The following is a 61,924-nucleotide window of genomic DNA, read 5'->3' as shown; positions in this document are numbered from 1 at the left end:
CACGCGAAATAAAAGCCTAAAAATCGTGAGATCGGAACCGAAGCATCTTGGAGTCAAGGAATAAACTCCGGAAAAGACGGATCGCGGTTCGGAGGTCGTTCGCTAAGTCGCGCAAGAGTGCGGGCCCAAACGGGTGCCGAGTGCGGCGGGAGGCCGATTGCAAGTGTCGACAAGCAATCGGAACGCAAGTTAAGGTGGGTTGTGCTTACCGAAGCGACTAGGTCACCCTTTATGTCTTAGCAATGTAATCTCACGTTGATGCATGTGCATGTAGACAAGGCTAAATGATGCATTAGTAAATATACATAAGGTAAAGACTAAGTAAAGGATGTAAGTTAACAATGATGCATGATGTAAAGTAAATGTATGTTAATAACAATGCATAGAGTAAATGCAAGAAAAGTAAAGAATGCATGATGAGCATGATAAATAAATAATGCAAGCAAGTAATTGGAATGCATGATGATAATAATGCATAGTGTAAATGCATGTTAAATAATGATGCATAGAGCCATATTAGTAAATGTTAAGTAGAGAGGATGACTAATATAAGATGGAAACGCTAAATGGAAAGCATGCTAAGTAATTAATGCTAGTTAACGTAACGAATGCATGTACTAATTATGCATAGATGGAAATGCTAAGTAGAGAGCATAATGAGCATAGCATGTATATAATGCTAGTTAAAGTAGAGAATGCAAAGTAGCATCAGAAGAGCTAAGTAAGTAACATGATAACTCTAGTGTAAATAGAGTCAATTGGACAACTAGGTTGTCAGATAGATCGAGTGGCATCTAACCTAGTGTTAAAGAACATAGGTTGATTAGTAAACCTAGAGTCGAACAATCTAGGTGTGTGGCATTTGACCTAGTGTTAGTAAACCTAGGTTGAACTAGTAAACCTAGAAGTGGACATCTAGGCGAAGATGACAAGAACCTAGCAAGTGTATCTAGGTTAAGTGATGTGGACATAGAACCTAGAGTATTGGAACCTAGGTTGATGAGTATAGTGGTATAGCCACTAGGATGAGCTAGGTCGATAGTATAGGGTTGGCTATGAACCCTCGACCTGTGGTAAGTGGATTCCGGAATCCCAGGACTTATGATGTCCCTGGTACAGGCTAGGGCGTTCGTGCGACGACTTCGCCGCCGAGCTTGGTACCGTGGGTAGATTGGGGGCGATCATATGGAGATCACCGCCCGGGGCTTGAACCATTGTCGTGGCGTTTGTGCGACGATTTCGCCGCCGGATGGTTAAGCCATTTGAGGATCAGACCGCCAGAGTAGACTGAATCCATGCTGGGTAAGTACGATGCGGGTGCCTCCAGGTGACTGAGTCTGACATGATCGTTGTTGGGTGTGGTGCGACCCGTTCGCCGCCAGACGGTATGTCATGTCTCGAGCTCACGCTGGGTATGTGCAACGCGATCGCCACCGATGGTCAAGTCTTGTGACTCGAGCCGTGTTCAGCGTGTGCGACGATTTCGCCGCTAGGAGGCTGAGTCAGAGAGAGTGCGGTAGGCTGTTGAGCAGCCAGTGCGCGGACTATCCGCAGATGATTGACTCGAAGCCGAGTCGGGTGGTTAGCTATGATAGGGTAGAGGAACCCTTATGAGCCAGAGATAGAGGCTTGAGCTAAGGTAATAGAAACCTTAGAAGCTAGTGGTTGGTGTTGTGATCCTAAGGTAATAGAAACCTTAGAGTAAAGTTATGAGCTAAAGTAGCCAAGTAAAAGTAGAATTCATATGATCTACTAGTTGTTGCATGGTTTTCATATCGCATATCGTGAGGCATGGCATGTATTTCAATTGAATATATATATCTGTTGTATATTGTTGAACTAACATGTTGCAGTGCCTCCTCGGACCTATCGGTCGAGCTTTTCCCTTGGGTGGCCGTACCCACTGGGAACCATGGAGTTGGTTCTCACCCCACGTTGTTTTGGGGTTTTCAGGTCGTTCGTGTGCGGCGCGGCGGCGCGAGGCGAGGGCGTAGCTCAGTAGATAGCGCCCCACCACAGAGACCAAGGTAGCAGTACCCTGTGACAGTCTAGCTTAGGGGTCTAGAAGACAAGAATAGAAAATGTATCAAACTCGTAAACTCTAATGTAATAGTGAGATTGTAACTCGGAAGTAAAAATGTAAACTGAAACTGTGATGTAAAACGTGGTTGTGAAATGAATGCTTGTAATAGCAAGTAGATTATGTATTTGATACTTCCTTGTGCAATCTGGATTGATATCCGTTCCTTGTTGGAACATTCGTTGATTGTTTGGATTGCGACGCCTTGGACGTACTGGGGAGCCTCTGTCCGCGTACAGGAGAATTCCCGGTCCGTTCGGCGGTCTGTCGGCGGCGCCGCGACCTGGCCCAAATTGGCGGTTGGTCGCGGGGCGTGACAGCAGGTCTGTGCGTTAATGGCCATACACAATATCTTGATTTTGCATAAGAGTTTCTATGGACAGCCCACATCACACAGCCGTGGCCACATACGGATACTCTCATTTAGGTAGTTTCCTTCAGGGATGTGTGTTGAGTTACATCTCGTGAACATTACCGCTTTGGATCCTATTAAGAGCTATCAGCTCAACCTAATCCATTACACAGAGCATTACTCACCATAGGAAGTGTTCTTTTGCCAACCTAGCAGCTTATTTTTACCACATTGAACCTTCTTTAAGGGATCTCCTATCACAAAAGTTTGGTTCCCACTGCAGGAAGGCCCTTTACGAGCAAAGTCCCATTCAAGCCTTAGTCCTATTCAAGCCTTTTGTTAACCTCAATAAATCCAAGACCTTAGTCCTATTCAAGCCTTTTGTTAAGCAATCTGCAAGATTCTGATCAGATCTAATAAAATTCAAAGAAACAATATCATGGGAGGTTAGCCATCTAATAGACTTCTGTCTCAATTTAATATGCCTACTAGCTTTAGAATTTACTAATTTCTTTTTACAAAAATCTATTGCAGCTCGAGAGTCACACCAAATAGAAATAGGTGGAATTGGGAAAGAAATCAAAGGAATTGATGATGGTAGATTCTTGAGCCACTCGGCTTCAAGACAAATAGTGTCAAGAGCAACTAGGTACTAATTTGGCCTCCATAGTGCTTTTGGCTATAATAGTCTGTTTGGTGGATTGCCAAGAAATTGCACCACCACCAAGAATAAATACATAACCAGAAGTGGATTTGATATCCAAACAATCAGAAATCCAATTGGCATCGCTTAGTTGGGATCGTCCACATTCAATTTATAAAGATATAGGTGAGGTAAAATGAGCCCAAAGAAAATTGAAAGCTGACCTGTCATTGCAGAAAATCTAAGTTTCGGGCACTGTAAACCGACTTCTGGGAGCCCAAATCTACTCAAAATGCAGTTCGGACCCAGTAACGGTGTGGCACCCAATAGTTCCACATCGGATGAGAATAGGATTTTCATTAGGTATATAAGAGGACTGCACCCGAATAGTAATAACTGGGCTTAAGCATTTTGGGTCCGTGGTTTGGGTCCAACTAGTTATTATTGCTAGTGGGTCGGGTCGTTACATTTGGTATCAGAGCCAATCACTAGCCGAAAGTGTGAGATGAGTCTCGACTGAGCCAAGGTCGAAATAATAAGGTGATAGACTAAGCCAAGGTCAGGATGACAAGGTAATAGGCTAAACCAGGGTCAGGATAACAAAGTTAGCTAGACAAGTCTCACATTGCCTGGTGATCTTTGGCTGTGCGTGTTTAGGGCTGACAAGGACATCAGGGCCTAAACAAGGGGAGTATGTGACCCCCCAATAGTTCCACATCGGATGGGAATGGAGTTGTAATTGAGTATATAAGAGGACTACACCCTAGTAATAATAACTGGGCTTAAGCATTTTAGGCCAGTGGTTTGGACCCAACGAGTTATTATTGCTAGCGAGTCGGGTCATTACAACCAGGCTGATTGCAAGGGGGATCGGAAACCTTATCGCGCGTCCGTATCAATACCTACCACCAGTCACATGTCATTGTAGATCAATAATCACGAAGAAGTCCACCAACCTAATTCAAGCTCACAACCAGGCACCCGAATGACGATTCAAAATGTCTACAATAAAGGAAATAGCACTGCATTGAGTATTTGGACGCCGGGATCAACTTTGAGGTGCCCGAAATTGCCAATACTTTAGTTTGGGTGGTTTTAGTGCTTAGAGTCTATTTTTGCATCCCTGTTGCACCAAAATGACGTCAACTAGTCCCCGCCATTCTACAGATATGTCAACCAACAGCTACTTCTGTAGTTATTCCGATAGCTAACTCTTCTGGACACCACATTTAAAGAAGACCTGCTTACAGGCTAGGCCTCTCTTTGATATGATAACTAATATTATAGTTACTAAATGAAAATCTATAGTTTAACAGATTTAGCTTCTCCAAGTCTGTTTTCATGTCGTTTTCATGCTAAAAACACTCTAATATTCCTAAAGCACTATTAAGGCCATTATAGTGGTATTTATTACACATTCTCACTAAAATTCGACTATTTGCAAAAGTCTAGCGTATTACACTATCAGAGAAGAAGAAGAAGAACGAAGGAAAAACTGATAAAGAAGAAATAAGAAAAAAAAATAGAGAAAAATGTTGCACAATTTAAAAAGTAAAAAAAGAAAAAAATCTATTGCACTATTATAAATTAAACTGTTTATACCTATATTGCACTATTTACACTAATGTAACACTATTTGTGTTGCATTATTTGTGCAAAGTTGCACTAATGTTGCACGATTTATGTTTGTGTCGCACTATTTGAGAGTAGATTGTGTTTTTTTTTTTTCTTTCGAAAAAATGGCACATACAGCTATGCATATTAGTTGTACTTTTCAATAAAGAGAGCAATTAATGCGAGAGGAGAAAAACAAGGAAAAATAGAGAAAAATGAGAGGCTAATAAAGATAAAAATTAATACAAGAAGATTAAAAGAAGAAATGAGAGAAATGAGAGAGAAAATAGAGGTATTTTGGTTAGTTTTTCCAAACTTCGGCCTTGATCCGTATCAAATAAAAAGTCTTTGTGAATAAAAAAATTTAATATTTTTGCATTTTTATAAAAGTAGGCCATTTTTTTAGATTTTGTAGATCTGGTCTAACTTTTTACTAAACTGACTAAATTTCCATTATTCCTCTTTTGCTCTCTTTTCTTTCTCGTTCGTCCCCCCCTCCTCCCTCTCTCGACCGCCCGCTCCCTTCGTCTCCCTTCTTTTTCTCCTCTACCGCCCTAGCGTTGCTGCGGATCTTGACATTGTAGAACCTGTTCCACATCTTCTTCGCCATCTTTGTCGCCTCATCCACCTTTCTTGTCTTTGTCGCCACATCACCTCTGCCTTTGTCACCACTATTGAGTTTTGAGGCGGAGAGGAGCATGTCACCCTTTTCGTCTTCCTCCGCTCCCTTGTAGTCATTGCACAGTAGCAAAGCCCTACGAGGAGCCTCATTATTGTTGGCTTAAATCGGTCAGCATCCTACCCAGTGGCGGGAGGCCATGTTGGGCTGAGTCATGTTCGAAATAGCATGAGGCTGGGTGGGCCGAGTCATGTTCGAAGTGGCATGAGGCTAGTTAGGCCGAGTCACAGTCGAGACCTGTGGACACCGTATCTGTACGTTTTAAGTGAATTGATTGCGTATTTTTAACAGCTCAAGCTTTTAGGATTAATGGTTAGCGCCAACGATCCGATCATTAAGACAGCTATCACGAGAACCACCGCCGCACAGGGGTAGCAACAGCAGCAGTACACCTTCACGCACTGAGGGATTAATTTGGGGGCTATCCACCGATGCCCCCATTAGCAGCGATGAAGCAACGATGAAAGAAAATGCGGAGGCATGGGGGTAAGGAGTTGCGCACTATTAGACGATATGTTGATTCTTTATTGTATGGAAATAATAGCAATAGCATACAATACAACAAAAAAGAGAAAAAAGAAAACGAAAAGAAGTTGCACTATTTGAGACTACTCTCAACAATAACAGATAATAAGAAAAGAAGATGTCACGCCTCGGGGTCCCTGTTAGATTGAAAGTACAGCGGAAGTAACTAGAATTTTTTTTTTTTTGAAAACCTGACCCCAGGGTATGCCAGATCCGCCACAAATACAGAAAATCCACTGTTCACATGGACAGAGTCTCCCCTGTATTTGCACGGCGTCGCACAAGTACAAGATGTCCAAACAGAGTATAACCAGGATACAATCACAATATATGAATAGACAATTCTCAACATTCATTCACCATTCACCAGATATTTATCATTCAATGTTTAAACATAAAAACCACAAGAAAAACTCTTTTGAAAGCTGTTTTCCACACAGAAATCTTTTCTTTTTAAAACACTACCACGAGGGGTAGAAAACCATTTTTTCTTTTCACAAAATACATAAGTTCTATAGTTCATTTAAAACCACATGAATTCGAATAACATAAACCAACTGAACCATGAAATATCAAAGCTATTAATAACAAAAGTAAACAGGGCAGGAACTAAACCAACAAGCCGGGTCGGAAGCTCTAGCGACCACTACGAACATGTCTCACGTCTCGTCTCTACTCTCACCGCCTGCGATACCTAAAAAATGGTGGGGGAGGTGAGAATATGTAAACATGTCTCCCCTCCCAGTGGGTACCGCAAGCTGACGAAGGCGACGAGTATTCACCGGATCAGGAAGAGATAAACAACAATATGGTAAACAAATATAGATGCTGATACGAAGAAACTACAGTAGCTATAACAGATAAATGAGCAATAAACAAAACTGTTACTGTAAGGAATGCAAAGTTGAGTATGCCTCAAGGTAACCAAACCAAAACTGTACCCAATCTGGTGCTTGCTATATTGGTCCGCAGACCTCAAGCGCTGCCTGCCACTGATCTGCACCGACCTGATTCACCCGCCCCACAGGACGACCCATCCGGATAAGCACACCTCCGGTCGGTGGCCAAACCAACCCGGTGTCGTGAATACCCCCAAGTGCTGTGACTAAGTCATGCTGGTATGCTCAATACAAAAACCGGCTGAAGCCGGTGCCTAGGCCGAAGCCAGAAACAAGGGCGTACAACGCCGAACCTCGATCAACCAGATCGAAACACATGACGAGAGAATCGATGTGTTGCCTGGACCCAAAGTCCACAGAGTCCAACCGACCAGCAAGGTCACTGATACGAATTACGAGAACCGACCAACCAGGTCAACAGATACGGAATGCAACAACCGACCAACCAGGTCAACAGATACGCATATAGATAGAACTACTCTACTCCTACTCAGAATACTAAGCATGCAAACAACGAGCAGAGTATAATGGAATAACATGGGTGCAAGGCTCAATATATACTATACAATAGTAACAACAGAAGAGTAAGGGTAAGAAACCATCACCGAGCGTGCACCACTGTACCAACTTCGGATCGAAGTACCCACCTGTACTAGTGTCGCACCTGTCTCCCAACTGTACACGATCATCAACCGGACCTACGAAGTTCCACCAGGTCAGTAACCAACCCACTAACCCAAAGTACACAATCTCACAAAGCCCCACACAAATCCACGTAATCGGTTTTTCAAAACCGATCACCGTAACTCTATGGAAGTCCCGAAAACCACACCGGGACGCCATCGGGACCCAATAAGTGTCCCGATACTCACCGACTCGTGACACGAGTCACCCGCTACCACAGAACACTCCGATTTGGATGTCTTGGCAGCAAACACAAGATAACACCACTACACAATTATCGCCGGATAATTGTACGAATATGAGTTCCCGGAAGCGTCTATTTCGACACCGGAACCCACCGTGGCTCACCCATCATCACCGAACCCACAAAATGATGATGGTGACTAGCCAACAAGGCTCAGCGACAATTCACAAGATAAACAAACCACGTCGGAAGAAATCCGAACTGAAACCGCGTTCTTTCGGCGAATTTCGCCGAAAAACGAGCCGGAATCGACTTTTCAATTTTCGCGAAAGCTATCAGATCATGGACAATTAGTCCGAGGGTCACCACACACACCAACGCACTACCCACAGTAGCCACAAGGTGCAAAAATGCATAAAAGTCCCTATGTTTACATAAAATCCATCATTTTATGTAAATCAGGCGACTTCTATGGCTCGTTCTCACAAACCGAGGACTTCTAAGGTTCGTCGAGATACGTACTGACAGGTCTCGATGTGCCGGAGGTCGTGCTCATGGTCCGGAGCGCAACAGCTCACTGTGGGAAGCGCGAGAGCAACCCGAAGGTTCTGCGAAAAGCTCGCAGTGGGGGAAAATCGCGCCGAACAGGCCGATAAGACATTCACTGATCCAAAATAAGATGAGCGCTGTGATCAAAACTGATCAACGATCACCGTGCTCACCTCCGGAGGCATCGGAACAGCCTCGGATCGCCGGAACAACGCACGCAATCCAGAAACAGTAGCCAAAAAGGCTTGACAAGGTCGACACCGCCGAAACAGCGGAACGGGGCCTTCCTGACAGAAACCAAGGTGAGCACGATGATCAGCAATGAGTCAAAATCATCATGCTCCATTCCGTATTGATCGGGAGGCCTCGGGAAGCTCAGAACAATAAACCCACTCAACTAAGCCCTATTTCGGGCTTGGCCGGAGCAAGCTTGCTCCGGCCGGCTTCCGGCGGCACGACGGCACGCGCGGGGGCCAGGGATGGGTGCGGGGGAGGTGAGGAGTACGAGGCTCACCTCGGGTGGCGGCTGAGAGCGGCGGCGGCGACGGCGAAGCAAACCGAGCCCGTACCGGCTTGGGCTCGGGCTCCAAGGGCTGCTGCGGCCACGGCGGCGGCCGGGCACCACGGGGGCTACGTCGGGGAGTTGCTCGAGGCCGGAGGGGGCCTCGGGTACGACCTCGAGCGGCGGCGGCGCAGGGAAAGAGCCGTGGGGTCAGCTCAGCCCAAGCAGACTGGGCTGCCGAAGGCTGGCCGAGGCGGCGACGGCGGCTCGCTGGGGCGGCGGCGACATGCGGGGAGGGTCACCGAGGGTACGGGGACGGCGGCGGGAGCGGGCTCAGGAAGGTGGCTGCGCGCGGGGAGGCCGTGAGTTAGTCTCGGCCTGGGCTCGACCCGGTAGGCTGCAGCGAGCACGGGTAGCGGCGGCGGCCACTGGCAACGCCGGCGGCGGCGCGCGGGCGGTCTCCGGGACTCCTGGTGCGGCGGCCAGGGTGGGGCAGCCACGGATCTCTTCCTCAATCCGAGATGAAGAGAGATAAAATGAGAGAGATGGAGAGGGAGGAGAAAAAGGTGGAAGATGGTGGCTGTGGTGGTGGCTGCCGGCCGGGGCTCGGTCGGCGGCGGCCGGCCCGTGCGCGGCGGGGCAGGGTAACAGAGGTGAAGGTGGCAGGGTGCGGCTAGGGCAGCTGAGGGCTCAACTAGGGCTCGGATCCCAAGAAAAACCCTAGAAAACATTATATATAGGCTGGCTAAAATGCAAATAAGTCCTCCGAAGATGGTTAATTGCAACCAAGCCCTCTACAGCGCTAGTAAAACGCGCGAATACACCTTCACAATCAAATTCACGCGAAACGGCACATAAAATATCGCACTTTTTGCAAAATTACCATTTTGCCAACACCAACCTCCTCTCGATCAACACGCAATCTCCGCAGATCCGTCCGTCAGATTTGTGAACGGATCGCACCAATACGATCAGCACGACGGAGACAACAAAGCTACAAATTTGGTTCACCTCGATCGACCACGGATTCGCGACGAAATCCATTTTCTCTCCAAAAGGCAGAAATGACGCACAATTACATATAAAACATGTATTTTCATATTTTCTCGAAATCCGTGCTTCAAACTCAAAATCTGTCAGCGCCATAAGTTCCAAAACAGCTAAATCAGTCGAAACGAGCTATTGGACTGCTATGAACGGAGTCCGGTACGAGCCAGAAGCCACCTCTACGCATTGAGCTCTCCGGAAAACCAAGTTACTATTCACTTTAAGTGAAACTTGGAAATCGCGTAGAATCTCCGTTCTAACTCATTTTCTTCTGAAACTTGACGAGTGCTTTTGTAATTAAATTACACACAAAAACATCGTCAACTGAGAGTTTAACTATACTGCCAAAATGTCGGTCCTTACAGAAGAAGATGAATAAGTAGAGAAGAAAGAAAAAGAAGAAATAATTGCACTATTTGAGACTAAGAAAAAGAAGTTGCACAAGATGAATAAGTAGAGAAGAAAAAAGAAGAAGAAGAAGTTGCATTATTTGAAATTAAGTTGCACTATTTAAGACTAAGAAAAAGAAGTTGCACTATTTCAAAGTCTTTTTTTTTCTGTTGAGATTAGTTTTAAAATATGCAACTTAGTTTCAAATACTGCAACTTTTTTCTACTTCTTTCTTCTTTGTTTCTCCATCTTCTTCTTTTTCTTATTGTACGTTATTGTTGTTCGCACTGCGAAGAAACAACATATGGTGAAATAGTGCGCAACGCTTTCTTTGCCGCCATGCCAATGGCTCTGCCTTTTCCTCTGCACCTCCAAATAAATCCCTTAGATATCATTTGGTTTGGGAATAAGCTGTTCTTGCTTATTCCTTATATAGGCGAATAAGTAGGATCAAGACTAATTTTACGTTTAGATGAAAATTAGATTGTTTCTGAGAATAAGACAAATAGCATTGGGATGATTAAATTGGAATAATCAGAATAAGAGTAATTATAGATATAAAATAATAATAATTCATCTAATTAATTAACATAAAATATTAATTTAATAGTAATTTAACTTATTTAATTAACTAATTAATCATGAATATGCTAGATAACCCTGTAAATATTAATTGATAAAATAATTAACAATGAGAATTGTTAATTAATAATTTATAACCACAAGTGATGTAACCCCCCGACACCGCCACTTTGGTCGGTTTGGGTACATACATACATCGCTAAATGGACAGAGTTTTTCCTATCCGCCCAACAGGAGAAACAACATAATTCAGTTCTGTATGAGGACATAACATAAAGGCATACAGTAACGCCCCAACTTCCTAGAGGGTCACCCATCCTAGAACTACTGCCGTCCTAGTACGCTTAACTCTTTTAACCTCTTCGGCCTAACCATCACAAAAAATGTTTAAGCCGGGTTATGAGTTTAGCCGTATTATATCCTATATATAGAACTAACTGGGGTCTCACATTCTCCCCCTCCTTTAAGTCTTGACGTCCTTGTCAGGCTCAGACTTTACAAGTAGCAGGCAATGTGAGTACTTCTAATTGGTAATTGGCTCTGATACCAAGAGTGACGTCCCAACTTCCCAGGAGGTTATCCATCCTAGGACTACTCCTGTCCTAGCACGCTTAACTCTCTTAACCTCTTGGATCTAGCCACCACCCAAAATGCTTAAGCCGGATTAAGAGTTTAGCCTTATTATATCCTATATATAGGACTAACTGGGGTCTCACAAGTGATTTAGTAAATTAATAAATCAATTAATTAATTATCTAATAGTTAGATAATTAGTTAATAAAATAATTAGAGTAGTCAAAATATTAATGAGTTGGTCAACATAAATATTAGATTTTGCATAAACATTATAATAATTAATTATTTAATTAGCTAATTAATTATAAATAATACATTATTTAATTATTTAAATAATAAATTGTAAGGATTGAGATTTTGGCAGTGTAGCTAAAATCTCTTTTGATGATATTTTTATGTGTAATTTAATTACATAAGCACTTGTGAAGTTTCAGGAGAAAACGAGTTAGAATGGAGAAGTTACGCGATCAATACTAATCACTTAAAGTGAATAGTAACTCCGGTTTTTCGGAGAGGCCGATCAGTGAAGATGGCTTCTGGTGCGTATCGGACTCCGTTCATAGCACTCCAATAGCTCGTTTTCAACTGTTCGACTGTCCTAGACCCAATGGCACTGACGGATATGGGTTATGATGCACAATTTTCGAGAAAAAGGGTTTTATTGGATTTATATATATATAGGTGTGGCTTTTGGAGATTGGAGAATGATTGGATTTCGTCGCAAATCTATGACCAAAACAGGCAAAACAAAATCATGGATTTGATGACTCTGTCGTGCTGATCGCACTGGTGTGAATCATTCGAAAATCCGACGGACGGATCATCGGATATCGTATGATTATCGAGGAGAGGTCAAAATGGCATTTTTGTAATCTCATGTGAAAACCTCTATATTTTATGTACCGAATCGCGCGAGATCGGACGTGGAGGTGCGTACACGCGATTTATTCACGCTGTAAAGGACTTTGTTGCAAATAATCAGCTCCGGAGTACCTTTTTGCAAAATGTACACTTGTTATATATTGTTGCATCTAGGGTTTCATGGAGGAAACCCTAGCTTTTGGACTCCTCCTCAGCTCAGCTAACCCTAGCCGTCACCAGCTTGTCCTTGCCCTAACCGTGCACGCACCCCGGCCGCCGGCGAGTGACTCTGGTCGCCACAAAAGCGGACGTTCCCTCTCCTCTATTGTTTCCAGCACCACCTCTCCTCATCTCTGCCCGTGCTGCTGCCAGGGAGATCCCTCACCCTCGGGCTCCCTCCTTTTGGCCGTGCCCGACCTCCGGCAACCTCCCCGGTCGGTCGCCTCTAGGCAGGCCGCCACCACCCTTGATCTGCCGCGCCGCCCTCCTTGGGCCTCCGACGACCCTCCGCTCGCCGCCGTCGTCCCCGTGAGCAGTCGGCCGCCGCCCAGCACGTTTGGGCCACCCAGCACGAGCTCGGGCCAAGCCTGGGTGCGCATTGCCTCCGCGCGCCGCCGCCGCCCACCGACGGGCGCGCCGCTCTCCCTTCGGCCTCCGAGGATCCCTCGCCGTCACCCGGAGCTCCCCCGGCCGTCGCCATGGCCGCCGCTGCTCTCTGAGCCCGAGCCAAGCTCGTGCGGGCTCGGGATGCCTCAGCGCCGCCGTTGCCGCATTCCGCTGCCGGCCAGCGTGAGCGTCGGACCTCACTGGTCAGACGCACTCGTCCGCCGCTGGCGCCCCCGCCGCCGGAGCTCCCGGACATCCGGACTTGGCCTGTGCCCTCCACGAGTTTGTGTGGCTAGGGCATCAGTGCCCGTCGCTGCCGCTGCCTTGTGTCACGGGCCGACGCGTGCCCCGACCTCCTTTCGTCGCCCGCACCAGCCTGTCGCCAGTGCGCCTGCCATCGAGCCACCGTCAGCCATGCCATGGCCCCCATCGTCCGGTGAGCTTTATTTAGCTTAATTGTGCACTGTTTTCCACTGTTCCAGTGACGCGAGGTTGTTCCGATGCCTCCGGCGGTGAGCACGGTGATCATCGATCAGTGCTGATCACAGTGCTCACCTCATTTGGGGTCAACGAGCGTCGGATGTGATAATTAGAAGCGTTTTAGTTTCAACGCCTAGTGTTCGCTGAACTTCGAATCGCCCCAGCGCCTCCCACAGTGGACGGCCATGCTCCGAAGAGTGAGCACGGCCTCCGATACATCAAGACGTGTCAGCGGGTGTCTCAGCCAGCCTCGAAAGCTCTCGGATTGTGCTGTCGAGCCATAAAACCCGGTAAAATCACATAAAATGATGTGATTTTATGGTATAGTAAGGGCTTTTGTGCAATTGTGCACTCCGTGGTTGCTGTGGGCAGCACGTATGGGCTGCGGGTGAACCCTGGACTGATTGTCCAAGGTCTGGATCCTTTTGCGAAAAACGATTATCGATTTCGGTGCGTTTTCCGGCAAAATTCGCCGGCAAAACGTGGTTTCAGTTTGGATTCCATCCGGTGGTGTTAGAATGCCCTGCGTTTGGTTGCTAAGCCTTATTGGCTGGTTTCTTGTGTCGTTTCAAGGGTTTGGAGATGACCGCCGAGCGACGGTGGGTTCCGGTGTCGAAATAGACACTTCCGGGAACCCGAATCAGAACGATTATCCGACGATAATTGTTTCGATGTGAGGAGGTGTGTTTGCTACCAAGCCACACGAATAGTTGTGTTTAGTGGCAGTGGGTGACTTGTAGCATGAGTCGGTGAGTTTCGGGACAATTCGTGGGTCCCGACGGACTCTCGATGCGCTTTTCAGGACTTCAGGCGTGTTACGGCAATCGATTTTGGAAAACCGATTTCCATGGGTTTACATGTGGGGATTGTGAGTTAGTAGTTTGTATTCGTGGGTTGAATTCTAACCCGGTGGACCCTCCGTAGGTCCGGTTGATGATCTTCCATAGTCGGGAGACAGGCACGCTATTCTTACAAGTGGGTACTTCGACCCGGAGTTGGTCTAGTGGTGCACGCTCGATGACATTTCTCCTACCTTATCTCTCTTATTACTGTTGTTTACCATTGTTTAGCCTGACACCATGTGAATCGTTGTATATTACTCTACTTAGTATTTTTCTATACTCACTATCATGATCTAGAAGTAGAGCGGACATTATTTGCATCTCGTCCATTGTGACACTCTTGTGACTTAGTCGATTGGTTCCTTGACTCCTACTGTTTGATGACCCTTGAGGTCAGTATACCCTGAGGGGTGGGATTGTCGGCTAGTCGTTGCCGATGGAGGATTATAGTTTACTCAGATCCATCATTTGACATGTATGTGACCTAGTGGGTCAGTTTCGTGACTCTTGTTGTTTGATGACCTATGAGATCAGTGTATCCTGAGGGGCAGGATTGTTGGATAGTGGTTGACGGTTAGTTCTAGATTATATCGATTTGTGATGTGATATCCTTGTGACTTATTAGTCTGTTATTGTGCATACATTTTTGTCGACATTGAGTGGTCAGTACTTCATACCTTTGGGAGGATGTTGAGTTGTTCCATTTTAGTTGACCTGAGTGGTCAGTACTTGTGTTTTCTTACAGTTTGATGACCTATTGGTCGGTGGCCCCGAGGAGCGGTGATTGTCGGCTAGTTGCGGACGGTTGGCTATTGAATATATCAGCATTGATCGCCCGAGACTCGTACGCATTTCACGAACACCAGCGGTCTGATCCACCGTAAGGGGGTGCTCTTTTTCGAAAAAGTGGTTTGGTGTGCCAACCCGTGATCCCAACGACCTAGGCTGGGTTATATGCAGGTAGAGTGGCAGTGGGCACACACTTGAGGTCTGCGGACCGATATGGCAGGTTTAGATTGGGTATATTTGGACTACTCGTTCAGTTGACGCATGTGGCTATAGTAGCGGTTGTTGCATACATACTTACAGTTCTTTCTTTACACTTGTCTTGCTACCATAGTTTTGATATCCATATATACATTCGGTTCTTCTTTACAGTAGCGGTAGTTATATATCCTGTTATTGTTCTACTTTTTTTTAGTTTATTGCTACTGTATTCGTTATATCTGCTCATGACATTATTTATTTCTTCCTGTACCGGTGAGTACTCCTCACTTTCGTCGGTTTGCGGTACCCACTGGGAGGGGGAGACATGTTTACATGTTCTCACCCCCCACCATTTTTCAGGTATTGCGGGTGATAAGGGTTGAGACGAGACGTGAAACACGTTCGTAGCGGTCGATAGAGTTTCCGGCCCGGTGACATTCGGTCTAGTTTCTATCCTTGCTTATTCAAAATAAATAACTTAAACTTTATGGTTCAGTTGGGTTTCATTTACTTGAATAAATGTGACTTTGGTAAATGAATTATAGAACTTATGGTTTTTTTTTAGATGAAAACGGTTTTCTATCCCTCGTGGTAGCGTGTTTTAAAGAATGGTTTTGTTTGTTTTCATGACTCTTAGTGCTTCAAAATGAGTTTCCGGATGGAAAACATTTTAAACTGAAAGATGTGTATTTATGGATATTCGTAACGAAATGAATGTAAATGTGAATGGTGAATGTATGTGTATGCTCATACGATTGTGGTTATATATTGTACTTGTGCGACGCCGTGCAAATATAGGAAAGACTCTGTCCGTGTGAACAGTGGATTTTCTGTATTTGTGGCGGATCTGACATACTTTGGGGTCAAAGTTTTTAAAAAAAAAAAAAAAAAATTGGGCACACTTTCGCATTGGATCTTAAATACAAAGGGACCCCGGGGCGTGACATAAATAATGACTTAAATGCATTAATTAGATTAATTAATAATTTAATACTATAAGTGAAATTAAATTTAGACTTTAATTAAGCATGTTCCCACTTAGGAACAAGCTTGCTCCAGATGGAGGGTGGTACAACAGTTTCAGGCTTTTATTCTCCAAACAGGGAAACTATTATTCCTCGGGCTTTTTTTGCATTTAGCCCCCTCAAAAAAATTTCTACAAATAGCCCCACACAATTTATATTTGCAAGATTGGCCCTATCCCCACCACGTAAGCGCCATACGAGTATGGATGGTGCCGTAGGTTAAGTTGAATACGGTGAACTATTTATCGTGTTTGAACACGGTGAATAGTTCACCGTATTCCATTATTTTTCTACCACGATATTACGTAATATTTGGGGTTTAAGGTTTAAGAAGGACATATCACATATCCAAACACGATGAATGATTCACCGTGTTCAACTTAATCTATCACTATGCTCACGTGGCGTTCGTGTGGTATTTGCGTAGCGGGGATAGGGTCAATCTTGCAAATATAAATTTTGTAGGACTATTTATGAAAAAAAATTCAAAAGGGGCTAAATGCAAAAAAGCCCTTGTTCCTCTTTTCCAAAATAGTGTATGGGTATAAAGGTGGGGAATAAGGGCTTATTCCCCTTTTTATACCACAAGTGACTTGATAAATTAAATCACTTGTTATTTTATAACTACAAGTGATTCGGTAAATTAATAAATTAATTAGTTAATTATCTAATAGTTAGATAATTAGTTAATAAAATAATTAAAATGCTCAAAATATTAATTAGTTAATAAACATAAATATTAGATTTTGCATAAAATCATAAATAATCAATTATTTAATTATCTATTTAATTATGAATAATAATTTATTTAATTATTTAATTATTTAAGAAATAAATAATGACTTAAATACATTAATTAGATGAACTAATGCTTTAATACTATGATTAAAATTAGATTTAAACTTTAATTAATCTTGTCCCGCTTGGAAACAAGTTTGTTCCAGAAGGGTGGTGGAATAGCAATTTTAGAATTATACCAGCTTATTCTCCAAATAGGAATACTGTTGTTCCCTTCTTTCAAAATAGTGTTTGGGTATAAACGGGGGAATAAAGGCTTATTCCCTTCTTATATCCGAACAAGGGGAGAATAAGGGCTTAATCCTCCCCCTCACTCGAACCAAACGGTGCCTTAGTGTGCAAGGGTGTGCAGCTCGGTGTACACAATGGTGGACCTCGGGGTGACACTGTAGTGAGGCTCCACCCCTCCCCCCCACCCCCCTCGCAAGTCTTTTGCTGCCGTGTGATAAGGGGTGAGGGCGCGAAGGAGGAGGACGAGGGCGCTAGTGCTCCTCTTCGCCCCCAAGCATGGTGGCATAGGTGGAGGCAGAGGCAACACCATGGTGACGACGAAAGATGACAGAGTCAAGCTTTGCCTCCACCACCAGGCAGGGAGACGACAGAGACGAAGAGGGTAGGGGAGTGTATGGAGATGGAGAAAAAAATGCGGAAGAGATTCTACAACGTCGGGGTGCGGCACAATATTAGGGCAGTAGAGGAGGAGGATGGAGAAAAAGGGGGAGGAGAGATGAACGGGCAAAAAAGGAGATAAAAAGAAAAATGAAGGCAATTTGGCCAATTTACTATAAAATCTTTAAAAAAAAAAGAAAGAAAGAAAACCACTTTTGTAAAAAATAAAAAATCAGTGATTTTTTATGAAAAAGGCCAAAATAAAAATATAGCCTTATTTTGTAAAACTTCAAAGCTAATAAAATTTTGGGATAATTGCCAATATACCCCTCAAAACTTCAAAAATATCTCATTTATCCCTATTTTTTTTCTTTTCAATATACCCCTCATATGTTCCTCCGTTAAATCAAAATACCCCTACACTTACCACCTATTAAATTAATTTAGATTAAATATAAGTTAAATATCTACTAGAGTTAAAAAAAAAAAATCAAAATGTCTTTTTTGCCCTTAACTTANTGTAAACCATAGTCTCGGCCAAGTGGTCGACCTGTACACACCGCTCAGAGCCGACTCGGTCCCAGACCTACTGCCCGATCGCTCTGCTCAGAGTGTAGCGGACCACTAGAACCCGACACACACAAACCTGACTGCTCCTGCAGTCCCGGAATTGCCCCCCTCAGACACTGTGGGGTTATCAGGGTGTAGCCTACCCTTACCCCAACAGTAACCCAAATATTCTCTAAATCTGTGATCATTATTATTGACCCGAATTCGTAAAACCCAACAACCAACCCGGGTTGCTCAATAACAACGATCACCCGACCCAGCAATGTAATGTTGGCCGGGTTTTACGAATTCGGGTTAATAATAATGATCACAAATTCAGAGAATATTTGGGTTACTATTAGGCTAAGGGTAGGCTATATTAGGGTGTAGCCTACCCTTACCCCAACAGTAACCCAAATATTCTCTAAATCTGTGATCATTATTATTGACCCGAATTCGTAAAACCCAGTCACCAATCCGGGTTGCTCAATAACAACGATCACCCGACCCAGCAATGTATTGTTGGCCGGGTTTTACGAATTCGGGTTAATAATAATGATCACAAATTCAGAGAATATTTGGGTTACTATTAGGCTAAGGGTAGGCTATATTAGGGTGTAGCCTACCCTTACCCCAACAGTAACCCAAATATTCTCTAAATCTGTGATCATTATTATTGACCCGAATTCGTAAAACCCAGTCACCAATCCGGGTTGCTCAATAACAACGATCACCCGACCCAGCAATGTATTGTTGGCCGGGTTTTACGAATTCGGGTTAATAATAATGATCACAAATTCAGAGAATATTTGGGTTACTATTAGGCTAAGGGTAGGCTATATTAGGGTGTAGCCTACCCTTACCCCAACAGTAACCCAAATATTCTCTAAATCTGTGATCATTATTATTGACCCGAATTCGTAAAACCCAGTCACCAATCCGGGTTGCTCAATAACAACGATCACCCGACCCAGCAATGTATTGTTGGCCGGGTTTTACGAATTCGGGTTAATAATAATGATCACAAATTCAGAGAATATTTGGGTTACTATTAGGCTAAGGGTAGGCTATATTAGGGTGTAGCCTACCCTTACCCCAACAGTAACCCAAATATTCTCTAAATCTGTGATCATTATTATTGACCCGAATTCGTAAAACCCAGTCACCAATCCGGGTTGCTCAATAACAACGATCACCCGACCCAGCAATGTATTGTTGGCCGGGTTTTACGAATTCGGGTTAATAATAATGATCACAAATTCAGAGAATATTTGGGTTACTATTAGGCTAAGGGTAGGCTATATTAGGGTGTAGCCTACCCTTACCCCAACAGTAACCCAAATATTCTCTAAATCTGTGATCATTATTATTGACCCGAATTCGTAAAACCCAGTCACCAATCCGGGTTGCTCAATAACAACGATCACCCGACCCAGCAATGTATTGTTGGCCGGGTTTTACGAATTCGGGTTAATAATAATGATCACAAATTCAGAGAATATTTGGGTTACTATTAGGCTAAGGGTAGGCTATATTAGGGTGTAGCCTACCCTTACCCCAACAGTAACCCAAATATTCTCTAAATCTGTGATCATTATTATTGACCCGAATTCGTAAAACCCAGTCACCAATCCGGGTTGCTCAATAACAACGATCACCCGACCCAGCAATGTATTGTTGGCCGGGTTTTACGAATTCGGGTTAATAATAATGATCACAAATTCAGAGAATATTTGGGTTACTATTAGGCTAAGGGTAGGCTATATTAGGGTGTAGCCTACCCTTACCCCAACAAACGACCCAGCCCACTAGCAACAATAACTCGTTGGGCCTAACCACTGGCCCAAAATGCTTAAGCCCAGAGTTATTATTACTAGTGTCTAAGTCTCTTATAAACCCAATGACAACCCCTTTTCCATCCGATGTGGGACTATTGGGGTGTCACAGCTCCTAAAATTTTTATGCTATCAAGCCAAAAGGAAATAGTTCAAGGAGCTTTTTAAAGAACAATAAAGCGGTCCAAGACTGACGTGGTGAGCCGGGTCCATACCATACTTTCCACTGCTGCCATCTCTCCCATAAACCTAGACTAGACTAAACCTAGACTTAGACTAGATAGAAGCGACAAAGTAGTGCGAAGGAGATAATGATTCTCTCTCTCTACATGTGTAGAGTATCGTTTTGCTTACTTCACCGCGACAACGAGTTGATAAGCATGTAGACCAAACTAATATTAAACTAGAAAAAATATACCGTTGACACACGACGAGGAATTGTTGCCTAGACCGAAATCATCAGGTCCACTGTGAACCTTATAATAATAATTTAATTTAAAATTCTAATATGTTCCTGGTACGTAAAAGGGGTCATGTATTGGATTGCTCACTATCATACAAGAATTTCATAATTATTTCTAATAAGGTTTAAATATTACACGTCATTTTAAATTGTTTGGCGTTGTTGTTTCATTTTATTATTTTTCTAAATATATTCAATGCAGTTTGATGTGCAGGAGAAGAAGTTATTGCTAAGTTTTTTTTTTTTTTTTTTTTTTTTGTTATTAAACATAAACTTTGAATATAAGAATTCGAGTAACGTATCTGTTGATATTGATATTTAATTGAAACATGACTCGTTGTGATTTAACAAATTTTTTTTTTAGTCTTTTTGTAGTTTATTAGATTTAGTCTTTTTGTGGCTGGGCGTGTTTGGATCCATCTAAAACTAGTCCGAAATTTTTTTTTTCAGTTGAAAAATATTTTTCCTTTGTTTGGTTCTCTGTAAAAAAATTTTCCCGGAAAACTTTTTTTACGAATACGCGGAAAAATCGCGTTTTCGTTTTCCGCTCCGTCCGAGCTGAAAACGAAAAGCCACAGGGAAAAAGTTGCGGCTCACAGGCACAGCTCACATCTTTTGCATTTGCACGTGGTCCACAAGGTGTGCTTCACCTCGTGGACGGAGAGAGAGAGAGAGAGAGAGAGAGAGAGCGTAGTGTAGTGAACCTAGCTCTCTCTCCTTTTTAATTTACATATATATATAGTAAAATTAAAAAGGGAGAGAGACTAGTTCACTACTCTCCTCTCTCGTGGATGGAGAAGAGAGAGAGTAGTGAACCTAGCTCTCTCTCCCTTTTTAATTATACATATATATATATTTATATATATATACACTAGTTTGACTATATCGTACAAATACACGTAACAATTAATTATTTAAATTATTTCAAATTAATATAAATTATAACATCATATTATTCAAAAATTTATAATATTTTAAAAATAAATTTATTTTTATATAATATTAGAAAATATCCGTCAATTTAGGGATGTCAATGGGTATGGATACCCGAAATTTTATCCGAACCCGAACCGAATGAAACGGATATATCCGATGGATATGGATATGGATTCGGATATGAATATCAAAAATAGAAACCCGACGGATATGAATTCGAATATGGATTTTGATTGTATCCGACCCGAACCCAAACCTGACCCGAACCCGACCCGAACCCGATTTATTTTGTATTATATATATATATATATATATTATTATATATATATATATATATATATATTATTATATATATATATATTAAAATTTGATGTTATATTTGAATTTGTATTTTAAAAATTTAGATTTAATATAATATATTTTGAAATATTGAAAAAAGAAATAATTATTTCGGGTTCAAATTTTCGGGTTCGGGTTTGGGTTCGGGTTTCGGATTTTTGGTCGGGTTTGGGTTTGGATATGGATTTTTAAAATCCGTCGGGTTCGGGTTCGGGTTCGGGTCTCAGGTTTGGAGTCGGGCTCGTGTCACGCCCCGGATTACACGTTCCCCGGGCACGCCGACAAATCCGCCGTATACAAAGGAATTTTCTCTGTATACGAAGCGATAGTTGTATCTGTAAAACATATAATACTACAAATAGTAGTATAGAGCTGCTAGAAGAATTAGTAACTAAAAACAAACTGAGTTCCATATACATACATCAAATCCAAGATACAAAACTACTCGCACTGGCGAGTTAAATAACTGTATGTACATGAACTCCAACTAAAAACAACTACTTGCTGTAAGGGCACCTCTAGCTCGGCTCGTCGGGTAGGGCTCTAACTCGCGACGCCCTTGCCTCGATCCTGATCCGCAACAGCAGCAGCCAAAGACGATGGCTCTGCAAAAACGGGGTAACAACAGGGCGTGAGAACTACTGTAAAAACAAGTAGCCCTCAGTGGGTGCCGCCCTCAATATATCGGTCCACCCACTAAGTTTACAGAATGGAGCAAAGGTAGTAATAAATGCTGGAATAAAATCTACAGCTATCATTTATTACACTATCATGCTCTAAGCTAACCTATTATAGTAATGTCAAATCTGACCCAATCTCTTTAGGGACTGTAAACATACCCGTCTCAGGGACTGTGAATATACCCGTCCCGTCCAGTTGGGACTATCCAGCTACCTCCACACTATCCAGTCCGTGGAGAGCAAGTCCAACCGGCAATAGACGACACCAACGCGAAAGCACAGCGCCCGCCTTCGGAGTGGCACTCGTGGGAGCTACCCAACCGAGTATGCAGCGTATATCTGTCGAGCTCGATCAGGCTCTCTCAAGCCAAAGTCCAAGAAACCGATTCTAACTGGTCTAACAGCCAACAGGTCACGTGCCCTCAGCACAATCCGATGCCAAAAAGGCGATATGGGTCCACCGCCAACTTCGACGGCACCCAACAGTCCGGAACAGTCTGAACGATACAGTAAAAATACACTCGGCATCCCAGCACGAGCGTAACTGAAAGCTAAACTACTAGGGGTATCCGTCGCCTCGATACTGCGACGATACAAAATTACAACGGCTCCTAGAGCTAAATGAGGTAGTGTGAACAGGTGACAGGTCCAAATCTCTGGTTTTCTCCTAAGTAAATTTTCAAGTCCAACATGTATATTTATGGTTTACTAATCATGTCCTCAATGCTGATTTCATCCATGATACAATCAACGAAATTGAGCTACAACATGATTTACAAAAACTGGAAATCATACATGTCAACTAATACAGTGCTTAGGAATAAACCGATGTAACCCACCTCGAGAACTAATCCCTGGCAGCAAAGAACTCCCTCAGCTGCGGAACAACCTGCTGGATCAACTGAAACCTCGCCAGTCCAGTAACTCGAGCTATACTCCAAGCCTCTACAAATCAAAATCCATACATGTTCTGTTTAAATACAATACAATAATAAGGTAAAATAAGAGTTCGACAAGTTACACTCTTCACCAAATCCTAGGCAAACTTGGGCTTTTTTTTTTTTTTTTCTTGGATTCCTCTTGAAGTCCTGAATCGCAATGAATCAAGTTTCGTCGGCAATCCGACATCTCCTAACGATCGCAATACAGAGCGAGAACGCCGACGGTCGACGCTGGAAGATTCTGCAAAACGGCATCCTTGAACTTGAAGGAAAAGGACTTCCAGGTGGAGGAATTGATGAAACACTCACCTCAACAGCGACTCTAACACCAAACGCGACGTCGAGAAACGGCGAAATTCTCAACGGTTCGCGTTCCGGCCTCCCTCAGCGATGCTAACGGCAACAAACGGAGCGCACCGAACAGCTCCGCGACACAGGCGCAGGCGAGAACGAAACACTCTAGACCGAGCTCCTCCACGATTCGGTTTACTAGAGAGAAGAGAGGAGGAAAGAAGCACGAAAAGAATACTCCCTCTCAAGCTCTCCTACAACCTAGTAAATAGCAAAGGGTGGAGTGGTGACACGAACGATGGAGAAAAGACCTCAATTATCCTCTTCACCTACCGCCTGACGACCGGTAACATGGGCTCTGCGTACCGGTAACAAGAAGCAACCCGAGAGCAATCTCGTCGCAAGCCTGTGCAGTGTGACCGGTACATGGCCGTGCTTAGTTGTTCGGGTAATCAAGCAGTGAAATCCTGCTATTTGTAATTTTTGCTAAATGCTGCTCTCATCGCGTTGCACAGAGTCCGTTTTGTATCTAATATCGGGCCAACGAAGACTCAGGACTCGTCCCGACACTCTCGCAGAGCTGTCGAGAGAGCCTTAACTCCTGAAACCAGGGATCATCACAGTTTCGGTTTCGAGTTTTAAAAATCTCGCCCGAATCCGACGCCGTTGACATTCTCTAGTGCATATCCTAACTCAAATTTAAAATTTTGTTGTCAACAACAAATTATATAGTTCTTTTTTTATTTTATAAAATTTATATATAGTGTTGATATAGCATATACATGAATATTTTTCTATTTTTTAATTTTAATATATTTATAATGTAATTATATTTTTAAATAAAAAGTTTCAAATTTTAAAAGTTAATATAAAATGAAAATATTAGTAGACTAAAATAGAGATTTTATATAATTTAATATAATCTAAATTATTAATATATATGAATTACTTATATATATAATATATATATATATTAAATAGAAGAAGATAGAATAAAGAAGAATTAAATAAATTTAAATTAAAATAAAAAAATTAAATAAATTTTAAATTAAAATATAAGATTCCATAATAAATATTCTCCGGTTGGCAAAAATTTGGATAAACATAAATTTTTTCTATTGTAGAGATAAAAAGGAATTAAAAGTTTGTTTAATTCTGTATTTATTTTACGTAAGGAAAGATGAATCAATTTTTTTCCCGCAAAAAAATGGTCTGTCGACAGACCGAAATTTGAAATACGTGCTTTTTTATAAATAGTGTAGACTAGCTGAGTGTACGTGCAAATGCACGTAACATTATTTTTAATTTATTTTAAATCAATATATAATTTGCACATTATATTATTTAAAAATTTATAAGTTTATAAATTCATATGTTATATTTATTAAAAATATTTGTAATATTCTATATTTTTTTTACATATATTAAATATTTATATATATATTTTTATTTCTGATGATCTAAAAATTAAATATGTTTTTAAACAAAAAGCATCAAAATTTAATTCATATTTATTTGAAAATTTAAAATTTAATTTTTATCTACTATAATTAAAATTTTTGGATAAGAATGCTATTTTTTAACAGATTAATCATAACCGTTCGTTCTTATTTGAAATTATTTTAATTAAGTGAACCGTTCATTTTTAATTGACACAGCCGTTCGTAAGATTGGATTTATAGATGGATAAGAATGCTTTTTCTAACAGATTAATCATAACCGTTAATTCTTATTTGAGATTTTTTTAATTAAGTGATCATACATGGTCATAAAAAATATAGGGAATATTCTTTTATTTCTTTTTGGATTATTTTATAGATGGATAATAATGCTACTTTTTAACAGATTAATTATAATCATTCGTTCTTATTTGAAATTTTTTTAATTAAGTGATCATACCCGTTTGTCTCCGTTCCTAAAAAATATAGGGAATATTTTTTTATTCTTTTTTGGATTTTGTCTGTCATTGTCGGAATTCCTATGCGTTTTTATATATAGTATAGATATAGATATAGATATAGATATAAATAGATATAGATATAGATATAGATAATTTGGGGAGATGGGGATGACGGTGGGAGATGACAGAAATGACAGATTTGGTGGTAAAAATATACCAATATATAAGAAAAGAGAATTTTCTTTTTTACTAAANTTTTTATTTTGATATGTCCCCATTATGTCGTCTTGTACCATTTCATTTTTAAGCGATTCCCACACAAACCAAGGTGCATTTTGACACCTTTTTTTTTTAAAGCCACCTTTTTTTAAAAGCCATCTTTTTTCAAAATGCAGCAAACACAAACCAAACATCCTTTTCTTTTTATCAAAAAGCACTTCAACAAACCAACTTTCTTTTTCTTTTCATCTACTTTTTGATAAATTATATAAAAAATAATATATATAATAATCATATAATATTAATAAGCTTTACTAAATAATAATTGCCGTTAAGTGCGTAACAAAATAAATTAATTTAGAAATTATAAGATAGTAAAATAAAAAAATTATTGCTTAATAATAGATTAGATTTTCCATCTTATTATATTTAAATAAGGTAGATTTTATTATTCTGCAATTCATAGATTATTTTAATTTGCTTCTGTGTAACGACCGGTCCGCGTAATGAAAGAAAAATATTAGTAAAATCATATTTTACCAACTATATGGCGGCAAAATTAAATTGCACAAAATCATTAATCATTTTTCATTTATTTAAAATAAAATACTTAAGCCTAGTTAGGTATTGTTTTCTTCTTAATTTTCTCTATGCTAATCTATATATTTTTTTATTAAAATAAATATAGCATGCTATCCGTTTTATTTATTTATTTTTTAAAAAATTAGCTGGACATATGAAGCAATTATACTTCAAACTTAAGATCTTGAATACCAACTATCAATTTTTTTTTTATTTTTTTTGTCACTTATACTATAAATAATTGGCCTAATTCTATATAATTTTATATATCGATAAAGAGATTCTTCTATTACTGTCATAATCCATACAAATACACAATTTGATGGTTTTGACAAGTGACGTGGCGTCCTCTCATTTTTTTGGATTTTTTTATTTCCTTTTTTTGAGAATAAGGATTTTTTTATTTTAAGGATTTTTTTATTTTCTTTTTTTTGACAAGTGACGGACATTTTTTTTATTTTCTGTCTAATAAAATCCAACGTAAAATGCCTCCTTCCTGAGATATTTCTCCTTCCCAAGAACCTTGCTCTTTTTCGAGGCGTCTCTCCTTTCCAAGACATTTTCTTTTCCCGAGATCTCCTTCTCAAGACATCTTTTTTTTTTTCGAGGTTTTCGCTATTTTCATCACAATAGCTGTTTCTCTTTCCTCCTCTCCCATGCTTTCTCTCCCATGCTTTTCAAGAGAGCTTTTTATTCCCAGTACACCCCCTCTTTTCTCTCTCTCATCCTCTCTTTTATTCCCGAGATCTTCTCCCCTTTCTCTCTCTCTCATCCTCTCTCTTCTCTCTATTTCTCTCTCTTTCTTCCTCTCCCATTCTCTCTCTCTCTCTCTCATCCTCTGTTTTATTCCCGAGGTCTTCCCCTCTCCATGGCCGCTATTGCGGGAGCGTCAGGGCCGCGGGAGCGTTGAGGGCGGAGATGTCTGTCGCCGAGGGGAGGGCTGCCGCGCGGGTGGAGATAGCGCGGCTGCGAGAGGGAGTAGTTGTTGAAGTAGCAGGCCTTGGTCGAGTCGCACCGCGGGCACTTGAGCGCCGGATCCGGCTGCGGAACCTTCGCGAGACGCGCCAGCACCGCGGGCGGGCAAGCGGCGATTGGGAGGGGGGTGCGAGGGATCGGGGGGAAGGTTTTTGCGGAGTTTTTTTTTTTTGCTTTTTTCTTTTTTCCTTTTGTTTTTTTGTTTTTTTTTTGTTTGTTTGTTTGTTTTTTTTTTTTGTCTTCTTTCTCTGTGTATATAGAGAGGTGGATTTTAACATTTTTTTTAAAAAATCCAATTTATTTTTTTTATTATAAAACTTTAAAATATATAATTATTTATACCCAACTTTTAAATATTTTAGATAATAATCTCATTTTTTTCTTTTTAAAGATCTCATATACAATAAAAAAAGAGATCACAACTTCTTATCTGTTTTTTTTTTCTTTTATTTCTGACATTATATATATTTTTTTATTTTTTTGTCAACAGAAAGGTCAAAATATATATATATTTTTTAATAATAGAAAGTATTATTATCTAGGTAAACGTCTGATTATTTTTTCCTTCTTTAATTTTTGATTTTTTTTTTGTCCACTTTTCTAGAGCATATGATCTATTTTTAACTTATTTAATCATAATTTTTCTTAACCATATTGTAAAAATACAATATCTAGGTGAATCTCTTTTTGTAAATAAAAAATAATCACATGCTCTACAACTTTTTTTGAGGCATGTATTTTCTTCTTATCTTGGTTAAAAAAAAAAAACAAACAGATAAACCTTTTTCCTGTTTATTTTGTTAACTATAATTTTTTTATTTTATATTTTTATTTAACTATAAATATAAAATTAATCGTTAACGCAGCAAGGTGTTTCCTATACTAGTAATTAACTAAGTTGTAGTAATACACTCTGGTCAAGTGAGGATGATAACTTACTTAAAAATATATATATAAAAAAACGAATCTCTAATTTTTGGTTTTTTTTTATTAAATAAATAATTTACCGTGGGCAATCCATCATTTTCTGCAGCATAATATCATATCATGCAGAAAAGTTAAATTTCAAAAACCTCCCTATAAATATCTTTTTTTTTTGACTTTTAAAAAATCAATATTTTACCTATTAAATTTTTAAAAATATTTTCAGAGAGCTACGACGTTAATAGAGAGTGCAATATAACCAAATTATCTTTATTTTTTTATAAGAAAAAAATAATTTTTTAATGTATATATGTCACGTTAAAGAATATTTTTGGTATAAATTATAAGGTTAATTTCATACAGGTCCCCCCAAACATGGTGGATAGTAGATATATCCCTACAAAGTTCAACTTTCATAAGTTATCCTGCAAAAGTCCTAATGTATTCAGATATGTCCCTTCGGTAAGTATCTGTTAAAGAACAATTAATTTTTTAACAGTAGAGTTGTGAAATGACACTTTTGCCCTTGCCATCGTCCTCTTCCTCTTCCTCTTCAGGCTGCGGGAGCGGACGACGGAGGTGGCGGCGGTGGCGACCTTGCGGAGCTTGTCGGGGTTGCAGCCAATGAGGACGAGGAAGATGCGGAAGGCGAAGGTGAAGGTGTGGCCGATGCCGTCGGAGGCGCCCGTGACGATGGCCCATGCGGGCACCACGACGACGACGACGATCGGATCATCGATAACGACGATGAAGAAGAAGAAGAAGAAGAAGAAGAAGAAGAATGAAGAGAAAAGGAGGAAAGGAGGATATAGAGAAGAAGAGTAAGAAGAAGAAGCAGGAGAAGAAGAAGAAGAGGAAGAGGAAGAGGAAGAAGAACAAGGGCAAAAATATCAATTCACATTATTAATTAATTATGGTTAAGTATTATAACTGTGGTTAAATAGATTTTTCTAACGGCTATTAACGGTAGGGATATATCTGAATACATTAGGATTTTTGCGGGAGTAACTTATGAAAGTTGAACTTTATAGGAATATACATGTTATACACTATATTTGCAAGGACCTGTATGAAATTAACCATAAATTATAAGAAATGACAGAAATAGTGATGGAACCCTGACGGAGGGAGGCTAAATGCAACAACTTGAAATATTAATGAGGTAAAATATAGATTTTTAAAAGTTAGAAAAAAAGTGCAAATAAAAATATTTATACAGAAGTTTCTTTTTTTTTTTTGTAATTTAGTCATATAGAAATTTTATATTAAAAAAAAAGGTTAAAATCGTACATGTCCCTACAAATATAGTGAATTACAAATGTATCCCTATAAAGTTTATCTTTCATATGCTGTCTTTGCAAAAGTCCTGATATTTTCAAATATGTCCGTATTATTAAAATTCGTTAGAAAAAATTAATTAACCCTAGTTCATTAATACGGTGAATTAACATTTTTATTCCTCTTCAATTAAAAAGGGATATATTTGTGATGGCTAAACTAAACAGTGCTTTAATAATAATAAGCCAGAATGACATATTTAAAAATATTAGAATTTTTATATAAACAATATATAAAAGTTAAATTTTATAAAAATATATTTATAATTTATTATATTATCTATAAACCTATATGAAGCCACAATACTTTTTGCCACGTGGCATGTTATTCTTACTTCTCATAGCCAACTTTAAATCAAACCACCTTCTCCTCTTTTCAACTCTCAATTCTTCACCTCCCCACTCTAATTATATGTAAGTTACAACATTTAATTATATGTAACTTTAAATCCAACTTTAAATCAAACCACCTTCTTCTTTTCTTAACGCCTAACTCACCTCATCATTACTCTAATTACATGCAATATTTAATTACATGCACCATATTAAGATTCTATTTTATAACTTTAACCACTTTCCTCCTCCATTAATCTTCCACTCCCTCTCTTTTATAATTATTTTACATGCACCACTCCCCTCCTCCATTAATTAATCTCCTACCCCCTCTTTTTTGTAACTCTTTTACATGCACCATAAAAAAATATCATCGTCTAATCTCCTACTCCACACTCATCTCCCTCTTTCTCTCATTGTGTTAACAAAGAAGAAGAAGAAGAAGAAGAAGAAGAAGAGCCTTTGAAGAATATTGTCTCCTTCAAGAAGCATCGTCCTGCGAAGCCGAGCCGCGACCTATATAAGTGCTCGCTGAGTCGGTCCGCACGGGGGCCTCTGCTTACTATGTAAATTTAGTCATACAAATTAACTGTACTTAATATGTTATAGCTTTCTATATATCAATAAATCGTAAATATAAAATTTATTAAAATTTTTAAATTTTATTTTTATTATCTACCCGCTGCATCGCGCGGGTCTCTTAGTGCATTAAATTAATTCAAGAAAAAGAAAGAGGGGTGGGCCATGTGCTGGCGAAGAGTTTATCTCAGGGCCAGGGGACGACAAGAGAGTGGCGCTGTGCTCGCCTCCCACCATGCGCTCGGACGCAAAGGCGGTTGCAGAAGGGGCGAGAGATAAACTCAAAATATAATAAAACAAAACAAAATAAAATAAAATAAAATCAAAGACCCTCTCCGCCGACCCCCCCCCCTCACACCAAAAACGAGTAGTCGGCTTTCTGCTCGTATCCTCCGTGCGCGAGAAGGCAGACAGCCCACCAAATCCTCATAACAGCCTTCCCAAAGAAGAAGACCGCCTACGAAACCGCCTTCTCCTTCTTCTTCTTCTTCTTCTTCACTTTTTTTTTTTTTTTTTCCTTTTAAAATTCTACTCATCTACCTCAACTAGAAGTTTCTGCTTGACGCGGCGGCGGCGGTGCTCACTCTAGGATAAACCGGTTTTTTTTTTTTTTCCTCTTTTTTTTCCTCCTCCTCTTAATTGTTGCGTACGTTTAGGATTTTTCACAAATTTCTCTTTTTTTTTTAAATAATAATTTTGAATCCGAAAATTAGTACGCTTTCAGATTTGCTGAAGGATAGTCACTTGCTGAGCAGGAGGAGGAGGAGGAGGAGGAGGAGGATGTCGATTAATGGAGATTATTATTTTGACGATGATGAGGACGATGCCGTCGACTACTCGGACGACGCCGGATTTGCGGTGGAGGATGAGATGGGCGGAGAGTTCTTTGATGGGGGCGGAGGCGGGGGTGATGACGCAGATGATGAGTACGCTCTGGTTGGTTTCCATTTCCCCTTTTCTTAACATTCCATTATGCCGTGTTTAAATTCGAATTCTGTGCGAGATGGACTTCCATGTTCTTGCTACTTAAAACGTTAGCCCGCGACGCCATTTGCCGGCCTGTTGAATTGCGTAGAATTTGAGCTTAAAGAAACGTATTACGGCAGTCGAATAGCGCTCTTCTTCTTCTTCTTCGTCGTCGGTCGATCTAACGATGATGTTGTGCGTGCGGCATGGCATTAGTTTACCTGCTGCTGCTAGCTGTTTCCGGAAGTAGGTAATGGGGGTGACGAATTGCTGTAAACTCTGCTTGCAGCTCACTAGGAGGACGGATACATCGGCGGCAGAAGCTCGGAAGGGGAAGGATATCCAAGGCATCCCTTGGGAGACGTTACAGATATCGAGGCAGAGCTACAGACAGACGCGTATAGAGCTGTACAAGAACTACGAGAACGTTCTGTCTTCCGGCGAGCTTATGGAGAAGGTTTTTATTCAGTAAACGTAATTTTGTAATGATCGTTCGGTTGATTGTTGGTTAATTGAGCGCTCTTTCGTTCTATGTAGAAATGCAAGCAAGTGGAGAAAGGCGGCAATTATTATGAGTTCCTATACAATTCAAGGATGGTGAAACCCATTATTCTTCACTTTCAGGTCTGCGAGGCTTTTTTGTTTGCTTGTTTGTGATCTGCATGCATGTACTGCATGATCAAGTTGTTAACTCTTTTCTCGTTGGGCGCAAAATTTCATTATACATTAGCCACTTTTGGAGATTTACCGTGCTTGTTGCCCTGATTTCTTATTGCTCTAAAATTGTTGAGAGTTTTATGGATGTTGCCTTAGTTTGTTTTTCCTCTTCGATTTCTACAGTATATGGAGAAGCTTCATTAGTAGACAAATCGATCTCCTTATAAGGCCATTGGATTAATTTAATTGGTTACGGTAAATAATTCGTACTATGAAACTAGCCATTAAAGAAGCTTACTATATTTTTTGAAATGGTAATAATTTTTACTACAAAACAAGCCATTAAAGAAAACTTCCTTCTTTTTTTTTTTTTTTCCATATGAAGACCTTATGATGGGTTTCTGGTTTTCCCATGGAGCCTAATAAGGTGAAAAGTTACCCTTAGATCTCAATTCTTTTTAAGTTCAAACTAAACATCAAATAGGATTCATATTGAACAATGCAGGCGGATAGCTTATGTGCTGTCCAACATGGACGTAGATGTACCGAGAATATGTAAGTCATCTACTAATGCTTGTCATTTTCTCACCTAAGAAGATCTATGCACTTCGAACTTCGTTGAGAGCAAAGCAAGCCAATCCTGAACAAAGATCTTACAAGAAATTGTTAAAAAGAGCTTCGAACCTGCAACAGGCTATTCTTGCTATGAAAAACTACAACTATGGGGATTGGTCAAATGACTTGGAGAAAGATTCTCAAGTTATTATAAGATGATTACATAGGATGAGTTACCTTTAATGCTTCGAACATCCTCTTATAACTTGATCTATAGGATGGTACTCGTATTTTATTGGATTCAAATTGTATGCATAGCATATTAGTTTAAACTGTTAAATTGCCCAACCGGTCGAACTATTGCCTGTTGTAGCTGCTTAACCTTTTCCTATATTAATTTTCATGTCTATTTAGGGGGAAAACCTGAATTTCAGAAAATTTACTTGCTCCTATTAGCTAGCTTGAAATAGGAATTGAAGACTGATGAGTTTTGTGTGGAATACTGCTAGTTCTGGTGATTTAGAAATCTTTGCTTTCAGCTTTAGTTTCTATATGGTTTGGTAATGAATATGGAAGGTATGCTTGTTGTCCTTACTAATTGTAATGATTTTGCTTTGTTTCTCATGTGAAGTCTATTACTTTGCCAGAAACTGATTATTTATTTCTTCTGTAGCTAAGGAACTTGGTATGGGCAACCTCAAAGCATGATGTATATTTTATGTCGAATTCCTCAGTTGTTCATTGGTCATCACTATCTCGCAATATGTCAGAAATTCTTGATTTTTCGGGACATGTGGCTCCTACGGAGGTTTCCTTCTATTTCTTTTCTCTAGGCAATCATTTCTTGTTTGATTATTCATTTAATTTCCTTTTCTTTCCCTTTTGTTTTGTTTTTTTTTTTTTCCAACCTCTAGACATTTCTTTTTTCTGTTTACTTTGTGATAGTATTACTTACAGCTTTGTTGGGTTTGCAGAAACATCCTGGGAGTTTGGCAGAAGGATTTACAGGAACCCAATTAAGTACCCTTGCCGTCAAGGATGGTTTGTTGGTAGCTGGTGGTTTCCAAGGGGAACTAATTTGTAAGGTAAGATTATTGAACTATTGATGCTATGTTGAATTGCATTTATGACACTTGTTTGTTAAAATCTAAGCATATCAAGATTGAAAGTGCCAAAAATGTTTTATTACATGATGTTAGCAAATTTATGTAATGTTTTCTCTGAATTTTGATGCTATTTTTTGTATATTGAATGTATCATTCAGGGTGCATAGATGCAGCGTTACTTCACATCAAAGATTTGATTTTAATTTATCTTTTTGTGCCTGGAAGTTGAGTCAATCCTAGATAGTTCAAACTTCAAATGATCAAATTTTCTTTCTTAATCACTGTATAACTTTCTTTCAGCAATTTTGGTCCATAACTAACTGTATAACTTGAACAATCTATCTGTTTTCAGTTTGATCTTATCCATTCGTTTCTAGAGCTATTCAATCTATCCTAAGCATCTCTTCGCTTCTTTATATAGTAATATACAAGCATTCTACTGATAAATAGTGTGCATTATTATAATCATCAGTGTGCCAGATATACCCATTCTTGACGACAACAATCACTGGAAGATTTCTAAATATTTCTGTCTAACCTTTAATTACACCCATCAAGTATCGACTTTTATGCTTTTGCAAGTGATTGAATATGCTCTGTAGCTTTTATGATGGTTAGCTCAGTACTGTAATAGGCAGTTCGTCGTAAACTGACTAATTAGCGCTAACGATGGTAGAAGAAGTCGAGGAGATTGTTTCATTGGTGCTCTAGTATTACTCAAATAAGTTGCTGTTGCAAGTAACTCCACATAATAACAATAGCTATTGGAGAATTTCTTGGTTGATGTCTATCATTTGTCATGCTATTGTCTTTTTCTTTTAGGCTCTGTTTGGTTCGCGGATAAGAACGTTGGGATAAATTTTTTTAACCCTAGGATAGCTTGTTATTCCGGGATAGTCAGGAATAAAATGTAAATTCCATTTGGTTGGTAAAGCTGGTATTCTTAGGAATAGCTGAAATTGTGTTTGGTTAATTTTTTGGAATAGTTGAGAATAGTGAAAAGTTGAAGGTTAAATTTTTGAAATACCTGATTTGCCCTTGTTACTCTTTCATATATATGGTTAATAAAACACAATCAACTACATGTGGGTACTCAATAATAGAACATTTGATAAATTATTTTATTTAATTGGTTTTAATGTTATGTTAATTTTATTTGTTTATATTTTAAATTCTGGTTGTTACAATATCTGAACAGTAGATAATGAAATTAAGAATTATGGCAAATCAATTCAGCTTTTTAATTGTAGCAAAGTTGTAACAGTGTAGAAGAAACTTTGTAATTACTAGTGTAGTAACCCGCGCTTTGCGGCGGGTACATACTACTAAAATAAATTTAATATCTAACTAATATATCAAAAATTTGCTATTATTTTCAAAATCAAAATAGTCCAAACATATTGGCTTCTTGCAAAAGTATATTAATTTGCTGAAGCCGATTAGTAACAAAATGCTCATAGTGGAAAAACGACATACTATTTGGGAGAGATTTAGATAAAAAATTCAATAAAAATTAATATTTTATAAATCAAATCAAAACAATCAAAAGGTTAAACTTTTTTGTATAAGTTATATATTTATCCCTTCATTTTTTATATAAGCTATGATACTCATCCCTTCAAGAAAATGAAGACCTTTTTAAATCATATATCAATCTAATTTTGTAAACATTTTTATATTAGTTAATAAAAAGAGTCATGAAAGTAGAAAAAAATAAGCATATGAAAAGTTATATAATAAATATTTAAAAAAAGATATATAACCTAACACAACCTAATACAGCAAATATAATACAGAATTTTATTTCAAGAAAAAAATATAAAGAACAAATGATAGAAAAAGAAGAAGTAATAAACCTTCAACACAACAAACACATCAGTTCGAATACCACGCAAATAAAAAGAACTTGAAAAAACTGAATAAAGCTACCTAAGAAATTTCAACGCTACAATATAAAGAATATATAAATCTTTTAAAATAACTCCTAAAATTTGGAGGAAACCTCGATTTGATGAAGATAGCAGCGCCAAGCTCGGCAATGCAGTATGCAAACTCATATTTCGTCCACAGAACGTGCTCGATTTTGGCCTCGAAGCTCATGGAGGAGGAAGAGAAAATAGAGAAGGGAGAGAAGGGGGCTTTTCGTGGGTTTCTACTATCTATTGTTTAGATTAGGGTTAAGATGAATGGACCATTAATTAGACGTTATGTGCGGAGAGAAGGCGTAGGGTTGGGTTAAGGTGGGTGGACCAGTAATTAGATGTTATGGGTGGAGGGAAGGCGAAGGGTTGGGTTAAGGTGGGTGAACCGTTATGGGTGGAGGGAAGGCGAAAGGTTGGTTTCGCAATGTGAAGCCTAAAAATAAAGGAAACACAGCCACGTGGCATGTTCTTTTGGGGATTAATGTATAGGTATAGATGTTATTCAACAATATAAAAAAGTAGAATACTCATTTAAAATCTTTTAATACAATCAGTTTGCAAAAACTAATGAAGAGAAGAAATTTTATTTAACAATTGCAACTATCAAACACAACAATTGACTAAAACAAAGTTTCTATATTAAACTAAATCAGAGCAATTTTGGACTAAAAGTAATCATTGCGAACATAAGATAACATCCAATTACAACATTTTGGAAAATAGCACGAAATAAATTCAAGATGAAGACACGAGACATAAGTTGATACAGCATATGCAAAGCATGAACTAAAAAACGAATTTACATCATTTTCAATATTTCCTCCTATATATTGTTCCAAAGTTGATCTGTTATCATGGTGCGAAGAGCGTCTCCTCTCCGAGACTCGTCTGGGTAGGAGGTGATGATTCATCAAGTTGGTCGTCCGTCGGCAATGGGTCCATTTGCATGTTGAAGTACCTATCGGTCCCTTGTTGCCTCTTGATGAAATTGTGTATGACGCAACATGCGAGGGCAATGCGACATTGCGCCTTGTAGGGAAAGGGTGTTGCTTGTCGGAGCGCCTTGCACCGCCTCTTCAGGATTCCAAAGGCTCTCTCAACCAAGAATTTAAGTGCCGTGGCACGGGGTTGTGTCGGAAACTTGCCGGCACGGTACGGTACGGTGCGTGCCGAGCCGTGCCGATGAGTGCCGGTCAAAAAAATCTTGTGTGCCGACACATAATAGCATAAAATATTTATTTTCTTTAGCAACAAAATATTCTAACTATTTGTTGTCTTTTTATCACATCTTTTGAACTTTATTGAGGAAATTACTTACTAATTTAAAGAATAAAGGGTTTTGAGCTGTGCCATCGGCACGGGGTCTGTATCGTGCCGGTATCTTGTTGGCACGGTACGGTACGGTGGATACGGTGCGTGCCGATGGGCACTTAAAACCTTGCTCTCAACTATGTTTCGCAATTGAGCATGACGATGATTATATAAATCTCGAGGTCCTTGATGTCTTCGCGTCTGTGCGTTTACATCAAATTGGCTCAAGTGATATCGTTCCCCTCGATAGGGTGCGAGGAAGCGATAAGTATTTGCATATCCTGAATCGACGAGATAATATTTTCCTACACAATATAAAGCTTTATGAAAATTAGAACAATGAAAGCTATATCACACATAAACTTGCAAATGATAAGTTACCTTCCGGTACTGTGAAACCGCCACTCTCGCAACACCATCGCAGTACTCTCATATCAGTTGCAGAACCCTTCCACCCGGTGCACACAAATAGAAACTGGTGGTCAAACGAACATGCGGCCATCATGTTCTGAGAAGTAAATCCTTGTTGACGCTGATATCTTGGCTGCTTAGTCTTCTGTGCAACCACCGATATGGATGTCCCATCTACTGCACCAATTGCATTCTGAATTCAAAAGTCAAATAACAAAGTAAGCATCAAATATCTCATAACTTCGAAGATTACAAATTTTGTTTCCACAAAGTTTTAACAAATACTAATGTACTCACCTTGAATGGATGAAATATTGAATTATCTTTTATTCTAGGGTGTACTCCCGTATTTGATAGTGGGAGTTGGATGTAGTTATGTCTATGTTCAACCACGCCGCGCAGTACATTATTAAAATGCCTACTAATCGTTTCTCCTGAATGTTGAAAAGTTTCAGCTAAAATTCTATTAGCCACGGCATGACCTGTACCAAATAGAAATATACCAAGCTGCTCGTCAGCAGTTAAATGCCTAGTGTTTTGTATAAAACCCCTTCCAACTAGTTCATCTCGAAGTCTTGTAAACATAGTAGTGGTCATCCTGAAATGTTGATAACCTCTATCAGGATGTCCACTCAATATGTCATGAATTAGCTCATAACCAGTGAATGGCTGAGTTCGACAAGGCCGTCTATAAATTGTGTTGTGGAATGGAAAGTCCCCCTCTTCAATAAGTAAGGCATGCACTTATTCCCAATAGTCTTCTTCCTCGTCTAAGAATGTCATGAGATCGGCAACAAGTGTTGAAGAAAAAACTCGCCGATTGATTGCTTCAGCCATAACTGCATTTGGATCAAATGAAACTTTTATAACCCAATAATAGCTAAAGATTGATATCTATTGGCTCAGATAGTAAGGCAGAAGAGTATGCAAGGTGGTTGCAGTGGTCTTTATCCACGCCTCCCTACTATGCATGCCTAGAGCCCTACATATCATCATCGCCGAAAAGATGAAGCACAACACTCTGATGTAAGATATAGATACTCAATAACTTGAGCTTAAGAACTTCAAATATGGCAAGAATTATAACATAGACACAGGTCGAAAAGTGAGCTCAAGCTTACTTGGAGGTACAATTATAAGTAAACTGTACAGTTATTAACATGTGTTGGCTCAGGACGAATTGAAGTCACACGTGCATGGTGGCTGCAATACAGCATGTATTGCCCCCTACCATTCACGCATCTGTTTGCTTGCTCATCATTGCCCGTTTGAGAAAGCTACAAGTTGCTAGCAAAATGAAGTAGCTTGCAAAGCATTAAATGAAGTTGGTAGCAAAATGAAGTTAACTGCTTAGCATAAAATATGCAACCTGTAGCTATCCTCATCTCGAGTATCATTCACCTTGGAAGCAGCTCAAACATGTGTTGGCTCAGGTCATAAAGAGCACAAGTATGAATGATGGCTGCAAGAGGTTTCCCACTGCCCCCCAACCATTCACGACTGCTGCTCTTTAGTTCATCATTGCCGGAGCGAGTAACACGCAGATTACAAGTTGAGAAGACGCAAAGTCATACATAGCAACTTTAACCAATTAATCCTCAATTTTTTAAAGCTATAATACCTTTTATAGATGGCCATGAATCAAAAGATTCAGGCTATATAGGAATCAGAACTGTGGCTACTATGGTAGAACCAACAATGAACAAAAGTATGAAAACAATTGAAATACCACAGTAGCAGTTGCAATAACCGAGGTAAAGAAACAAATATCAAGTAACTAGTTGCATAGGGTTGCACTTTCACAAGCACGTATGTAAACAAAAGATCTGAACAAATATCAAAGCATGCTACAAGGGAAATGAAATAATTAATATAAAATAAAACTGCAAGCGTGATAAAGAAGAGAAAAGCCACTTTTGGTAAATCATGGACCAAGTGATTAAGTTCGAAAATATTTTACTACAACTTCACAAAAACAAACTTTTGAAATCATGTTACAGGAAACTTGTAACTGTCACTTACCTTGAGTAATATCCATTGAACCCAATACCTAAGAGAGTTGGAGATTGATACATACTGAAGCAGAACAATCATATGTTGGCTCAGGTAACAAAGGGCCCAAGTCTGAACGGTGGCTGCAATAGGTTACCTATTGCACCCCAAACCATTCAAGTCCATTGTTCTTTTATTCATCATTGCCAGAGCGAGTAAGGTGCGTATTACAAGTTGAGAAGAAGCAAGCTTATACATAGTCAACTTGAACCAAATAATCACCCACTTTGGTAAAACTACATTACCTTTTATACGTGGCCATGAATGGAAAGATTTAGGTTATATAGAAATAAGAAGCCAAAACTATGGTACAACCCAACAGTTAACAGAAGTAAGGCAAACAATCGAAGTTCCACTATTGCAGATGCAATAACTAACGTAAACAAATCAATGTCAAGTAATTAGTTGGCCAGGTATGCATTTTCACTTGCATTTATATAAACAAAAGATATGAACGAATATGAAAGCAAGACAAAAGAGACATGAAATAATTAGTTAACCTATAATCCTCACTGTAAAATAAAACTGCAAGCCTGATAAAGAAGAGAAAGCCAACTTTCTGTATACCATGGACCAATTTATTTAGTTGGAAAGTAGTATACTACAACTCCAGAAACAAACTTCTGAAATCATGTAATATGAAACTTGCAACTCGCACTTACCTTGAATAATATTTATTGAACCACATAACTGGAGATTTGAAGAGACTAAGTGACAAATTACATGCTGGAGCAGAACCTGGTTGTGTTGGCTCAGATTATAAAGGCTACAAGTCTGAAAGGTGGCTGCATTAGGATACCTAATGCCCCCCAACCATTCAAGCCTGCTACTCATTTTGTCATCACTGTCAGGGCTAGTAACATGCAGATTGCAAGTAGAGTAGAAGCGAGCTTATATATAGGAACTTTAACCAATTAATCCTCAAAGAAGCAAACTTATACCATTCATGCCAGTCTACTCTTGTGCTCATCATTGCTAAATTAGAGACCTGCAAATAAAATGCTGTGAAGAAGCAAGTTGAGAAGAGTAACATTTATACAGGTTGAAAAACATGGATCACCCTACAAGTCCTTCATAGTTGACATACAGTTGGAACTAAAAATAGAAGATAATATAAAAGCATACAGTACGTGTAAAAGAGAGAGTACATGAGTTAATACATGCAACATCTCTGGCCATCATGCAAAGAAAATCGATAATAAGTGCTTACTTAATTAGTACTAAAGAGCACTACCAGGAAGTGCCAAACCACAAAAAAGGCAATTGTTCTTCACCTATCCATGCATACTTAATTAGGCAGGAAAGATGGCCTTTCCGACAAAAAAGATGGTAAATTAGAAGGGACAGAAGGTCCTGTAGGAGGAAAGTGGGCGTGTCAAGCGGGAAAGCCGCAGTTGTAGGTGGAAAGGCTGAAAATGGTCTAGGAGTAAAGGATGAAGATGCTGCTGTGAAAAAGGGTGTAATAGGTGCATATCATGGTGCAATAGGCCTTTGTCCAGCATAAATCTGCTACATGGCGATTTGACGATCTATCCACATGCACAACAGATCGCTAGTTAATTTAATAAAAATAGGCCTATTGCGCTCATCTTTTAGAGCCTCACACACAGCAAGTAAACCATTAGGAGTCAAGTGAGCAACAGTGGTGAGCCTTTCCATACACTCCCCTGTGGAGTGAATTTTTGGCCGGGTTGTAACTCACGTTCCATTATTGCTTGTGCAATTTCTGTTTTTTTTCCCAATTCAACGAGCTCATAAATTGCTTGCGCTCGTCCGTCATCTTTTCGGCGACGGTTTGAAGTTAGTGTAGGATTTGGTGGTGACACTCGAGGCCTCTTCATTGATGAAGTGTGGCCAGAGCCACTACCTTCATAGTGGGTACTTACTTTAATTGGAGTAGTAGGAAAAGTTGAATTTGCGTCATTAACCTTCTCTAAATTCTTGCCTAAGTTCTCTATGTCGAGTCGTTGCGTAGCAGGAGAAGATGAAGAGGTGCTACGAACATCTTCGACATCCACTCGAGAAGTAAATCCATACCTGCCGGTTGCTGTACCTTTTCCAGTCAAGAATTCAATAGATTGATATGCCGTAAATGGTTTGTCTTGGCACTTAACGTAAGCTGGATTTCCTATAAATGAAAAAAACATAGATGATATGCAAATGTTTACCTACAAAAAGAAACAATTTTGGTTTACAAAAAAAGATAAATGGTCAAAAATGAAAAACATAACCGCTATAATGGCATCCCAATCACTAGGGTCACCGGCAGTTGGAATATTTTGTGTGTAATCTGACCCACATCCACTTTTGTTGGCTAAAGTTTGATATATCAAATATTGACGCTTCAAGATTTTCAAACGATTTTGCATAATTTTCCTTTCCCTACATGGATATGTAATTATCCTTTCCCTACATCATTGCATAATTTTTTTAAAAAACTTTCCCTCCAAACAAGTTCTAATATGGATGTTGCCAGCTTCTTTGAAATCGGCATACTTGGCGTCCATATATATAGCAGAGTTGTCTGCTATTCATCATATTGTCCAATTTGTAGCTATGTTAAATATCTTACCATACTTTGATCCGTGGTTGAATTGTAAAGTAATGAGTATATAAAAGCTAGGCTCTACTTGTATAAAACAACAAACAGTATCCTCAACTAGTAGAAAATGTCAAAGGCAAATCTACAAAAATAGATAATAGTAGAAGATAATCGTATAAAATCTCACCTCGATGAGATAAGAAAGAGGCTGAAAATTTCAACGGTGAACAATTCGAGTCCAACAATGACAGCCAACAAAATAGTAACAGAGATAGGGTTTGAAGCAAGTTGTGAAGAGAAGCACTACCTTCGAGTCCCACCCGATTTAAAGAGGAAAGGGGCACAACTACTTCATGCCTTTTACTTGCGAGGATATCTGTCGCACTTAATGGGCGACTTGACAACATAGTGTAGTCGGCAAGAAGCAAGGAGGAGATTTCGTACATCACAAGCCCATATGTTTGTTGAGAGGAGGAAGTAGCCATTATTACCATTCATATCGGAGGGTTTGAGAGATGAGTTAGGGATGAGGATGGATCTCAGGTGAGATCTTCCTCATTGATAGCAGTAGTTGAGAGAGACTGCCAGAGGAGTAGAGAGGAAGAAAGCAAGTTAAGAGAGGGATTACCAACGCTTATTGATTATGGTCGCCGCAGATTGAGTCGAGAGAAGTGGAGAGGAGGAAGAAGGCGTCCGACGCGAGGAGGCAGGAGAGCAGCAAAGGAGTAATGAGCAAAGAGGAAGGTAGGTATCGCGCATTAACGGAGGTGATGAAGAGTCACCCCCTAATTTTCCAACCCTTGCCCTTGGGATAACCCTAGCGAAAGTGGGCTATTCCGTGGGTGAAGAGGAATTGGTCTTAACGGGTTATCCTTGGATAACCGTTAAGACCCAGCTAAATTAAACCCACAAACTTTCTCACTGTTTGGGTGAATTAGCAAGGATAAAATGGGCTATTCCCATTTTATCCTGCAAACAAACGGGGCCTTAGATTTTGTTACAGTAACAAGTATACTCTTCTTCATTACTTGCGAAACTGTGGTTGGATGGAACATTTCTTGACAGCAATAGCACCTTTTACAATTATTCCAAATTTGCTGCTTAATTAAAATCATTATGCATCTTTATTAATTGAACTTACCTTATATTCCTGATGCAGCTATTGGATCGGCCAGGTGTTAGCTTCTGTACGAGGACAACGTTTGATGACAATGCTATCACCAATGCTATAGACATATACAATGCTTTGAGGTAAAAAACAGTTTCACTCTGGCTGTTAAAAAGATGGGCTCTTTCACAAAGCTGACTTGTTCAAAATTATCTATCGCAGTGGCAATATCCGCTTTATGGTATCCAATAATGATTGTTGTGTGCGCGAGTTCGATGTAGAAAGGTTTCAGCAATTGAATCACTTCCGTTTCCCGTGGTCAGTGAATGTGAGTTCTCTGCTTTTTTAAGCGTTGATAGTAAAATTCTTGAGGCTCTTCACCCGGTAATAGCAGAGTGGCGTTTACCAATCTTTGACCTGATGAAGTATTTTTGGTTCTTTTGCTACTCCGAGTCTTGCTGGCATTGCTGATTATGTGCAATTTCATTTCGTGTTTTGGTTTTTGTTTAACGGCAGCACACATCCATAAGTCCAGACAGAAAGCTTGTTACAGTGGTGGGAGATGATTGCGAAGGATTGCTTGTGGATGCTGGAAATGGCAAGGTACTTGTTTCCTTACCCTTCCAAAGTTTCAGTTTCTTGCCCTTTACTATAACTAAGTGCTCATTTTCTATTGCTTATTATTATTATTATTTTATCTCAAATTTATTTTGTTAAAGTTCCGTGTTATTGAAGGTGTATAGGGATGAGCTATTCTTGTTATTCTTGGTTAGTTGGGTGAATGGGTTGGAAGCAAGTCAGATAGAGACTAAAGCATATTTTTTAACATCTTTTAACTACTGGTATTAGAATGGATATAGTTCTTGAAAAATATGGATAAAGAAACAAGTTGAAACTCGGATATTTCCTTAGTTGTCTTAAAATGCATATAAGTATGACTGAGAAGAACAAAAGAACAAACTGATCAGACTCGACCAAAAAATATTTAGAAGCATCAAGATAGAATCCGGATTCAATAAGGGTAGGGAGATCTAAACTGGCTTTGCCAGAATCAGAATTTGGAAGTTTGATTAGATGTATACTATTCAACACGTTTCACTCCCTTTGGTTAGTTTGCAAACTCATCTTACAATAAATAGTAATTAAAGCAAGAAAAGTTTACTACCATATATTTGTTTTCTGTTGTTAAACAGAATAAAAAACTTGTCATTTTACAAACAATCCGTAATAGCAAAAAAATTAGCAAGGGCATCCCTTTATATACAATGCTGTTGGGCTACGCCATACCAACGACTCACTTCCATATCGAATTGATGTCTGCACCTATGTTGGTCTGTTATCCCTTTGTCCCATCAATTACATGGGAACTGGAGGAAACTGAAAGCTGAAAGAATAAACAATGTCGCACATCCACCTAAGCTAATATGCAAAAGGCTTTGGGTTGAACAGCCAACTAATATCTAACACTGCCGACTAATATCTAGAACCAATTATCTGTATGATGCACAGGGGATCTCAACGCTTGTAGGGCATCTTGACTATTCATTTGCTTCAGCGTGGCATCCTGACGGCCGCAGTTTTGCCACTGGGAATCAAGACAAAACCTGCCGTGTTTGGGATGTGCGGAACCTGTCGTCTTCGCTGGCCGTCCTAAAGGGCAACTTGGGTGCAATCCGGTCCATCCGCTACTCGACCGACGGACGGTTCATGTTCTTCGCGGAGCCTGCCGACTTTGTCCACATCTACGACACGGCCGCCAACTACAAGAAGCGGCAAGAGCTGGACTTCTTTGGCGAAATTTCGGGAGCATCTCTGAGTCCAGACGACGAGTCTCTCTTTGTTGGGGTGTGGGATCGGGTATATGCCAGCTTGCTTCAGTACAAAAGGCGGCATGCATACAATTATCTCGACTTTTAAACTTTAAACATAGTTGTCGTTCATAGAGGAGTTGCAAATGCTATTGGACATTTGTGTTCGCATTCTATTAGTTACCGAGCGGTGTGTCGTGTATATTTGATTGAGAAATTTGGTGGGGGAAATGTAGATGATCTTGTACAGGAATAAGGGAAGGTTTAGTTATAATAGACTGAAAATCACCTTTGCAAATGCTGTAGAGGTGGAGTAGGTGGCTAGACAATTTTCTGTTTGCTGTTTGCCGCTTCTGCATGCAGGTAATTTAATTTTTCTTTTCTTTTCTTTTCTTTTCTTTTCTTTTTTTCCATTCAAGTGTTTTGATCTCAAGGAAAGCTCGGTCTAATCGAGTTTCGGCATCTTACGTGTGCAAGTATTTACATAATTTGGTGGTTTGATGAAGCGTTTAATCCTTTACGGAGAAGGATCTTATATTTGATCGAGGGATCTTAAGAAAGTGATATCTTTCACAGCTGTTCGTTGTCTTTGAAGTTAGATCATTACTGTTGCTGCATTTTTAGTTATTCTGGTATGTAATGAGCCAGGCTATGCTGGAATTTCACGTACTTGTCACTCTTCCTTCACTAGTGTTTTTGTTTCGGCACTGCAAGTCTTCCTCCTTGTGGAGCTCTGTTCTTTCAGCGGAGATGTAACTTCTATTATCAAGCTTTACACCTCTCCAAAAATATTTAAATATCATAGTGTACAGAAGTGATATTGACGGCGGTCACGAGCCTCGCCGGCCGTGGATGGCTCTATAAAAGCATCAATAACAAGCAGCGAGACTTGAAATAAATTTTTAATGGATGCAACCGTCGAAAGTGGCGTTCTATATTCACTCGGTTCAAAAGAGGCATAAGTAGTACGGTAACAAGTAAAAGGAACCGCTGTTATAATAAAAGAAAGCATATATAAGAAGGCATGCAACTACCATGCCTTTATCAAGATGCTAATGTGCCAAAGTTAGATGTTGCTAAGTTAATGTCCAAGAAAAGATCTACTCATATCATTACCTTACTCTAGCCGATTCGAAGGTCCGATTTCAATTCACTTATAAACACCTCATAGAGAGACGAAAATGATGGTGATCCACCTCAATGGGTAAGCACAAGAGGTCGGGAATCTTAGATTTCCCCAATATAGGAATAAGCAGTCAAATGTAATTGAGACTTTTCATAATGGCTCTTTCGGAAGGTCATAGCTTAGTTTATCTCTTACTTTATACCCCAGGTCACAATCAATTTTAGAGCCTGTCTCATGAGGTTTTTTTTTTTTTTATGTTTACATGCCACTTACAAACAAGTTCTTAAAATTTATCTATATACCACTATATTTATCCCCTAATAGGCTATGTTTGGTTGGGGGATAAGGGTGGAATAAAGGGCTTATTCCACCCTTATCCTCCAAATACAAACAAAAAATGGTGGGAACACTAATTCCCTCCTTAACGCGCTATTCTAGAATAGCCTGTTAAGGGGTGAGAACTAGAATAGCCCGTTAAGAAGGGAATTAGTGTTCCCACCTCAAGGTGGAACAAGCTGGGATAACCCAGCTTGTTCCACCCGTGAAGAGAGGAGAGAGAGAGAGAGAGTATGAGAGTGTGAGTGAGTGAGAGAATTTTTAATTTATTATAAAATTTAAATTTCGTAAGTTTAAAAATTAAAATTTTTAATTTTTAAAATTAATATTTTGATTTTCGTGAATCAAAAAATCAGAAGTAACTAAAACCTACTTATTAATTCTGATTTCGGACTCAAATTTTAATTATAAATTCAAAATTTAAATTTAAACTTAATTTTTAATTTATAATTTCAAAATATATATTATTTTAAATTTTAAAATATAAATATAAAATATAAAAATTCAAATTCTAATATAAAGAAAAGAATAATATTATTATTTTTTATTTATAACCACCCACTTTAATTCTTATTCCATCTTACCTAACCAAATGCTATTTTTCTTATTTTCAGGAATAACCAAATTTTCATCCAAACGCAAAATTGATCTAATTCCCGCTTATACCTCAATTTATACCTATCCCCGGAATACCCACTTTTTGCTTATCCTCGAACCAAATGATACCATAAAAGTTTTCTTCTATGTCAAGTGTCACCATTATGTCAGCAAAGTCCATATGCTCGAATAACTTAGTGTTCTACTTGTTTACAAAGAATACAATAATAATAATATGGCATACAACCGACCGTTCCTGACGTAAGTGGCAAAGGGCTTGGTGGTTGATACCCGAGGTCCCAAGTTCGAATCCTAGTTGATTCACATTTCTAGCTAAGTTTACTTCTTAAAAGAAATAAAACGAAGCGGGTGGCATGCTATCTATCTCTTAAAAAAAAAAAAAAAAGAAGGTATACAATAGAGGTGAAGGCATTTACGTGCTAGGTCATATACTCATAACCCCTAATAAATTTCCAAACCTTGCTTTATACAAATCCATCAAAGATTTAATCCATTCTTACCGAGGAAAATTATGAGGTTTAAGCTACATACAAGGAAATAGGAATTATTTAGACAGAGGAGAAATCAAATCTATTTCGGTGATATTTCTCACCTTTGCTTGTTAATACCTCAGCGAAGATGTCTTTTGAGCTCTTGAGTCTCCCAACCAACTCTAAAGAGAAAGTTCTAACAAAATTAGAAGCTGAAAGTTTCAAATTGATGATCAACACCATTGAATATGATTTATACCACTTGAAGCATCTAGAAATCAATTTTAAATCTTTTTTATATCATTACCCTATTGATCAAAGGGTTTTAAAATTTATAATTCTAAGCATAAATTATAGAAAACCCTCTTTGTCAATACCTGCTTTTTTAACTCTCCCCTCCTGTAATTTAAAAATCTACACTTTGCCCATTTGAAAGATAAGAAATGTTCACTTTAGCCCCCGCCGTTACTATTCCATTTTAGAGTTCCATTTATATCTTATTATTATTTTTTTATACCCAAATACCCTCAGCCTCCTCTTCTCAACATTGCTGCTTCCTTCCTCGCCGCCCATGTGGCCTCGCCCGATTCTGCCACCTCGCTCTCCTCCGCCGCCTCGCGCTCGCCCACCCCTCCATCTGTGCCTACACACGCGCTCTCGCGCTCCTTTGCCATCTCGCCCTCACCCTCGCCCGCCTCTTCGTCCATACCTACCCTAATCTCCTCTCTACCATCGCCGAAATGGAGGGGCGACGAGTGTGCAAGAGGAGTGGGGAGCATATGGAGGAAATAGAGTCGGAGCTGCGGTTGAGCGAGGCACGAAGAATGGAAGAGAAAAGACGACGGCTGAGCAAGATTGGGGAGAAGATGAAGATGGTGAGGTGCAATTTGGTTATTTTATCATCACAGTTAACACTGTACCCCACTGTGAGCATTTTTTATTTTTCAAGGGGACAAAGTATAGGTTTCTAAATGACAGGAGGAAAAAGTGAAAAAACGGGTATTGACAGAGAGATTTTTTTTTATAATTAGCCTTTTAATGGTCAATGTGAGACATTTTTTCATTTAACGGCGTAAAGATATCCAAATAAATTGAATTTAGATTAGAAAATTCTTTAAACTATTTAAAACGTGATCTATACTCTTGATCTTGATTACATGACTCCTATTATCACTTTTAAAGGATATTCATTTTGCATTGTTTATTTTTGTCTCCACTTGATGGACAAGAGAATAATATCGGAAAAACATAAAATTTGGTTTCTAGATGTTTCAAGTGGTATAGATCATATTCAACACTGCAAATCTCAAATTGAAGGCTCCATCATCAAAACAAATGAGTGGCAACGGAGCCTATTTGCTACCAATAATATTCTAACTCATCTATCTCTCTCTCTCTCTCTCTCTCTCTCTCTCTCTCTCTCTCTCTCTCTGTATCTANCATCTTTCGATTTCAACAAATAGACATGACAATATCTAGAAAAATCGTCTATGAATGTTATCAAATACTTTCGACCACCTCTAGTGACGTAATTTCTAAAATCACAAAGATCAGAATGTATTAGCTCAAGAAGTTGTGTGCTTTTAGAAACCATTTTAAAAGGTTTTCTAGTGATCTTAGCTTGTGCACACACTTCACATTTGTCAAATCGAATAGAAGTATCCAATGGAATGTTGTGAGTTTTAGCTAGAAGTTGCATTTTCCTGTAGTTCACATGTCCAAGTCTATTGTGCAACAACTTTGGATCAATCAGAATAGAACTCACATGGTTTTTGCTATCAGTATCTAAACTCAACCTATACATACCATTAACCATGAATGCACAACCAAAATAACATGAGTTAACTGATAAGGTTACTCTACCATTCATAGTTGAAAAGGACATACCAGCTTTATCAAGTAAGCTCATAGATATCAAATTCTTTTTAAGTAAAGGTACTACTCTAACATGTTTCAGAGTTAGTAATTTACCTGAAGAAAGCACCAAATTTGCAGTTCCAGTATGAGTCACTTCTGCCTCACCACCATTGCAATTTTCTACGGTGTCTTTCACTTCTGTGACCTCTGTGAGTAGGTTCTTGTCATTTGTAGCATGACAAGTAGTGCCACTATCCAACCACCACTCAGTAGAAATACTAGCCTTTCCAATTTTCATCATTCCAATGAAAGCTTGAGGCTCAGATTCACTATTTAGCATATTAGCCTCACTTTGTGGTGTGTTATTCTTTGGCTTCTTTGGTAGTCTACACTCTGCTGCCCAGTGACCCCATTTTTCACAGTTATGGCACTTTTCTTTCTTTTTCTTTTTGGAGATAGTCTTTTTGACCTCTAGCTGTGAAGAAGATTCACCTTTTGGTGACTTGGATCTTTTCTGAGGTTTATTGAAGTGTGAAACTAAGTTGGCAACTGACTTTTGTTGTCCTACTTGTTCTAAATTCTTTCTAGTACTGTTTTGATCCTCAATGTGAATATACCTCTTTAATTCATCCAGTCCCATCTGTTCTTTCATGCCAAATTGAACATGTAATTTCCAACCATGAAATTCAGTAACATCAAATGATTGCAATTTTATAATATCAAAAGAACTACGCTTTGCCATTTAATCAGAGCAAAGTGTTAGAAAGAGTGCACCTTGTAGTCCGCAGATCTCGCAAAGTTGAATAAAGCCCCTGATCTGAATCAAAGTGCTTTGTAGAGGTGGAATTTGCCAAAAACAAACCCAAAATTGGATCCGTAGTGCCCAAAAACCTTAAGATGAACTGCCCTCGTCGCCGGAAACTGCTGAAAACTTCAGATGGCCGTAACTTCGTCGTCCGACCTCCGTTCGAGACGAGTAACCAGTCAAAACGTTCGTATCGACGAGTAGAACAGAACCCAAGTGGTTTCACCCTCTGAAATTGGCTGTAATTTCTGGATTTTTGAATCAAAGAATTCCGCCGCCTGACTTTCAAACTCAGATCCCGGCCAATCCGATCGTCGAAATCGAAAATAAATTATACCGGTGAATTCGTCTTGACGAGATCTTCGAATCGATAACTTACTCGCTCAAATCCGATATAGGATCGTAATACTTTAAGATTGTTGGAGGTTAGGGTTTTTGGGTGCTTAAAGTATTACACCAAGAGACGTCAAGTTTGGAACGCTCAACAGTGTTACCTCCAGCGTAGGAAACCCTAGATTTGATAAATAAGCTATTGGGCTCCAGAGATATGGGCCTTAATACGCTTTCACTTATTGGGCTTGTATGTGAACATATTATTTGGATTATATTATAACAAAATATCCAATAACAATATATCCAACACCAACCTGTTGGTGCTATTAGGTTTTCGGCCCTTGGATAAAGAAATGTACAGTTAGGATGATGTAGGCCCCTTAGGGTTGAGTGAGTTGTTGGTTGAATAGTATAATCGAACGAGTGAAAATAATCAAAGAGTTAAATCTAACGGCGGAAAACTCGATAGCACAAGTGCTTGGTGCTGTCAATAGTATCCCAGCCGGACTCTCTCTCTCTCTCTCTCTCTCTCTCTCTATATATATATATATAATGATTTTCTCTCAAATTTTTATTATAATTATTTAGTTTATGGAGTTCGGCTGCTATACTCTTATGAGAACGATCGCCCTCGTACTCATAAATTGTTTTCGATGATAGAGCTTCCGAATCGACGATCCACACCGTTAAACATTATCTAGAGCATTTAAAACATCTAGAAATCAAATTTTATAATTTTTTAACATCATTTACCTTACGATCAAAATGTCACAAAATTGACAATTTTTAACAGTTGGTATGAGATATTTGCTAGTTTAACGGTGTAAAAGAATTGAATCAGTTGAATTTTTGATAGAAAATTATATTCACTACATAGATAAAGGTTAATAACTCCGATCTTAAATTGAAGGATCTGAGCATTCATTTTTAAGACGTCGTTTAATTTTGACCGTTCATTTTATATCCGCTTGATGAACTTTATTATGATTTCAAAAAATTACGAAATTTATTTTCTAGAAGTTTTAAATACTCTAAATCATATTTAATGGATTGGATCGTCGATTCGAAAGCTCAATCATTGAAAATAACTTATGAGTATGAAGGGCTCTATACTCATAAGAGTATAGTAGCCCTAGCCTAGTTTGTGTACCTCCTACTTGCTACTCTCTTTTGCCACTCATGTTTTTTTCTTTTCTTTTCTTCTGTCAGGCAATATAGATTTTATAAATTTTCTTTAAATAGGAATTTGGTAAGTCTCGAAGTAGAAGTATTCCAATATGGATGATTCTTCTTTTTGTTCCAATCGGAGTCAGAACAAAAACAAAATATGAAATTTTTTTTTTTTGGTAATGTTCTCTATATTTTGTTTCCAGCTTTATCGTTTATGTTCATGAGCTTGATTCATTTGTTAAATAATATTTAAATTTGGGGACCAATTAATATATTTCTTTTTTCTTTTTTTGGTTAGGAGACTCATCCTTATTTTCTTCTTTTATTTATTTTTGAGGATATATGCGTTTTCCTTTTTTTCTTTATGTGAAAATATTTTTTTAATTTTCTCAAATTATATAATAATATAATCAATCTTTACTTTTTAATGAATTACTTAAAATTTTAACTAAAAAAAAGCTTTTGGATCCCCAAAGGCGTTGGGTAAAAATATAATTAAAAAATATCAATAATATTCTAAGAAGAATTTGACATTCTTTGTAAAATAAATCTTAGAACATTTAAATTGACTATGAAAATAATAATAACTTTTAATTTCTAAGCCATAAAATTAAATCATTTCTAGAGGTACCAGCTACAAATTATTGATTCCAATGTCCTAACATCTTACACTATATAATTTGAATGTACTTTCTAAACACATGACGTACCTATATTTGTCTATTCCACGTGACGGGTTCTCGATAATTCTTTTTACTCCTCTCTTTCTCTCTTCCCTTCTAAGGTGGCCCCATCTCTCTCTCTTCCCCTCTCTCATTCTCTCGGCCCCACCTCTCTCTCTCTTCACCTTTCTCCTCTATTTCTCCCCCTCTAAGTGGCCCCACTTTCTCTCTTTCCTTTTCTCTCTCTTCCTTCCTACAGCTGGCCCTCCCTTTCCCTCGCTCCCTCTTCCCTACTCTCTTTCTCCCTTCTCTCTCCCCATCTCTTTTCTATAGTACCCGCACACTCTTTCTCTCTTATGTGAGGGAATTTGAAGTGGGCTTCGGTGACTTGGGGGCAATGACGGCCGATGCGACGGCGGCGTCAACGACGGTCACTGCTGCAACAGGCGACGATCATGGGGAGACGGCGAATTAGGCGACATTAGCGGGGGACATGACAGCAGCTTCATCAAACAAAAAAACAAAAAAAAAAAAAGCCTATGTCATTTTTTTTTTTTTTTTTTTTTTTTTTTTTTTTTTTTTTTTTTTTTTTTTGTTAACTCTTCTCCTCTTTTTCTGCTTATCCTTACATTCCTCTCTTCTTTTTTTTTTTTTTTACTTCTTCCCGTTTTTTTTTTTTAATTTTTTACTTCTTGCCTGATGATGATGACGGCGGCAGAGGCTTGGGCGGCGCGGGGCACGGCTTAGTGACATCAATTTGGCCTTGATGATGGCCAAGGAAGTGGGTATATTGAGGTTTCTGATTTTTTTTCGAAATTTTTTTTGCAATTTTTTGGCGTCGAATCAGATTTTTTTCATAAAATTTTTGGTATTTTCTTGAATTTGCACAATTTTTGAAAATTTTGCTTTTAGATAAAAAATAGCAATAATATATTTGATTTAAATTTTAATTTTATATAAATTTTTTCACCTTTCTTCTTAACTTTTCAGGATGAAGTATTTGAGAGGTATATCGCACTTCGAAAGAAGTATTTGAGAAAACCACCCTATAGAAAAAAAAAATTTCACTTGAAGAATTTCATGATTTGATGATTTCTCTATTTGAGAGCTATTTTTTATGGTTTAATAATCTTTTTATTTGAAAGCTATCTTGCAATTCAATCGTTTGATTTCAGTATAAATTTTTTTTTCTAAAAAAAATTATTTTGTATGATTTTACGGTTGATTTATTTATATTAAACTTAATCTACTTACCCGCAGCGAAGCAAAAGATTTTCACTAGTATCAAATTGCGTGAAAAGAACAAAGTTTCTGGTTCTACAAAAAGCAACGGAGCATAACTCATTTTCCGAGGTTATTTTACTACAATATGTGAAATGAGAAAAAAAGAATAGAAAAGAAAGGATCCTTTGGGGTAAAAAAAACAATCAACAGTCCAATAACCTGCACCTGAACTTGGTAAGTTCATTACATGAGACATCATTCAGTAACAGATAACTTCCTTTCCCCACAGAAGTTACAGCCAACCGCTAAAATAAAAACACATAACAAAGAGACGAACCCGAACCATTCCACCTGCACCAGGTTCGCGCCGGTAATTCACCCGAACAAACCATTCCAACGGCCCTTCGCAAACATCCGTCGCAGCGAAAGCATCTTCAGATGATGCTCTAATGCTTGATGAGAAATTAGGTGGCCGAAGCAGGCTCCTCATCAGTGAAGCTGTTCTTCATTTATTTAACTTATTCACTACTGTTGCCCCCTCTGTTGCCGCCAACAAAACCAGTAATGCCGCTCGATGTTCTCAACACTAAAATTAAACCACAAAAAAATTGCATTATTGAGTCAAGGTGGCATCTTTCATGATTCTTTATTTTCTCCTCTGCTCGCCTCTCACACTAAAGAGCATAAACAATGGAAAAATAAACCTCCTGCTACAGCATCGCCCTCATGCGTGCAAATTAGATTCCTCTCTCAAATATAATGACTCCCCATTTCTCAGCTCACATAGATCCTGAACACGATGATCGTTGATTCCTTTGCTAAGATATGCTTTGATCATGGTACTGTAGGTTACCTTGTCCGGCGTGCACCCCCGCGTCTTCATCATCTCCAGCACTTCCCGCATCTCTGCCAAGCACCCCGCCTTCCCATATGCATCCACCAAACAGTTGAAGAACACGGTATCCAGCATCACGTCCGAGTTCTCAATAAACCTCACTACTGATTTTATCTTTTCGACAGCCCCTGCCCTTCCATACGCTTTAACGAGCGAGCAAAGGGTAACGCAGTTGGGTTTGATCTTTTCGGACTTCATCAACCTAAAGATGTATTCCATCTGTTTCAAGTCCCCCGCTTTCCCAAATGCATCGATGACCACGTTGTAAGTAACGACCGTCCATGAATAGTAGTATTTCTGCATGTATTCCATTACAGCACCCATTTTCTGGTACATTTTGGACTTGCCATATGAATCAAGGAGTATGTTGAAGGTCTTGATGTCAGGGGAGATGCCAGAGTTCTGGAACTTGTCGTAGCACTTTTCCATCGTCTCGATCTGGCCGCTGCTGCCAAAGGCTCGGAGGGTGGCGTTCATCGTCCACACGTCGGGCTCGCACCCATGATTGGAGAGCATATTCATGAGTGTTGACTCCATTTCTGCAAACCTTTTTTTTAACGAAAAATAAAGATATTAACAAAAAAAGGAATATATGAATGCATTCTCACACTTGAAACCGTTATGAACTTGTTGAAGCAACACACTAAGGGCATGTTTGTTTCACCGAAACTAGACTTTGGGTTGAAGTGGACTTCGGTGAAAACTACTTATTCTCCACTGTTTGTTTCGTAGCTATGGAAGTGAAGTTTCATTAGTTATGCTGTTTGTTTGGTAGGAAGTGTATGATGTAAAAGTGTAATTTATATATAAATAATAAATATTTTAATAAATAAAAATAATATAAGTATATTTTTATATAATTAAAATTTAATTCAAAACAACTAAATAATTTTTTTATACATAAATTATAGTAATACAATAATAAAATTATAAAGTAAAAAAAATATTAATACTTAATTAATCAATTTTTATCATATTTTAATTGTACAAACTAAATAAAGAAAATATTAAAACTTAACTAATCAATTTTTATCATATTTTAGATATATTAACTGAATAAAAAAAATAATTAGTAACATAATTAAATATATTTAAATATAACTATCTTTATCTATTATATTATTTTATTATTTTTTCTTCACCTCTTTCCACTGTAATTGACTTCGCCCCACGATGGGGCGAAGTCAATTACGCCGTTTGAGGTTAACTCGAGTTTCGACCGTAACTTTTTTACGGCGAACCAAACAACGAAAGTGACCGTTTAGGGCGAAAACGACTTCCCTCCTCTCCACTTCCACCCCACTTCCACCCAAACAAACATGCCCTAAGTGTATCTACAATTTGTGCAACTTGAACAAACAACTGGAGCAGAAATTTCCAATGGACAAGCCAAGTCCTGAGATATGTTATCTGAGTATTAAGATTATTTGCGAAATGCGTCACCAAATGGTCAACCTGTGATCCGTAAATTATTGGGTAACATTTTGTAGATCCGTAAATTATTGGGTAACATTCTGTAGAATGGTGAAGGAAGCTGGTTTTGGGTCGAATATAATGGATCACCAACTACACCACCAACTTCAAAGATACCAAAAATCAAAGTGGATTTATAGGGGAGAGAGTGAAAAGAATATGATATCTCCAGTTTTATGCATACAAATTATGCATGAGTTAATAGTGGTCAGTACAGGCAATTTCAGTGACAGGTAAAATGAAAGAACTTTTGATGCATGATAAAGAAACCCAAGAACATAAAAAAGAGAAAAAAAAAAAGTTAAGTTATTACCTGCCTGCTTTTCCATAAGCATCAATCAGGGTATTGTATGTGATGGTGTTTGGCTTTATAGCTCGACTCTCCATATCAGCCAACAATATGTGTACTTTGTCGAATGCAAAGACTTGCAAGCATGACTTTATAAGAATGGAATAGGTCTGGACATCAGGTTCGCAGCCATCAGTGATCTTCATCTTGTCAAGCAAACAGAATGCTTTGTCAAAGAGGCCACTCCGACTGTAGGCCGAAACAAGGGCCGTGTAGGATTCATGGTTTATGATACAACCTTCATCAACCATTGCTTGGAAAAGTTCATGAGCTTTCTCTGGCTGCTTGCATTTTCCTAGCATAACAATGAGTTTGATGTATATGCCAGCATTGGGTCTGTACCAGAGCTGTTCCCGCAGTAGTTCAAACACCTGACTCAAATGACAAGAACATGGAGTTCAACAAGAAAAAGCAGGTATAAAGAAAAACTTGATTAAGATTTTATCAACGAGCTGGTTTAATGCTATAATATTGAACCAAGGATTCAAGTGCCGGCCGTGCCGCACTATGCGGCACGTACCGTGCCACCAAGAAAGGGGCACTGTACAAGGGGGTTTCGGACCTCCCCCTTCGTGCCGCGGCACAAGGGGACGTGCCACATGAGATAGAGCGGCACGGCGATGCGTGCTGCGGCACAGTGCCGGTTGTGCCGTGCCGGCACTGCAATTTTTTTTTTTTTTTTTTGCTTTTTGGTTTTTTTTTTGGGGTACCCAAAGCATTCTGGGTACCCTACAACGCCTAAAAAATATTGCAAATCGAAGATCTATTTATTAGGCATGTCAAAAAAATTATAATTTAATTTTTTTAATTTATCAATATAGGGCAAATTTTTAATTTACATATCCAATCCCTCCGCTTCCACCACAGACATCCATTTTTTCTTCACAAATTATTTTATCAAAATTTATTGCACCGCAAAACTTTTGCCAAATTAGGGAAACAAAATCGAACTCAATAAACAAATTTTAAGGCACGTCAAATATAAAATTTTATTTTTGCGTTAAAAGATTGAAAATACTGATAAAATTAAAAGTTAAATTAAATTAATTGATACTTAAATTTATTTAATTTATTTGTCATATAATTTATCGTTTAATTTTTTTGATAGATCTACTAATTTTTGGAAAAAAATTAATCAAAAAATATTTTTTTCAAATAATTTTTAAAATAATTTTAAAAATAATTTTTTTGTATTTTATAAAAGAAAGATTGTAATATGGTCAAAAGAAAAAAGAAAAAAAAAAAGATGCCTTTGCATTTTAAAAATTCTAATTTGTAAAAATTTTTATTCTGCATCAGATATAGTTGTGATTTATATGCAAAAAAGTTTACAGGTATATTAATTGATGAGTATATAAGCTATACACAGCAAATATGCATAATTGTTTGATTAAAACTTTCAAAATAATATTATAAGAGTTTGTTGAAACAAAAAAAACTGAAATAGTCCGTGCCAAAGCGTGCCAGTAGAATGTCATGCGTATCCATCGGCACGCAAGCGTACCATGTGTCGGCACGGAAGCGTGCCGGTGCCGTACCGTGCCAGGCAGACAGCGGCACGCCCCCGTGCCATGACACTTTAAAGCTTGTATTGAACAGCAAGCAAAGAATTTATAGGACAACTATAGTTGTTGATGGATGTCAAGTTTTGTTGGTGGATGAATTGGAACCGTTTGGTTGGATATGGCCATACTTCCATATATTGACCATACATTTAAATCCTGCAACATTACTAAATACAACGGAAATAATTGTGTATCATACGACATATAACTACAACATTACATGGTGTATTTTCCCTACTTTGCAGTAGACTATATGTATTTATTTTACTATATATATGTATAATGCATTATATTGCATAATAGAGTATTTATAATGCTTCATCTCTTCAAGCATGTGGCTCTTAAATTATGCTCCCATCTCGATATGTTCGAATTTTGACTTATACCATTGGCAAATTTTTAACCAAACAAGGAACAAGCATGTATTCAGCTCAATATATGAGGTTCAATAACTCCTGCACCATAGAGGTTATAAACTGTAGTAAAAACATTCACATGAGCATCAGTGATGAATGGGAAAAAGTATATACAGCCTAGAATCATTTTACCATGGCTTTTAAAATTTGTCAACATAAAAATTAGAAAGAGTACGTTATATCTGTCAAATCCATCAGTAACAGTTACTTGGTCAAAATATAGTAAATGGTCGTCAAAACAGTAAAACCAATCAGTGAATTGAGGATTATCGGTAAACCATTTTCATGGTCAAATTTAACTTTCAACAAGGTGGAGCAATAGAGCCTTTGGTGGCTCACTAGAATGCTAGATTTTGCACAACAGCGACAGTTGATTGGTTGGACTTTAGGAGCCGATCATGACAGTAGAATGATCAACCTCTTTGCCCTGACAACCTCTTTGATCAACCTCTTTGATCATACAGTGATTTGAATCCAAGAGTTTCTTGAATTAAGAACTTATCCTTCCATCCCTATTTGGTGTCATGCCTAAGGTTTCACATGAACCACAGAGGAGAGAACTAGATAACACAAAGGGGTGTTTTGGGTTGGTGGGGTTACAATTTGGCCATAAATCAAGTTTTATAGAGCGAAAGCATAAGCTCTGCCATCAAGCAGAATGATGTTGAGGAGATCTGGCACCTACCTGTTGGCTCAATTCCTTGAGAACATTTTCTTTCTCAAAATGATCTAAAGTTGTCTCTCGTTAAAACATTCAAAATATAGCCCACAGCTAGGAGACAGATCTCCTCGGTACTATCGTGGTCCAACAATGGTCCTAATGTTTCTGCTCTCATTAAACCTGACTTACAAGCAAATTACCGTTACACCATCTCTTTGTTTTCATTGTTTACATCTGTTCCTCAAACTCCTTTTTTCATGATCATCCATCATATTAACTGCCGCTGCATATTTTTGCTCTCGTATTTGTGTGTTTCTAGCAGATTCCAGAGGGGAACTAATGGTTATGAACATCGAAACCCAGGATCGTAGATGTGATTAGACTAAGAGCCCATCCGAGGTTGCTTTTTCGCTTGTGCTTCTTGTGGGCAGATTGTGCATGGGGCTGTACGAGAGCTTGTTTCTGTAACGTACCTCACATTTTGCTGATAGTGCATGATTGGTCGCACCTATTTTTCTGCTGTGTGAGTAGAGAAAGGAGAAACATATCTATCATTGCTTCCTCCCTAAGCCTTGTTCCCTCAATATTGTTGAGTGGCCCTCAATACCAAACTCAATCTCAATCCGAATTCAGATGTGTGTTTTTGTCATTACACTCTCATTACATTGGAGGGAATTTCAGTGTTAAACTGCTCTGTCGCGTTAGAAGCCAACTGTTGGCTATCTCGCCTTCCACTGGGAGAAGCACAGCAGACTCAGGACCGCGTGCGACTAACGTGTTGCAGAACAGTCCTTAAGTTTAGAAAACACAATCTATCTATCTATGCATCTTCTATCCTCAGCCAAAAGCTCATCAAAGCATTCCAAGAATGAACAAAGCAATCAACGACAAATAAGGGAGACTGTCTATCTGATTTAAGGGCCTAAGAAACTTCCCAGAAGATGATGATGATGATGATGATGATGATGTTAATAATAATAATAATAATAATAAGGGAAATTGAATTTGAATTTGTTGGTTGAGGAGGACCTATATACCTGGAGAGCGGATTCCCATCGGAGGGCGGCGACGCGGTCGTGGAGAGCCTCGAGGACGGTGCGGGGGAGGAGCTTCCGGGAATTGGTGGCGCCGCGCTTCTTCTCGATGACGGCCTTGGTCGCCTCCCGCCGCAGCACCACGGAGATGGCCTTCCGCGACGCTATCCGCCGGTTCGCCTCCTCCCGCCGCTCCCTGGACTCATTCGCCGAGACTGCCGGGGCGGAAGGCCAGGAGGAGGGCTTCGGCTTCGGCTTCGGCTTCGGATTCGGCGGCTGCCTGCTCGGGTTACTGGGGGTGAGCGAGAATGATGAGGGATGGGAGGGGAAGAAGGGTGCTGGGATTGGACCGATGCTGCAGCTTCTGCTGCTGCTGCTGCTGCTGCTGTGGAATGATGATGATGATGATGATGATGATGATGATGATGGCGGTGGGAGCGGTGGTGTAGCAGCAGCTGCAGCAGCCATGGCTGTTCGTTTCAACGAAGAAGAACGAGGGGGACAGAGAGAGAGAGGTAGATAGGCTGCTTAATTGGGTTGGGACATAAATAAATGTAAGGGATTGCTTGGCTTACTTTCGACCCACACGATTAGGATACCGAGTTAGTTATACATTCCATACAGTAGTAGAACAGATTACCCTTCTAAAGGGACTTTTTTTGAAACTGACCCTATAGAATTTTATATTTGGCCAACTAACCCTTTGAAAATTTTATTTGTAAAACTAACCCTTCTTTCGCCACGTCGGCGCCAGGTCGGATTTTTTTCGTAAAGACGGTGAATCGTTCACCGTCTATGCGTATTTCTCATGAAGACGGTGGATAGTTCACCGCCTTCATGAGACGGTGAACTATTCACCATCTTTAGAGCGAGACCCCCTTTGGAGCTGCTGTGCCCTCGATAAGACGGTAAACAGTTCACCGTCTTACCTAAGACGGTACATTATCCCCCCACACCCCCCAACTTTGGCCCCCAACTTTGGCCAAGTCCTGGAGACATAAAACACAGATAAGACGGTGAATAGTTCACCGTCTTATTTGTGCTGCAGTAAAGACGGTGAACTATTCACCGTCTTTACTGGTAACCCCCCAGGAGGTGGGCCAAGGTAAGACGGTGAATCGTTCACCGTCTCCACTTTTATTTATGAAGACGGTGAACAATTCACCGTCTTACCTAGGTATACCCGAAGCCCCGACACCTCTTCCTCACTCTTCGCTCTCTTTCTCTCTTATCTCTCTGTCTCTCTCTCCCTTGCTGCCCATCCCTCTCCAACCAAGAGCCGCACCCCATCATCGCCGCCGCCAGTCGCCGCCGCCCCAGCCGACGTCGCCGCCGCCGGTCGCTGTTGACCCACCGAGCCTTCCCCCGTGCCACAGCAACCCACATTACAAGTAATATTCTATCTTAGCAAGTTTCTAAGTTTAAACCTAGTTTAAACTAGTTTAATTAGTATAAACCCTAAACCCTAAAATCCCTAAACTAGTTTAGCTAGTATAAACCCTAAACAGATGGATAGATGTCATTATCGAGAAAAGTGTTTTTCTCAATAGGTATGTCACTGCCGTAAATTAATACTTTCAACCGATCCATCGACTGGGACATTCAGGCAAGAAAGTTCTTCGCCTCGTATTGGAAAAACGAAGAATACTATGGTAAAGGAGGCGAATTACTTATTGGTGAACGATGGTTACCCCTTAACGAAGAATAATGTTTAGATCTACTAAACTAAACGTGGTTACCTTTGGTGTTTAAGGTATATGTTATACCCATATGGAAATTGATCCAGATTTGGGATTTGTGATTTGGATCAAATTTGATCCAAATTCCCAAATCCCAAATCAAATTTGATCATATTTGATCCAAATTCCCAAATCCCAAATCAAATTTGAACAAATTTGATCAAATTTGATCCAAACCCCAATGAAATTTGATCCAAATCCCAAATTCCAAATCCCAAATCAAATGTGATCAAATTTGATCCAAATCCCAAATCAAATTTGATCAAATTTGATCCAAATCCCAAATCCCAAATATGATCAATTTGATCAAATCCCTCAAATCCCAAATCCCAAATATGATTAATTTGATCAAATCC

The 61,924-nt window shown here is 39.1% G+C and overlaps 2 protein-coding genes across 3 annotated transcripts; one reads left to right on the top strand and one right to left on the bottom strand.

The window, feature by feature from the left end:
* Positions 30,607 to 45,297, top strand: LOC109726483 (uncharacterized WD repeat-containing protein C2A9.03-like). Of its 2 annotated transcripts, none has more exons than XM_020256083.1 (10): positions 30,607 to 30,995; positions 31,153 to 31,333; positions 31,653 to 31,820; positions 31,901 to 31,987; positions 33,249 to 33,383; positions 33,550 to 33,660; positions 43,079 to 43,170; positions 43,250 to 43,355; positions 43,544 to 43,630; positions 44,537 to 45,297. In XM_020256083.1, exons 2-10 carry the CDS (start codon positions 31,178 to 31,180, stop codon positions 44,942 to 44,944), a joined length of 1,350 nt encoding a protein of 449 aa, XP_020111672.1. In that variant the 5' UTR covers positions 30,607 to 30,995; positions 31,153 to 31,177; the 3' UTR covers positions 44,945 to 45,297. The 2 variants fall into 2 exon arrangements, with proteins under 2 accessions (XP_020111672.1, XP_020111671.1); XM_020256082.1 differs by having other exon boundaries at positions 30,608 to 30,995; positions 31,165 to 31,333.
* On the bottom strand, positions 53,621 to 60,413 carry LOC109726529 (pentatricopeptide repeat-containing protein At5g48730, chloroplastic-like). Its single transcript, XM_020256155.1, has 3 exons — positions 59,833 to 60,413; positions 56,118 to 56,524; positions 53,621 to 54,878 (listed from the first exon to the last, which is right to left on the bottom strand). Exons 1-3 carry the CDS (start codon positions 60,295 to 60,297, stop codon positions 54,161 to 54,163), a joined length of 1,590 nt encoding a protein of 529 aa, XP_020111744.1. The 5' UTR covers positions 60,298 to 60,413; the 3' UTR covers positions 53,621 to 54,160.

This window comes from Ananas comosus, linkage group 21 (assembly GCF_001540865.1).
Source record: "Ananas comosus cultivar F153 linkage group 21, ASM154086v1, whole genome shotgun sequence".
Classification (NCBI taxonomy): Eukaryota; Viridiplantae; Streptophyta; class Magnoliopsida; order Poales; family Bromeliaceae; genus Ananas; species Ananas comosus.
The sequence above is the reverse complement of the archived record's forward strand: the minus strand, read 5'-3'. Positions and strand labels throughout refer to the sequence as shown.

Bases quoted from the DNA above. Each gene is read 5' to 3' on its own strand.
- LOC109726483 (XM_020256083.1), top strand. From the start codon at position 31,178: ATGTCGATTAATGGAGATTATTATTTTGACGATGATGAGGACGATGCC. The intron at 31,821-31,900 runs GTTTTTATTCAG...CGTTCTATGTAG, and splicing joins CCGGCGAGCTTATGGAGAAG to AAATGCAAGCAAGTGGAGAA. The intron at 33,661-43,078 runs GTAAGATTATTG...TTCCTGATGCAG, and splicing joins AAGGGGAACTAATTTGTAAG to CTATTGGATCGGCCAGGTGT.
- LOC109726529 (XM_020256155.1), bottom strand. From the start codon at position 60,297: ATGGCTGCTGCAGCTGCTGCTACACCACCGCTCCCACCGCCATCATCA. The intron at 56,525-59,832 runs GTATATAGGTCC...CATTTGAGTCAG, and splicing joins GATGGGAATCCGCTCTCCAG to GTGTTTGAACTACTGCGGGA. The intron at 54,879-56,117 runs GTAATAACTTAA...GTTAAAAAAAAG, and splicing joins GCTTATGGAAAAGCAGGCAG to GTTTGCAGAAATGGAGTCAA.